Below are 72,089 nucleotides of genomic sequence, written 5' to 3' on the forward strand. Positions count from 1 at the left end.
GGTGAAGAAATTATCATGAAATAGATTGCTTTAACATATTTCGCTTTTAAAATGGAGTTGAGTAAAATGTATATTTTTTAGGCTATAAGGATTGGCCAGTTTTTCAAAAGACGATTCACAGCGAACCTACTTTAACCCTCAGACACGGTGTTATAAATTTGCTGTTGCCAGAATGGCAATGACCAAGTCGTAGTGCATTACTCAAGGCCCTGTGTTATGCCATATTATAGTGTAGTACGGTAGTTAACTTTTCAATGACTGTTACAGCGTTCCACTGGTGGAGATATAGCGCAACAGATGTCGCCACGACAGCGTGGCTGAGCCTTTATCAATGCTGTGGAGATGAACCGTATTGTTTTGTACCAGCAGTTGTAAAATATCTTGGTATAATTCCATGTACAATGGAGGAATATTCGAATTATATTTGTTAAGGGAGTGTTGAGGAACGATACAACACCGCATAGCTCGAGCACTCCAATGTCGAGATGTAGGTTTTATTGCATTAATCAAGCCGACGTTGCCCCCTACTGGGCATAACAGGACATAGCTGGAAAGCTACCTCTACAATATCACAATAGGTTAAGGCCGACACAGGCTACAGAAGGCCTAATTAAAATAAAAAAATAAATAAACTTTTTCCCGGGATTCCCGGGAAATGACGAGCCATTTCCCGGGATTTGATTCATGTCATTTTCGGGAAAAATATTAAACCCTAATATATACATATACATATCAGGGTTATTATAGTTAACGAAAACGAACGAAATAACGAAAACTGAAATTGAAAAAACATTGTCGTTAACTGAAATAAATAAAAACTAAAATTAAAAGGAAGAAATGACAACTAACTAAAACTGAATTGTGAGTTTACAAAACTAACTAAAACTAACTGAAATTATAGATATTGTTATTTTTTCAAAAGTCTTGTGGATTGATATGAAATCATTTTTTTCCTCTCTCCGAGTTTAAGCTCGGAACGCCGTCGGGCAAATGGGTGCGCATGTGCGTGCGTGCGCACACCGCGCTGCTCCTCAGAGAGTCCCATGTGGTGTTTTTTTTTTTTTTTTTTTACTATGATAGCACAGATAGCAGCGAGTGTCTTGTTGTGGATGATGTTGTGGATGATGTTGTGGATGATGTTGTGGATGATGTACGGAACACTTCTTAGTCAGGAAAAAAAACACCAACATCAAAGTAGACCTGAGAAGCGCACACAAGGCAGCTACGGAAACCGCTGTCATCCTACAAGGCAACCCGGCCTGCACCTCCAGAGAAACGTGACTACTCGTCGGGTCAACGCAGCCACAACGTTGTGTTTAGTCCTTGTGCGTTTCCGGCTACTTTATCAGTCAGATAATAACAATCAGGACTAATAATCAAAGCATCAATATAAGGACTCACAAATGTCAGCAAATTCCTGGAGGGAGCTGCTGAAACTATGGGAATGGACGTGAAGAAATGAAGAAAGTGAAAAAACAGGGACAAATATGTTTGCACCCTAAAAACTGAGCACAAAGAGCGAGGACCAAAAAACCCCCAGCACACAACCACAAGGTAATTAACACACGCAATCCAGCTATACATGCATAAATGCGGACATGAGGTCGGACACTTCCGTAGGTTACATAGGCCGCAAAGACCCTGCAAGTCTAATCAGCGAGCATCTAACCAAGCTAGCTCCAAACCAGAAGCAGCATCAGGTGGAGAGAACATCTGGATGCAGCTGGATTTGAGCTTTGACTCCTTCAAAGAGTTTGTTTTTGTCAAACACCACATGTAGCTGTTGTTAATCTGCTGCCCTGAGGCTGAACTTTATTGGGAGTTTATTGTAGAATTTATCGAGTTTTGGAGTTCATATTGTTAGCAGTTTCTCCCTGTTGATGTTCATGTGTGTCCTTAATATTACACACATTTAGCATGTAGTTCTGCTGTCTGTGAACAGTTGGTTGCTGAATTTATTTCTTTAAAGGGTATCTTTAAAGCGTACCTGATTAAGTATGAAAATACTAAAACTAATACTGAAACTAACTAAAACTAAGCATAAAACCAAAAATAAAAACTAATAAAAACGAGCAAAACCACTCTGAAAACTAATTAAAACTAACTGAATTAGAGAAAAAAAAGTAAAAACTAACTAAAACTAAACTATAATGTAAAATCCAAAACTATTATAACCCTGATACATATATATATATATATATATATATATATATATATATATATATATATATATATATATATATATATATATATATATATATATATGTATATATATATATATGTGTATATATATATATATGTATATATATGTATATATATATATATGTATGTATATATATATATATATGTATATGTATATATATACATATACATACACATATATATATATATATACATATATATGTATATATATACATATACATACATATATATATATATATATACATACATATATATATATATATATATATATATATATATATATATATATATATATATATATATATATATATATATATATATATATATATATATATATATATATATATATATACACAATTTAGAGTATTTTTTTAATTAGCTTCCATTATTATTATAGCTGCATTGTTCAAAAACAGTGCAGCTATGCCTGCGAGCATGAGTGTCTTGGCTGTTCCTAGGACTAAGCTGTTCTGTGTGCTGGTGCCACTCTCCCAGTTTGGGGGTCACTCCTTCAAGCGTTCCAATAGACCCATTTACAGCCTACGTCATCAAATGATGCGCAACAGAAGTGAACTGCTACTCCATTCAAATCAATAAGAACAAGGAGACTGCACAGAGTTTAAACATGAGTTAAAAGCGATATCAGCATCAAAATGTCTGCTGTTGCTTGTTTGGCGGTCAGAATTTCTCCTCTACCAAAAGAAGTTGAACCAAATCCCACGGGATCACGGCTGTTTGAGAGAAAACGGAGGTGTCTGTGGTTGCAAGCCATCAAATGTACTGATAAAAATTGGACTGAGGACACGCGTTTGAAGCGTCCATTTTATGTCAGGTAAAGTTATTTATCTTCCATTGGTTATACCGGGATGTCAGGTATCTAACATAAACAGCATTAGCTGGTAGGCTATTTGGCTTTTAAACTGTAGTGTGGCTGTTTACAGGTGAGGCATCGCTGGACTCAGAGTCCTGATTTTTAAATTAATATTTAATCACACTATAGATTACAAAATGCAGTGCCAGTCAAAAGTCTGAGCAGACTCACATATGAATGGTTGAGCATGTCTCACAGTGTGACTGGAATAGTATATATATTTGTCATTGTAAATCAATAATATCTGCAGCTGGAAAACTCTTAAGCTAGAAAAGCAGTTTGATGAAGTACGATTGGAGGGGGTTGCTGGTGGTCAAAATTAATTTTTGCAGGTAGTTTTCACGATTTCTCGTTGATAATCCCTTATCATAGATTGAAACGATATTGAACTCTGCCATATTTCTGCATCGCTACCTTCATCATCATTGTTTACAAACAGTAAAAGGGTCTATTACCATGAGGACCACTGTTGCCTTCACCTTCCACATCTTCTCTAACTCTTCTCTCAGCCCTTGGTATTTCTCTTGTTTCTTCTGTTTCTTCTTCCTGATGTTGCTATCACTCAGTATTACCAAATCTATCACTATGGCCTTCTGTTCTGCTTGTCAACCATGACTACAGTACCAGTCAAAACTTTGAACATGCTCACCCATCAATTTGTGATGCTTGGTTAGCCACCACAAGTTTGTCTGTCTGTATCTGGAAGTCCCACAGGATCTCCACTCAGTCATTCTCAACCACCCTTGGGGGCGTGTCCCATTTTGACCTCTGGACTTCCAGGTCATAGTCAGCACAGATGTTGCTGTATACTCTGCCGGCCTCTTGGTTATGGTGTTCCATGTATGCCCTGCCTGCTAGCATCTTGCACCCTGCTGTTATGTACTGGATTGTCTCAGGGGCATCTCTGCACAGCCTGCACCTGGGGTCCTGCCTGGTGTGGTAGACCCCAGCTTCTATTGATCTTGTACTCAGAGCTTGTTCCTGTGCTGCCTCTGTGCTGTCTGTCAGTCCAGCTTTGTCCAGCCATTGGTAGGATTTCTCTATGTCAGCCACTTCTTCAGACTGGTAGTACATGCCATGCAGAGACCTGTCCTTCCATGATGGTTCCTGTTCTTCCTCCTCTTCTTTCTCAGGTTCCTGCTGCCTGAGGTACTCACTAAGCACATGATCCTTTGTGGCCATCTTCCTGATGTACTCATGGATATTTGTTGTTTCATCTAGGATAGTGGTTCTGACACTCACTAGACCTCGACCTCCTTCCTTCAGCTTACCGTACAGTCTCAGGGTGCTGGATTTTGGGTGAAACCCTCCATGCATGGTAAGGAGGTTTCTTGTCTTGCTGTCAATGGCTTCTAGCTCCTCCTTTGGCCAGCTTATTATCCCAGCAGGGCATAGATGTTGATTGCCATTCCCAGTGTCTGCAATGTTACCTTCTGGTAGTGCAATCACCTCAGTTCAGACTACCTTCCCTCTCTTTGTTACCATTTGGGGTGGCTGTGGCTCAGGAGGTAGAGTAGGTCACCTGCTAATTGGAAGGTTGGCGGTTTGATTCCTGGCTGCTCTGGGCTGCATGCCAAAGTATCCTTGAGCAAGATATTGAAGCCCTCTCCAATGCAAGCGCTGGAGTATGAGTGTGTGAATGGTAGACAATACGCACTTAGCTTCAGATGGAAGTGCTTGTATGAATGGGTGAATGCAAACGTGTTGTATAAGTGCTTTGAGTGCTCAGTCAGAGTAGAAAAGCACTACATAACTCCGAATGTCATTCTAATATCGTTGCTGTAGATCCTGGTGGTGTAGATCAGTGAATCAATATCTCGTTCACTCCTGACATACAGCTTGATGTCATCCATGTACAGGAGGTGGCTGATGATTGCTCTATTCCGTAGTCGGTATCCGTAGCCAGTCTTGTTGATGATCTGGCTGAGGGGATTCAGGCCTATGCAGGACAGAACATCTCCTTGGTAAATCCCGCACTTGATGGTGACTTGTGCAGTTGGCTTGAAGTTGGCCTCTAGTGTTGTTCTCCACATACCCATTGAGTTCTTGATGAAGGCTCCAAGGGTCCCGTTGATCTTGTACAGTTCTAGGCATTCCAGGACCCATGTGTGAGGCATCGAGTCATAGGCTTTCTTGTGCTCAACCCATGTGGGCACAGGTTGGTCAGTCTGGTCTTACAGTTTCAAATGACTGCTCTATATACCAGTAACTGGTGTTTTGTGGTGTTTCTCCCAATTCCTTTCGGGGGCTTCGCTCATACAGTATACAGCAATGTGCCTGTTCATCTTACTCACTATGATGCTTGACAGGAACATCCATACTGAGCTGAGGCAGGTTTTTGGCTGGTAGATTGAGTTGGGGGTCCTTGGGGATCAGGACTGTCCAGCCTTTGGTCAGCCATTCCAGGTGCATCTCATTGATTAGCAGCTGGTTCATTTGTGCTGTGAGGTGCTTGTGGAGTGCAGTTAGCTTCTTTAGCCAGTAGGTGTGAATCATATCAGGGCCTGGTGCTGTCCAGCTTTTTGTTGTCAGAAGTTTGCATACGTTCATCATGGGAATTAATGTTATGATAATTTTAAGCTTTGAACTGTTCGTTTTCCAGCATGGAATAATTGTACAGCATACATTTTCAATTACTTCAAAAATCAAGATTTGGGTGCTGCTTTGGTTTATTTTGGTTTACGGGCAAATACATACATACATACACACCACTTTCAGTTGAGTTTGTAGAACGGAAGCTTTTTTCTAGGTCAGCACCATGTCAGTCCATGGTGATATAAAACTTGTTTCACTGTGAACAGTGACACTGGTGTTCCAGCAGTTTCCAGTTCATGGCAGGCTTGATGGTTCCTGAGTTATTCCTAAATATCCTAACCAAATTCAACTCATCTAAGAGTACCAGTGACAGCGAGTCTTCTTCCAGACCTTGGCAAAATTGTGACACTTACCTTGTAATTACATACGATTGTTTGATCCGATGATTCTTGGATTCTACAGTTGTTTAAAAGTGGCTCCAAGAGACCTTCCCAACCTGTTTAAATCTACAGTTCTCCCTCTTAGATGTTCCCAGAGTTCCTGGGATTTTCCCATGAGTGCTGTCAAGCAAATCCTTTTCATGCTAGCAAAGAGAAATTACCAGCTGTAGTCAATCATCATCACTGATGAGAAGTTAAAGGGCCTTGTTCTTGTCAAGTTAAAAGAAACTGTAGAACCTTCAGCACCAAATATTAAAATATTTAAGTGAGTTTGGACACACTGTGTCCAAACTTTTGACTGGTACTGTATATATTTGAGCATGTATGTATACTTTTGGCCCTGTGTAAATTAGAGAAAAACTTGTGCACTCAATTCTTGTTTTTAAGATCATTGTGTGCTGTACAATTATTCCAGCCTGGAAAAAGAACAGTGCAAAGAAATCATTAAACAATAAAAACCTAAAATGATCATGACATTCATGCCTATGGTGCATGTACGTCAACTTTTTCACAGTGATTATTGTAGGGTCTTTACCTTGTGGTATAAAGCACCTTGAGGTGACTGTTTGTTGTGATTCAGTTAAATAAAATTGAACTGAATTGAAGTACTGTACTATATATGTGCCAGTCTATTTGGACTATTTCTGTCATCTGTTTGATTTCAGTATTTAATAATTGTTTGTAAGAAAAGACTTAGACATCAAAGTTTGCTTGTTCCTGCTCACAGCCAGTCAGAGCTTTAAAAAAATCATACTTTCTTTAAACTCCCCTTATTGTAATTACAACTTGAATGTTGACATGAAATCTACTCACAAATGGTTAATCTATAGTAACCATGTGCATGAAAACTTGATGCACATTAGCAACAGTTACTGCACACTGGATTTTAAAAAAGATACTCTTGAAATCACACTGTGTCCAGACCTCTGACTGGTACTGTATCAATAAAGGATCCTTTTAATATACCCAGCTGTAACCTCAAGACTTTCTCACCATGTCCACCATGTTTATGTGTATGTTTCATTTGATTTGACCAGTCATCATTATCCTGGTAGTTGGATCTACCTTGATTTAAGACTCTCATTGTGGGATAGTCCTGACTACATTAAGCTACAGATCATGCTCTCCTAGATCTGCTCCGGGGCTTCATATTCTCACTTATCTCTGGTAGATAATTGACGGGTTGAGGTTTATTTCCCCTGAGGCCACCTTCTAACACTCCTCATTGGATGATCTCCCTCCTCGCTCTCATTACACCCCTTATCTCTATGCCCAGCTCATAAGGTTTATCTTTTTAATTATGTCACAGCTAAACTGGTGAAGAGGCTCCATCAGTGCCTATCAGTGGTCAGGGATGTTCCAGACCTTCCTGCTGTCGCGTCACACACACACACACACACACACACACACACACACACACACACACACACACACACACACACACACACACACACACACACACACACACACCCACGCTGTCCCACACGCGTGGGCCAAGCTTCCCTCTGTTTCTGCACATGCTTGTGTTCAGGATCTATTGGCTAGTGATACCACGTTCATGCATGAGCTTAATTATACATGCTGTTTCTCTTCCCCTGTCTTGTTTGTTTGTTTGTTTGTTTGTTTGTTTGTTTGTTTGTTTGTTTGTTTGTTTGTTTGTTTGTTTGTTTGTTTGTTTGTTTGTTTGTGGGCCTCTCTCTGTCTTCCTCACCCACTTCTCCTTCTGTTTATCCCAGTTTTCCACCCTCTTGGTCTCGTTTCCTTGTCTGGAAGGCTTTTCAAAGCGGTGGGGAGTTTGCAGTAAACAAACAAACTCCATTTGTTGTAACCTAACACATAGTTTCACTAAGGCATTCTTGGAAACAGTAAGCAGGTGCCTATCAATTGAACTGAACCAGTCATTTTTTTATGATTTATGAGAGCTGAAACAGACTTAGTACTGAAGTCAATCCAGGCTTAGCACTGCTGTCTTCCAAAAGCTTTGTGGAGGGTATCAAAGGGGGGGCTGCTAGGGTCAAGTGCCACAGCAGCAGGGGAACATTTAAACCCATCACCCCATCACTCCTCTTTAGGCCTGGGCTGCTGAATCAATGTTGGCCGACAGGCCCTCTCAGGGTTTCAGCATCAAGGCTGAGAGGACACAGCAGCAGCAGGGGACCCTGTATAACACAAACCATTGTCTCATAACCACAGTGTTAAGTACAAGGTCAGAGGTGAAAACACTTCCAATTCAGGAAGTGGATTTCCATTCTTGAGCAGCTTGTGCAAGAGTGAACTAAAAAGCAATAAGAGTAACTTGTTATAGGTATAAACCCTGACTGGTAATAGAAGTTTTGCTTGTGTTCCAGTTGTCTTTTCCATTACATTCCTTGTATCCATCTAATTCATAATTCCTCCTGAAAAAAAAAGTTTACACATATGTATGGGAATGAATCAGCAGCAGAAAACCACCAAGGACTGTTTCTATCCTGATAGTCCCAATCACACTCTCTTCAAATATTCCCCTGGCTTTGCAATCCATCCTTGTTGACAATGAAGTGCACAGCCTGTTTGGCACAATATTAGAGGTTAGTGTGGAGAAGGAAAGGGAATGGAGAAGGGAGAATAATTGATTTGACTTTGGAGGCAGCGAATCCCTGCGTGGTTTGAGGGCAAATGGAGGAGGAGCAGCCACCAAGTGTGTAATCACTGGGTATCCATGACACCACAGACAATAAGCCCTCTTAATAAGCCTAATCCCCATCACTGGGATAGATGTAGAGCCAAGAAGGCAAGGCAGAGGGAGAGGAAGAGGCAGCCCTTTTATTGCAGCTAAACTGGGTTTTCTGGAGACTTGTAGCAGGGATTAAGAACAGTGTTAAACCCTTTAAGTGGGCCCTGAATACCTTGGTATTCATGAAAAGTGATCGCAGAAGTGCTCTATGGGGGTGATATGGTATTATGAGGTCTTTAAGATATGATGGGGCCTGGTTATTCAATTCAATTCAATTCAATTCAATTCAATTCAATTCAATTCAATTCAATTCAATTTTATTTATATAGCGCCAAATCACAACAAGCAGTCGCCTCGAGTTGCTTTCTATAGTAAGGTAAAGACCCTACAATGATACAGAGAAAACCCAACAGTCAAAATGAATGCTGTGGCACTATGGAACACAAGGACGTGAACAGGTAAATATGCAGCCAAGAATGCACAGACTCTGAGCAGAGACAAGGGGAGACAGACACAGAAAAATGAGGGAACAGGCAACAGGTGGTAGCACAGCTGATAGTAATCACAGAAGACAAGACAAGGAAGTAAAATTCACTTCAGTTCAATTTTATTTACATAGCGCCAAATCACAGCAAACAGTGACCTCAAGGTGCTTTATACTGTAGGTAAAGACCCTACAATAATACAGAGAAAACCCAACAGTCAAAACGACCCCCTATGAGCAGCACTTGGTGACAGTGGGAAGGAAAAACTCCCTTTTAACAGGAAGAAACCTCCATCAGAACCAGGCTCAGGGAGGGGCAGTCATCTGCTGAGGGGGAAGAGACAGAGATTAATAATAATTAATGATTAAATGCAGAGTGAAGTATAAACAGTAAAAAGAGGAGAATGAAAAGAAACAGTGCATCATAGGAACCCCCCAGCAGCCTAGGCCTATAGCAGCATAACTAAGGGAGGGTTCAGGGTCACCTGATCCAGCCCTAACTATAAGCTTTATCATAAAGGAAAGTTTTAAGCCTAATCTTAAAAATAGAGAGGGTGTCTGTCTCCTGAATCCAAGCTGGGAGCTGGTTCCACAGAAGAGGGGCCTGCGAACACACTCGATGCTCGGCCGAATACTGAAGCTTATATATATAGTAGCTTTAGTATTAACTAATGTCACATCTGCTATCTGTTAGCTTAACGTTCACAGCTCCGTCATGACCTGCAGGCTCCATCCAGCCTAAAAGCTGCTGTGTTACAATTTGTTATGCTATTTTAGACCACACACATACACCACCATTGTTTCTTTCTCCCTGTCTGTCTCTCACTCTCTCACACACACACACACACACACACACACACACACACACACACACACACACACACACACACACACACACACACACACACACACACACAGAACTAAGAGGATTACACACTGATGATTTGTGTTTGACCAAAAGCATTTAGTCACAGAGCGCATAGCAATTCAAACCAAGGATTAGGACCCTAGCATGTCATCAGTTTGGTCAGCAAGCATGCCTAATGTTGTTGGTGATTCAGCTTGTCATATGTGTCTGTCAGCATACACGCTAACAGTACAAGACTGTGTGGGGACCATGCAAGTGGCAACTGGGTGAACAGAACTGGAGACCTGTGAGCAAAGTTCCTACTCTGCTTACAGGTCTCCAGTTCATACTGATATCAGGTGTAGAGACATTGTACTATTGTTGAAGTAGTTCATTATAGTCAGAACCTGAGCAGCCATGTGGTCCATTACTGATGTGCTGGCAATTTCTCATTGCATCATGTACTTTTTGTGTAAGAAAGAAAGACTTTGGTGCTGGTGGGATGGGCTATTCTGTCTGCTAGTTTTAGAGGACCTCCGTCCTAAAGAGCTTGGCCACACCCCAACAGTACTAGCACTGGTTCATTACCTGTCTTCATTTTCTGTACACTTTATCTCCCAACATTGTCTAAACTGTGGTTCAGAGCCTTCTTCACAGTATCAGAAATAACATTCTGATGAGGAAATCAGCTTTTTCCTCGTATTTATTGGTCAAATATGATGATTTGTTCCCAAAGAAAAAGAGAAAAAGTATTTTTATAATCAGATATGAAATGGTGTTCTTACAGCTGAGGCCTTGAAAATTGTGCTTAGTTATTTAACAGAAATATGAACATCTTAACAGTATGTGCTTACAGTGTATTCATGTAAATGCTGTAGAATTCCATTTTGGACAGTTTTAAGCACTTTAAATTCTACACATGCTTATTCCTGAAAACTGAAGTGGTGACTGTCTTACATCAGGAGACAAAGCAAACATCACTGAGTGTACAGTTCAATACAAACTTTGCCTTTTTGTCCCTGCAAACCACTTCACAAAGTGGATCTCTCCAGCAGTGACAAACATCATCTTACTTAAAATTTTGCTTCCCGGCAGTGCCGGGCCGTGGGGATGGGGTGGAGGGATGCACAAATCAAAATCACAGAGGAAACCATGACAGTGCCTTTGAATCTTCAGACCCTCGCTGAGAAAATTCGGTTTGACCTCCATGACCGAGTGGCTGTGGAGTTTGTGTCAGGGCAGGAAATCACTGTATGATGACAGTGCCATATGTGATTAGGCACAAACTGAGTTTCTGTCTGAGGAGGAGCACAGTCAGCCTTTGTGCTCAAGAGGCCAACACCCAGGAGGTTTCTTGACTGCAGTGGCAAGTGTCATGATGAAAGACCTTCACTGCTCCCCTCACACATTTTGGAAATGGTTTAAATCAGTCTTTCCAAGTGCCAGGGGTTCTCCTTAGGGCTCTGATAATGAATATATACTGCAGTTCTTCTACATCAAAGTTTGTAGTATTCTACTCCTACAACTTTTATTGTCAAGTCATAATCTAATGCCACATGTGACTATATTGCTTCCATCCCCCAGCTTATTGATATTGGTCTTGACCTGTCTTTGCAGTGGTGCCTCAGTCTGCTGGATTTCCACTGGCTGCACCGCTTTGGTGATTCACTCACTTGAACGTTTGCCGCAAAACACAGTCCTTCATGTGTGACCACACCATTGTTCATCCTCACACAGCATCGTCCCTTTGATGTGCTGACTGCTGACTGTGGATATGCATGTGGTAACCTGAAAACGTCCATAAGAAATAGTTATAGAGCAGCAGCTTTACTGTTAATCTAACAGAAAACTTAAAACCTAAAAATCAACACACGCGCTCAGTGAGGCAGTACAAACGACAGTACATTTGCACCATCAACAGGGGGGTGTGGCTGAAAGGAATACACCTTTCAGGGACCCTTGGTATAAGTGGGTTTCAGGGCTGTGTGGGGTGGGGCCCCTCTGTGCCCACATTGAAGCTAAAGCTAGCAGGTTTCCATGGGAACATGGTCCCACAGGCAGGCCTTTGACTGACATACATGACATCAGTCTGAGTCCAAAACTTTAACCTCCACTCGATCCTTTTTGGGAAATGCTGTGTGTGTGTGTGTGTGTGTGTGTGCGTGTGTGTGTGTTTTGTCTCACAGAGTGTGTGGACTGGGGTATAAGCTCAAGAATGCATGTAGAGAAAAGCCCCCCATGGAGAAAAAGGCTGTAAACCAGACTCAGGGAAGCCCAGGAGGATGTTAGTTAACTGTGGTGCTGAGGGGCATCATGAAAGATGAAGATGAGTAACTGGTACGATACAATGTCCATAACTGATGTTCTAGGAACTTCCAAACAAAGGCTCACAGCTCTCAGCACTGGGCTTAGGATATACCAGCAAAGCAGAGGCTGAGAGAATAAATGGGCTGTTCTCCAAAATCCCATCCAGAGTGCTCTCTCAGCTGTAGGGGGGCGACAGAACAAGAACCAATCAACACCACAAAGGCAGATATCCAATAATGAGTCAATAATGAAGAACTGGGCAGCACCAGGACCTGACGTGATCCACACCTACTAGCTGAAGAAGCTAACAGCACTCTGGCAGCACAAATACATGGGCTGAAACAGGGCAGAACAATCCTGCTCATGAAGGATCCCCACAAGGGTATGACTGGAACTACCAGCTGATTACCTGCCTCTCCACAACATAGAAGCTTTCCTCAGGTATCAAGCTGAGTAGGCATGTGAGTGAGCACTTAAGTGCAGCTTAAAAGGGCACTGAAACTGACACTAGAAGGTCAAAGCACCAACTGCTGACCAACCTGAGCACTGCCTGGATTGACAAGAAATCCTACGACTCGATGCCCCGTGCATGGATAAGGGCGTTCTTGGCACTGTACGAGGCTAATAGTACCCTCCTGTACTGTTTGTAAGTTTGGGGAAACCTGCAGTGAGCTGAGTCTGAAGAAGTCAGAAGATTTCTGCCACTGAAAACCACTGCAGCCCTCACCAGCTGCAGCCTACCCCACTTCCCTAGTGGTAGAAGCCTTAGCAAAAAATTAAACAATAAAGTTCCTATTGGAATTTTCCTACAAAAAAATGTCTGTTTCAAAGATAACTTTATTATCAGCAGTGCCATGATCCTGGGCTTTGGATGCAGCATTTTCAGTGTTGGACTTTCTGTTTGATGTAGTTTGTTGTAGCTTTGCAGGTTTGAGTTTTGTCTAATTTTATGCTTTTGCTTAGGTTGTGTTTTCACTGATATTTGGTATTTATAGTTATTGTTTAAAGTTAATTCCCCTGAGTGTCACTTTTCCTGCTCTCCTGTGTTTCCTGTGTTGCAGTAACACACATGGAAGCCCAGCTCAGAGACTGAAATGTCAGCTTCCCCATTCCATCAACACATGTCACCTGTCATCTTCAGCATCTGCAGCAGCCAGCTAGTCCTCCACTGCAGCAGCAACTCCTCCACACTCCAGCCTCATCACCAGCCGTCCACAGGAGGAAGCGAGGCTCTTGGCAGCAGACTCAAGACTGTGAGCCAGGAGTCTCCATCACCTTGGACCAACCATTGTCCTTCTTGCTGGACCTGGCCCGTGGATTGCTTGAGTTTGAGCATTATCTGATGATGCGACCCAGGTCTCCAACTTCAATATCGCTCCTGACCAGCCTGTCCAAGGAGACTGCTGTCAAATCCACACCGGGTCCAGCCTCCTTCCTGGCTGGGCTGTGGACCAAGAACGTGGTGCCTGCAACCCTTGCCCAACCTTTCCCTCTCCTGTGTGTGTGTGTGTGTGTGTGTGTGTGTGTGTGTGTGTGTGTGTGTGTGTGTGTGTGTGTGTGTGTGTGTGTGTGTGTTGGGGGGTCTCTGCTGCAGGTTGGCTGGTGGGTGGATGTGCTTAGGTTCTGCCCTTGAATGGAGCTGTCCATTCCAGGTTGGTCTTTGAACACAGGTTAGTCATCAGCTCATTAAAGCTCGTGTATTTAAGACCAGCAGCCAGTTTGTCCCAGCTGTTACAATAGTAAAACCAGCTCCCTGTGTTTCCTGCTTTCCATCCTTGCTACTTTGTAACCCCTGTTTCTCGTGTTTTCGTCAGCTCAAGGGAACTCACCTGCTTTGTCCCATGGAGATCCCTGTTCTCAGCCGGATCCAGTTCCTCTCATCTACACGGCCAGCCGCTCCGCTCTGGTAAATACCTTGCTTTGGATTCTGGCAGTCTGTGTAGTCATGGTCTGTAAAGGTTCTTGTGTCAGTAAAAGGACTGACAGACAGACATGCTGTGACCAGATGTTTTCCTTGGATCAATGTTAGGTTTGTGTTGAGTGTTTGGAACAACCCCAAAAGTTCTGACTGGTAACCAAAGATGTTACATGAACCCCTCTGAGATTTGAATCCAAATGTTGCCATGAAGGTCCTGCTGGGACTTTTCTGTGTGGAGTTTGCATGTTCTCCTTTTGTCTGTGTGGGTTCTCTGTAGGTGCTTAGTGGGTTTAGGTTCATTGGTGATTCTAAATTGCCCATAGGTGTGAATGTGAGGTGTTTGTCTCTCTGTGTCAGCCCTGCGACAGGCTGGTGACCCGTCCAGGGTGTACCCTGCCTCTCACCCTAATGACAGCTGGGAGAGGCTCCAGCCCCCTGCGACCCTGAAAAGGATAAGTAGAAGAGTAGTCATTCATATAATGAATGCAGTTATTTTTTTAATGTTGGTAATTGTGGTTTTGTCATTTTTAGATCAAATCTAAATGAATGAGCTGAGATGCAGCATCTTATCTTGTGTTTATATTTTAGCTGTGTCAGAGTTGATGTATTTGATCCTGCAGCGATCAGATTGATGCTGAAGGACCTCATATGAGATGGTCTCTATTAAAAATTGTTAGGTTTTGGTGTTTCTCTTCTGGCAGCTGCAGTCATAGACTGTAAGGGCTCTTCTGTGCATATATAAGTAAAAGGACTGATAGACTGGCATCAAGTTAAAAACGTTTGGTCACCAGTACACCAGGCTGTTAATGCTACACACTCAACACAAATGTAATCACTTCATCCAAGTCAAACTTTTGATAAGTGTTTTGTTCCAATCTAAAAGTTCAAACTCTGTAGAAACAAAAGTTCTTTAAAACAGGGCAAAAATTCCCCTTCAGATAATTAATTGCCCAAACCTGCTATACACCATTCAGAAAGTGATATTTCCTAAGGTGGGATGTTGAAATATGCCCCCCCCTCCAAAAAAAAATGTAATTAAAATGTGTCTTTGCAAAGCTCCACTCATATCAATCAGCAGATATTTATCATTTTATAATGTGTTTAAGATACACAGACCAATCCAGTAGAAAACAGGTTCCTATTATAGGATGACTCACTGCAGCAGAAATCCCTCCTTACATTAGTTCATCTGCAAACACTCTCCCAATAACAAAATGAATAGTGGTGTAATCTATAACGTGATGGGCTACAATCACTTCATCCACTCCACTCAGCTTGTTGTTTGGCCTGTTAGAAGGACTGACTGTGGAATAGTGTATTGTTGTGCCCCCTGCTGGTCATCTACACTCATTATTTCTGCACTCACGCATGTCCGTGTCCCAGTGCCAGAGCAGTCCAGCACAAACTGAGTTAAAACCAGAATGTGTTTCATGTATCTCTGTATACTGCTGTGTTTCACTGTTCTCATATAACTTTTACACTGATACCACAAACTCAAGCCCTAAAGTTTAGCTTTAGTACATGTTATATAATACCATCACATCTGCAAGTGTGCAAGTGCAGAATTTCTATATGAAAATCAGGAAAACATCTGAAAACACAACACAATCAAACAGAGGTGTGCGTGTGTGTGTGTGTGTGTGTGTGTGTGTGTGTGTGTGTGAAAAACATGCACTTTTGCGAAATCCTCCTGAGTTAGGAATTAAAGACAACTTTTGCTAACTGTCTCTTGCCAATCCTTTCAACGTCCTGGTGGACGCTGCCATATCAAGTTTAGCACAGAAGCACATGACCTTAAATTAAAAACTTTTGCAGGATCTCACAAAAGTACATGTTTTTTTTCTACCCATGTCCCATTCCTTGTGTGGTTCCATACAGACAGGACAGGCTTAATATGAAAAACAAAAATTAAAAATTAAAAAATGACTCCAAGATTTCTCACAGTGTTACTGGAGGCCAAAGTAATGCCATCCAGAGTAAGTATCTGGTTAGACACCATGTTTCTAAGATTTGTGGGGCCGAGAACAAGAATTTCAGTTTTATCTGAATTTAGAAGCAGGAAATTAGAGGTCATCCAGGCCTTAATGTCTTTAAGACATTCCTGCAGTTTAATTAATTGATGTGTGTCATCTGGCTTCATTGATAGGTAAAGCTGAGTATCATCTGCATAACAATGAAAATTGATGCAATGCTTTCTAATAATACTGCCTAAGGGAAGCATGTATAATGTAAATAAAATTGGTCCTAGCACAGAACCCTGTGGAACTCCATAATTAACCTTAGTGTGTGAAGAAGACTCCCCATTTACATGAACAAATTGGAGTCTATGAGATAAATATGATTCAAACCACTGCAGTGCAGTACCTTTAATACCTATAGTATGCTCTAATCTCTGTAATAAAATGTTATGGTCAACAGTATCAAAAGCTGCACTGAGGTCCAACAGGACAAGCACAGAGATCAGTCCACTGTCAGAGGCTCTAAGAAGATCATTTGTAACCTTCACTAATGCTGTTTCTGTACTGTGATGAATTCTGAAACCTGACTGAAACTCTTCAAATAAACCGTTCCTCTGCAGATGATCAGTTAGCTGTTTTACAACTACTCTTTCAAGAGTCTTTGAGAGAAAAGGAAGGTTGGAGATTGGCCTATAATTAGCTAAGGCAGCTGGGTCAGTGATGGCTTTTTAAGTAGAGGTTTAATTACAGCCACCTTGAAGGTCTGTGGTACATAGCCAACTAATAAAGACTGATTGATCATTTTTAAGATTGAAGCATCAATAATTGGAAAGACTTCTTTGAACAGTCTAGTAGGAATGGGATCTAATAAACATGTTGCTGGTTTGGAGGAAGTAACTATTGAAGTTAACTCTGAAAGATCAACTGGAGCCAAAGAGTCTAAACAAATACCAGCAGTGCTGAAAGCAGCTGATGGTACGAATAAATCTTTCTCTAATGGTTAAAATTCTGTGTGAAGATATTCATGAAGTCATTACTGGTTTAGATTAAAGGAATACTCGGCTCAACAGAGCTCTGACTCTTTGTCAGCCTGGCTACAGTGCTGAAAAGAACATGATTCCAGGAGAAAGGCAGTTTCTCTAGGAGAGCTGGACAGGGCCGTAGAAGGTCCTTAACCCATCAGCAGGACTGGGATCTGCTCCTGTGTGCAAGGAGGACAGGATGAGCACTGCCAGAGCCTTATCAGCAGATAAGCTTACAAATGAATCTGCTTATTCATTTGTCTGTGGCTCATGCAGTTCTGTAGGTGAAGGAATAACAGAAGTAGAAGGGACAGACTATAAAAAAAAAACAATTAGCTGCTTTTGGCACCAAACAACCAACATGCTCATCCCACCTGAGTCTTCACATCAATTCTCTTCTCCCCTAGTGGCCCAAAGCTTTCTATAGACTTTAACTGCTTCTCGTGGCCATTTTATGGCTCTTTTATTAAAAGACATGCTGACACAGCAAAGCATCTATTCCTTTGGCTGGAAATATGACTGTGGAATGCCCTGCTACTGGTGGTGATGCTGCTAAGCCACAAAACCCCATTATTACTTCTATTCCAGCTCCCTCTCACAGAGCCGAGGAGAGCGGAGACACTGGAATAGGAGGCTGATTGTGATTGATGGCTTCCCATTAGCAAGTCTGTTATCGCTCCAGCTGGGGGGAACAACTACTGAGTTGTAACACAACATATTACCTGAGTCTCTCTCCCTAGCCTCAGTAGAGAGCTGCTTAAATAAAATATAGACCCTCTCTCCAAGATCCTCATTCCGTGTTCAAGGTACTCCAACTGTTATCCCGTCAGCTGTGATTTGCTGAGCATTCCCAGTCAATAAACACATCATTAGTATTCATATTAACTGGAGCCGGTGCAAGAGATATGTGCACTCCTCCGTGTGTCTCACTCTGCTTTCATTGTGGTTATATCCATTGCAGCTATAGCAAGTAAGATTTTTTCATCCTCCTTCTCTCATCCTCTTTTTCTCTTTGGTGCTCCCTGTCAAAGTGATTGATTGGGACAAGAGCACAGAGTGTCCTGCATTACCCCAACAAATGATCTGGCCTTTGCTAGCAGACCTTGGCTAGAAAGAAATCAATATTTCACCATTAAAATCTATCAGAGGAGAGTTAGGGCAGTGGCTGTCACAGGCGACACCATCAAGCCACTGCAACATTAAACCTGACACCTGTAGCACATGAGTAATCAATATCTAGTGGTTCACAGATCATTTGTGGTCATGTTTTAAGCAGTGATGGATGTCTCCTGGGGTAGTGATTAGTGTTGTGGCACCGTTTAAGGGGGTTTTATTCCAGTTAAATGGTCATACTTCAGGGGTGAGGTGGACGTGGAAGACAGTGGTTCTCCACTGAGGACTATTTTATCATATTTGATCTGCCTTTTATAGGTTTTTCTGTGACCCACTATGTGGGGAAAAACACACGTGAGTGCATGGGCAGACTTCATGAGTTTCTGAATTTTTAGATGGGGTGTATGAAAGGTGGTAGCAGGTTTTACTGGGATGAGTTTTATTAAAACTAGACAGTGAATCTCAGAATAGCTTTATTGTCATTATACGTCACATATAATACAATTAATCAACCTACTGTCGTACACCTGGTTGATTTCACATGCAACTAGAGTTATTTCCATATTTGTTTGACAGAAACCATTTTTTGAAAGTCTGGACACCACCACAGTAGACTTGAAATCAAACCGTCAAAAGGTGATTGATTCATTCAAGGGCTTTCACAAAAACTGCATTAAGCAGTTTCATGGCAGAGTAAGACCTGATCTCAGTGAATCGGACATCATATCTGAAGTTGATTCAAAGTGTTCAATTTGTTTTCCACAGCTTTACACTCTAATTTTAAATATGAGGCCCAAAGAAATGTGAGTGAGTGAGACAGGCCATCATCAGGCTGAAAACCCAAAATAAACCAGACAGATAGCAAAACCTGCAGCAGTGACCAAATCACCAAACTGATGCATTCTTAAAAAGAAGGACTACAGACCAGGAGGCCAGTCTCCAAACAGACCAAAGAAGACCACTACAGTGCGTGATGATGGCGTTATTCCCATGGTTTAAAAACAATATCTAACCAAGAGTGTCATGTTTAAAGTCTACAAGAAATGCCTTTATGAGAGGAAATGCAGAGCATTGATTAGACTCCACACCAGGAAGGTGAGATTAGACTTTGCCAGAAAGCATCAGAAAGGGCCAGCACAGCCCTGTAAAGACACATGATACTGAGATGAACTTGTACCAGAATGATGGGAAGAGAAACAGCTCATGATCTATCATACATGGTGGGAAGCAATGTTATGACATGGGCACGTGTGACTGACAGTGGAAATGGGCCACTTGTGTTTGCTGATGACGTGAGGGCTGATAGAAGAAGCAGGATGAATCCTGGAGTGTACGGGGCTGTACTCTGCTCAGATTCAGCCAAATACTGTAAAACCCATCAGACACAGCTTCACAGTGCCAATGGAAGATGACCAATCTAAGAATTAAAAAGATTTAAAATGGTCCAATGAAGTTTGAGCCTCTAAGCTGGGGGACTGTGTATAAAATAGCTGTCAGTCCTAAACTGTTGCTGCCTAACTTTTTCACATTTTTCAGGGGATTTTGTTTTGTTTTTTCACACCCATCTGAGGAGTCATCTGTTAAACTGTTAAACACTTAAACAATACATAGCAGGTATTTAGATGAAGCACGTGTCTGACCATCTGCCAGAGACTGGTAGAAGATATATAGACATACAGATGATAGCAGTAGAGACTTTGTCTTGAAGCCTCGAGCATTTAGCTCATCAGCAGTGACGGACTGCTGTGCCGAGGCTTGGCAGCGACATCCAGGAAGTCTTTTATGAAGCCCGTATCGAGCACAGACATACGTCACTGGTGACGTCTGAAACTGGTTCGGGCAGTGGTTTGAATGCTGGCCTGGTTTATGAAAACGCAATGGAAACATGTGTTATTGTTTGTGTCTGAGCAGTTTGCTGTGACAGAGGAGCTGCTAAAGGTTTCCCTGTATGGCAGCACATCTCTCCAGTATCACCATAATATGCCTATAGATGATCAGTGTGTTACTACTACAGTACTCACCAGTCTTTTTCATTGTGAGCTGAAGAGTTTGCAGCTGGGGTAAACAGCAACACCTCATCTACAGGGATCATCTAGGCAGAGGAGTGTCTATCAAAGCCTGTACAGGCTGCTGTGGGATATCGTGCAGCCCTGCCTCCTCAGTATCATGTGACAGGATTTTCTCCAAAGCCGGAGAGGAAGCTGACGAGTGGAAAAAATATTACATCTTAATAAAAATGAAGTCACATCACTCCTGTATTCATAAACACCATCACTGTCCCATCTTTGGAAACACTGCAGCAGGTGTAACATGAACATCTGTGTCCTATTGGATTCATTTAAACACTGAAATCATACCGACAGGTTTCTGACACTGATGGACCTCCATAACCATCACCCACACATTCATCACAAACACATGAATGAATGAGGCACATACAATCAAGTTAGAGTGTTTCTATTTCTGTTCCTGCCAGTGATTCTTCCAGTGCTGACACTGCTGCGAGACGGAGGGGTGCCAAGATGGACGAGTGAGCGCTTTCACCGAGCACTGCAAAGTTCAGCTGTTGGTAACAGTGGAGTTATAGCTTATTCTCTAATAAACTGTCTCCGCCTTGAAACTCTTCTACCACCAACACAGAAAAGACCGTGTAAATGCCTACAAAACGCAACACAAGCCAAACCTCTGAAGGTTCAAAAATCACGCTGCTTGGAGCTAACGCTAAAGCTGGCAACATGCTAATAGACAACCCTCATGACTACGCTGCCACCGTGACTCTCTCGGGAGCAGAGGAGATGAGTTTCCATCCCCCTGTCACCCCAAGCAAATCACCGGCTCCAAAGAAGGTGATGTATGCTTGTGAAAATTCCAAGCAAGCCAACGCTGAGGACATAGTTGCCTCGCTGTCTGCACTGATAAATACAAGATCTGACAACACTGAGAAAATGGCCGGTGCAAACGTGGTGAAAATTGAAGGCTTAAAGAAGACCACTGATTTAGCTTGTGCTGAACCCAAGGACGTGAAAGAAAAAGTATGCACACTTGAAAGACGAGTAGATGACTGTCGACTAAGGATTTCCGAGGTGGACAGATACTCTCAGAGGTGGAACTTACAACTCTATGGAGTTGAAGAGTTGGAGAAGGAAGATATACATCAGAAAACTATTGAGATTTGTCAGGATGTCCTTCCAGAGCAGAAGACAAGCTCGCTGACACCAGCAATACCGTGCACCGTCTCGGCGCCAAGAGACCAACTGGCTCCAAGCTCAGAGGAATAATCCTCCAGTTCTCTTCACGAGTCTGCAGAGACGCTGTATGGAAAGCTGCTAAGACATCCCATTTTTTACAGGACAAGGGCCTGAGATTTGCAGAGGATCTCTCCAAAGAGGACAGAGAACGCAGGATCGAACTGTGGCCCCTGGTCCACAAGGCCAGAAAAGAGGGTAAAACAGCACATTCTGTTGGAGGTCGTGCCTTTATTAATGGATCTGAGGTGTGGTTCTCCCATGGGTCTGAGCGCTCTGCTGGAGTCACCACAGCTCCTTCACTGCAGATGTCTTACATTCAGACTGTGACTCATTGGGCCACTACATTATACAGGTGATTAGATATTATAATGCCATTCTTATCATTGCTAATGTGTAGGGTTATAATTCTAAATCAGACAATGACAATCTAGACTCAATAGAAAATTAAATTCTCCCTTGGCTCTCTAAATATCCAAAACTCTCTTAATATTATTGGTGGGGATTTTAATATAACCTCTGATAATACAGTTGATAGATGGCCTCCAACACAGCCTTCTTCATCTAACATAAAACTGAAAGAGATTATGGCTAAGCTTGGCATTATTGATATTTGGAGAGAATTCCCTAACAACAAATCTTTTACTTGGAGTAATAAAATGGGAACAAAACAATCCCACATAGATTTTTGGCTAATATCAAATTCCATTGAGAAAAATAATGTCATAGTTAATATCCTTAATACACCCTTAACTGACCACAGGGAGATATATATTAATATACAACTGTGTGCATCTCGTTTTACTTTTCGTAGATCTTCAGCCAGTTTGGGGACAAAGCAAAGAAAGAGAAGTCTTATAATGCTAACTGGGAACTCTTTAAGTTTGAAGTTGGTAAATTTATATGACCAAATCCAGAAAACCTGAGGAAGAAGAGATCATTTCTAAATTTGCTTTGTTTTATCTAAAGTCTCCTGAGAACATCTCACAGGAGGACAGACTGAACTAGACCTTCAGAGTAAACTTGAAGATCTACGTCCACACAAGGCAGAAGGTTCCTTTGTGAGATCCAGGAAGAGATGGTTTGAAGAAGGAGAGCAAAACTCCGCGTACTTCTTTAGGTTGGAAAAACATCGCTCAAAAATAATTCCATCCACCAGTTAAACACTGATGGTGTCATCTCTGAAAATGCCAAACTAATCTGTAACTTCTGCTGTAATTTCTATGGAAATCTTTATAGTTCAAAATATGATGAAGTGGTCACAACTCTATATTTAACTTCTATAAAAAACCTGAAACATGGACTCAGGTGATAAGGCTTACTGTGATGGTCCTTTCACCCTGAAGGAGGCTCTTGACTCCCTTGACTCTCTCCCGGTTCAGATGGCATGACTAAAACATGGCATGACCCCCAGATTTGGCCTCAAACGAGGTATCCGGCAAGGACGTCCACTTTCACCCTACCTGGTTTTACTTTGTACACAAATTATCACAACTCATAATATTAATAGTAATATTCAAGGACTCTCCATAGCTGGTAGGGATGTTTTCATTAGTCAGTTGGCTGATGATACTACACTTGTTCTTACAGACATGAATCAAATACCTATCACCCTCAGTGTCATCAATGATTTCTTCTGGTTTATGTTTGAATTTTAAAAAATGTGAACTGCTACCAGCCAAAAACTGTGATGCCCAGCCCATCTGCAATATTATGGTAAAAGATGAGCTTGAGACCTGGCATGAATACATAAAATAAAAATAAAAATACAAACATTAACAAGAATAGACTATAGAAATCTTATAGAGCTCTTCTTGTAAAAGCAAATATGTTTGGTACATCAGTGCATTCGGATCATCATTCTGATCGTGAAAACTGCAAGACATGACAGGCTAAAAAGAAAAAGAGATGAGGTTAAATATTTGGGCCTTGTGATCACCAAGAATCAAACATTAAGATCCTCCTTAAATTTGACTCCAAAGAAACTGAATCAGTGGTTACAGAGAGATCTGTCTTTGCAGAGTGTGAGGGAATTTCTCGACTATCCTCTCAGATGCTTTTCAACTTCTTATGGAGGAATTGTACACATTATATAAGGAAAAGTGTTGTAATGAATGGCTATGAATCTGGAGCACTTCATTTTTTGAACTTTACCACTATGAATAATACATTTAAAATTAAGTGGGCTAGAAATTTCATTTAAAAACTCAACTTTATCCCCACTACATTTTTTCCCGTTTTGGTGGCCTGCACTTCATCCTAAGGTGTAACGTAGATAAACTCCCTGCCAAACTGTCTGTATTCCACAAACAGGTTCTCCTGGCCTGGACTTTAATTTCTCACCACATTGTTATATTATTTGGAATAATAGAGACATTATTTCCTAAACCAAATCACTTTTTCTTGAATCCTGGTTTCAGAATGAGATTTGGATGGTGAGTCAGTTATTTAATGAGGAGGGATCATTGCTCTGTTACACTGGATTCAATCCAGACATAACTTTCCTGTGACTCCTGAGGAATTCTCTCATTAATGCCATTCCTTCAAGTAATGCCGTTTACACCTTTCCCTGCACAGGGATCTCTCCTCTGTATTACTGACTGTCCAGGAGGGAAAATCTGCTTTTCATCAAATATGTGCTTTGTTCCAAAAAAGATATGGTCACTATCCCTTATATCATTGCACACTGGAGGCGCTTCACCAGTAAGATTGATTGGAAAAGGTTTGGATGGTCCCTTATAATTTTTTAACAAAGTTAAGGAGTTCTCATATAAAATTAGACACAAATGTTACCCTGCCAACCATTATATGCAAAAGTTCCCAAAAGACATCAATACAAATTGTTGTTTTTGTAACTCCCACCCAGAAACAGTGGGTCATTTATTTTGGAGTCGGTCACAGACCGAAGCATTTCAGGGAGACCTCAGCAGACCTTTCAGGGATCATCTCTTCAAAGACTTCATTTTATGCCAGGAAAGTATCATCTTTGGTTTTATCATTATACTAAGAAGGTAAATGTTACTTCTTAATAAACCTGATGTTTTTGGCAAAATTCTTCATAAAAGTAAATTCAGTGAGAGAACCCCTTGTTTTGTAGTATTCAGAAAGGATATGCAGCATTATTTTAAATTACTTGTTGATTCAACAAATCGAAACTTAACATTTTGATCTGTTGTGGTGGCTCAGAGTCATACTGCTGTATAAAGGCTGAATTCAGTGAATGAATCTCAGCATCATCAGCTTAAATTCAAATAATCTCTGCTGCACTGATGTAACCTGTAACTCTGACCATGAACAGCACAGCTGCTCTGCACCAGTCCAGCACAGCTTTACTGTAAACTCACCACAGTACAGCAAACTAACCTGTTTATCCTGCACTAAAGTGCTAAATACTTCATTCCAACAATGAAGAACACAAAGATAGTGTATCTCAGTTTGTTTTGCTGAACATCTCACATTGAGGACATTATATGTAAGATTTAGATTTCCAGTTTATGAAATCCCACTGAGCAGTGCTTACCTTTAAACATAACCTGTCTCCTTTGTCTGCAGCAGATATGTCTGTCTGTGCATTAGACCCAAACACTGTACAGACACAGTTTGCTAATCAGCTTTGATAGAGTGATGATATAACTTAGCATCCCATCATCTTGCAGAGTTTACAAGCAGTGGCTCATGGCAGAATGGTTATGTACATCTTTTATGTACAGTCTATCACCAACCCCATGATAAAATGTCTACATTTACAGCAGAAAAAAAGCATGTTTCCAGCCTGGTACAAAAACGCAGTTTTACGCTGTAAGGTTGAAGTTAGGAGTGTGGCTGCTTTTACTGACAGATGCATCGGTCTGCTTCACGTCACTGAACTGCACCTTTTGACTGGGTTTAGGGTGAGTTAGAGTATTTTTAATGCAATTTTACGACAAAAATGAATTGTTGTATAGTTAAATGTACCCTCCAAAAAGTGTGTGCTTAGTCTTTGAAAAGCTAGTATTTTTGTTACTTTTTGGTACTAGTTATGTGTTCCCATGAGATGCAGGCAATTTGCTAATCAAACCTATTAGTTAACCAGCTGACTTGGCCCCAAACAACCAGCATATTTCAAAATGAGGCTAAAAAAAACCGAAGTGTAACGTCGCAGTGTCTGCTTCCCTTTCATAAAGTCATATCTCCTTCACTGCAGTCTAAACTAGAGCTGATGGAAACCTGCCAGATGTTAGTGACTGATAGTTTTTACCCAGTGGACGAATGCTGATTAAATCATGAAATGCTAAAGAAGCTTATTAAAGTGTTGCTCAGAACAACAAAATAAAAGTAATAGCAGGTGTGTGACAGCAGCTACTGGCTTCTCTTTAACGTTTCCTCCTCCATAAATATGTGAGCATTCACAACCTTGCCTCCTGACCCTCGTTCTGTGAGCGGAGATAATTGCTTGTCAGGAATAAATAGAGAGATTAATGAATTCATTAGTGGTGGGGAGTTTAGCTCTTCGGAGCAGCACTTACTGCTATGACACATCACGCCTATTGTTTTACTAGCCAGTTAGCCTTAAACAACAACATTCACACAGCAAATTGCTTCACACACTCATGTAAACCACAGAGAAACTGGGGCCTTATCCTGGAGTTTTGCAATAATGCAAACAAAGGCTCTTGAAATCCTGATGATTCATCTTAATTACTTTTGTCTATAAGACTCTATGTTTATGGGAGCTGGAATAAGACAGCACACATTAATCCACATTAGCAATGAACACTGTACCAGTTGATGTGTGCAGTTCTGCACTGGCACTACAGTGTGTGTGCAGCATTTGTGCCAAATATGTGGTATCACTTCATGAGCTGCAGAGCTGTAAATAAGTTTCAGATTTTTAAAGCTCTAAGCTCATCTTATTAAATATCCCAAACACTGGAACCATTAATAAGTAGTTTCTCTGTAAAATACAGTCAAACTTTTACCACTGAAAATGTGCTTTCATTTAATGTGATGTCAGAGTGAAACTGATGATCACTCATGAAGAAGAAGCCTACAGCGCAGATAGGAGCGTTCTCAATAATAATAATAAATAAATCAGCATATTTTGTCAATTATAAGAAAATGTTTTGTTGTAACTTTCCAGTTTTCTGATCAGCCTAAATTTTTTGACAGAAGTCACTTTTTTACTTAAGTGACTTAAAAAGAAATACTGACAGTGGAACATGACGGCACTTGTTATGAACCGGACAAATCTGGCTTTTGCCTTTTTTTCTTTTTCTCTCTCACTTTGAGAATCTGTGTGGGCTGGCGTTCCTCGCTGGGCAGAGTTTCTCCTTCCTGGACTTTCCTTCTCACACCTGCTACGAGGTAACTGATCAGGCTCGTGGCTTTAAAGGCTGGGTGGTGCTGCTGTGCTCTGTTTGACTGTTACTGTCAGCACGGTGGGGAGCAAGCCTTCCAGTTCTGGTGCCAGTAATGGGAGCTTTTCCTAGCTGATAAAGCTAGGCTCAACAAAGCTCACGCCTGAGCAACAGCTGTGGAGAACTGAGGCCAGCGTTTGCATTTATGGTGAGCAGCCTGCCCACTTCATGGCATCGTGTCCAATGTGGCCGAAAGGTCACGCCTGCCAGTGAATGTGGGCAAAGCTTCACTTCCCTGTGTGTAAATACATGGTAAATGGACTGGTTCTAATGTAGCGCTTTTCTACTCTGGCCTTCTACTTGAGCACTCAAAGCCCTTTGTATTCACCCATTTACTCACACATTCATACAAGCACTTTTTTCTACAACTGCTTTCTATCCAACATTTACACACATTCACACTCCAGTGAACGTATCAGGAGCAACTCAAGGTTCAGTATGCTGCCCAAGAGTACTTTGGCATGCAGAGTGGAGCAGCCAAGGATCAAACCACCAACCTTCTGATTAGGAGATGACCTTATGTGCCTCCTAAGCCACAGCCACCCATTCCATGCCCTCACAGACTCTGAGCTGAGATGAATCTTCATGTAGGGCAGGGGTCTCAAACTCCCGGCCCACAGACGACTTCCGGCCCGAGCACTTCGGACTCGCCTGTTCTTAATGCAGCCGTTCACACCGACCGGCATTTATTTTTTTGGATCAGTTCGGTTTTTCCAACGTTTCTCCAGCTAACAAACAGATCTGACCAATCAGAGCGCTGCATTTGGCAACGTGAGGTCATATGTCAAAACGCACACGTGGTGTGGCAACAGTAAAATAATAGTTTTACCTCAGGCACACAGCTACACGCTCCCTCTGCCTCCTCAGATGTGATCCCATCTCTGCCAACAGGAGCTCAAACTGCCCTCTGACATCCAGAAATATGTGCAAAAGTGGCCGTGATGCAGCTTCAACTCAGGAATCAAACCATGAAACTCTCCCTGCTGCTGCTTTCTTATGAACCCAGAATCTGTCTCTTCCTGCTCTTGTTTAGAAACATCAGGACCTCATTAATCATGGCTTGATGTCGACTTCATGTTTCTCACAGTGCGTTTTATGAGGACGATTTATTTGCAAAAATGCACCACGTCCAGGGTGTAACGGACTAGTTTGGTTGACCTACATAATGCTTGTATAAAGCTCTTTGAGTGCTCAACTAGAGTAGAAAAGAGCTGTTTAAGAAGTAGATTATTTACCATTTTTTTACACACATGATGCATTAATCTGCTCTGTCAGGGTATTTGACAACAGAGCAGTGTAGCCAAAGAAACTCTTCTTTATTACAGACAGACAGATACACACACAAACAGTGGCCCTCAGGTTATTTGAGTTTGAGACCCCTGATGTAGGGTCTTTACGGTATAAAGCACCTTGAGGTGACTGTTGCTGTGATTTGGTGCTATATAAATAAAATTGAATTTAATTGATGATCAGTTGGTTAAACAGCCGGCTCGTTCCACTAACCACACCTTTATCGGTTTCTGCTTTAAACAGACAGCTCCTGGCAACTCACTCATCAAGCTGAACCAGAAACCACAGAAATCACTGTGAGTACTTTGAATCGGTTGTTTCCCCTGCTCCATATTCACCTAGTATCCTTGGCTATCCCTGGTTATAAAGACACAACCCTCTCATAAACTGGTTGCACTGACTGCAATCAGCCGTTCCACCTGCTGGGCCTGACTCTGAGTGCATTGAATCTTGTTCACCTGATTTATCTTCTCTTCTAATAAAATACCATGAATTCAGACAAGGAAACGCTTCTGTCACTTCCTCCTCATAGACCATGTGACTGCACAATTGATCTACTTCCTGGAGCTCCATTACCCACTAGCTATCACTACAACCTCTCCCATCTGAAGGGGGGGCAAAGAAAAAAGTATCAAGGACTCCTTGGCTGCAGGCATCATTCATCCCTCCTCCTCCCTGGTGGGGGCAGGTTTTTCCTTTGTGTAAAAAACAACAAACTCTGAGACCTTGCATAGCCTATAGAGGACTAAATGACCATAAACACGTATCCTTTGCCATTAATCACCTCAGCATTTGAGCCTCTGCACAGCGTTCCCATTTTCACTAAACCTGACATGTTTGTGTGTTTGTGTGGATGAATTGAAGACTGCCTTCAATATACCGTTGGGCCATTTTGACTATTTGATCATGTCCTTTGGTTTAACCAATGCCCCCCCAGTCTTCCAGGCATTAGTGATAATGGTACTTTCTGAACATCCTTGTTTATATAATTTGATGACATTGTTTTTTTGTTTTTTTTGAAAGACCTGAACCAACACTGTGAGCATCACAGGAAAGTGTTGCAGCGACTCTTTGAACACAGACTATACGTTAATGCCACCCTTCTCTGCATCCTTGAGCGTGGGCAGGTAAAGATGGATGCAGAGAGGGTAAAAGCTGTCACTGAGTGGTCTGTCCCAATTACAGCACTTCCTTGGTTTTGCTAACCTCTATCAACGGTTCATTTAAACACCAAGTTGCTGCTCCACTAACCCAACTGACTTCTGTTTCTACATTTGGTCCCCAGAAGCTTTAATGGCCTTAAAAAACTCAAACGACTATTCAGTGCTGCACCCATTAATAATCCAACTGATCAGCACAAACAGTTTATTGTGGAGGTGGATGCCTCTGACCCCAGGGTGGGCACTGTCCTGTCCCAACACCGTGACCCAGGTGAGCTACATTACACCCATAGGACCTCATTCACCAGCCTCAGTTAACTGAGCCGGATTCTGGCTCGGGTCCCCCCCAGTTGTCTATTGCACCACCTTCTCACAGGTCATCCACCGGGTCCACACTGCTAAGTTTGCGTGGCACCCCGGGGTAAGCTGCACTATCTCAGATACTCTTTCTAGTAGAAGATAATGCCTGAGGATACATTCTTACTTTAGACTCAGTCTCTGGTTTACTTTGTAGACTTGCTGAAATTTCCCACCACCACTAAAACTGCTCACCTCATTATTCAACACGTCTTCCATTTACACAGCATCCCATTTGGGAGAAGATACTAAATCTAAGCCTCCCAGCTGTTCTCCATAGCTGCAAAAGAAAGTACTTCTAGCACACCAGCCTGCCTGCCAGTAATCCCTTCGATCATCGATCAGGACACAAACAAAAGGTCTCAGAATCAAGTCTCCCGCGAGACCATTTCATATTCACCTTGGCTTCATCTAACCTCTCCTTTCTCCTCTGGCAGAGCTCCCAGCTGTGAGACCACTTCCCCTCTCTGCTAACTCACTCATTTGACAGTTTTTATTGTAAACTGCTGTCAGTCCCTCTTGAGCTCAAACTCTTGTAATGCAGCTATGTCATAATGTTTGTCTGCAAATAATGTAAAACACCCACATTTATTATTTATCTGTCTTTGATCATCTCTATCTCAGCCCCCTGGATTTTATTTCTATGCTTCTAGAAACAGGAATATCCCTACAGATACAAATGTACCCATCTGGGTTAATAACTGCAGTTTAAGGTAATGTGTTCCTTTGTGTTCCTGAACAGTAAAATGTTCATATTTGCATCACTTCTTCCAGATTTTAAGGTACAATAGAGTAGAATAGAATAGAATGCCTTTATTGTTATTATACAGGATGTACAATGAGACTGGAGGGCCACTCCTGTTCAGTGCCATGTAACAGAAAGTCACACTTTCTAAAATATAAACTAGAACTTCTAAAAATATACAGAAAATAAATGTATACATTGTAAAAAATAAAATAATACATATATGTATTACATATAATATATATAAAATAAGTATATAAAGATGGGTGAGTACAATATCAGTAATCTGTTTAGATTTCACCAAATACAAAAATATCATTGGGGTCCAAAATGTACACGTCATGGGCATGAAAATCATAAATTTAGGCTTTTAATGATTTCTTTAAACTGTTGTTTTTCCACAATGGAATTATTGTATAGCATAGCTTTAAAAAAGAAATTGGGTTAGAGATGGTTTGGGTGTGTCCAGAGGTGGGATAGTAAATACAGTATACTGGACAAAGGATGATGAACATGGAGCTGCCAGGCAGGAGGAACAGAGGGAGACCTCAGGAGGTTTGTGGATATAATGAAAAACAGAGGCGTGGTGTGCCTGTGGAGGATGCTGGGATAAGGTGAGACGGTGATGATCATCCATGGTGGCGACCCCTAAAGGCAGCAGCCGGAAAAAAACGGGGCTGAATTTATTTAGGATTTTCTCATACAGGTTCAAACGTATACATATAGGCTCAAATATACTCTCCAATCTTTTAATCAGTGGAGCTGATGGTTCTACAATATGTCTTAACTTGACAAGGACATTAACTTCTTGTCAGTGATCATGACTGACTGCAACTGGGAGTTCCTCTTGGCACTGAAGGGATTTGTTTGACTGCACTCAGTGGATCTGGGAAGGTCTCTTGGAGCCACTTCTAAACAACTGCAGATACCAAGTTCAGACAATCGAGTTGTTGAGATGTCACCACTTTGTCGAGTCCTGGAAGAAGATCGAAACAGTCGGCATCATGACAGGAAACTGTCTGGGATGTTCAGGAATAGTCCTCAAACACCAGTGTCACGTCCACAGCCAAGCACGCTCTGATATACATTTTATATGTTTGACTATTTAAGTCAAACTTTTATTCTGCATCAGTCTTTTTATTAGCTTTCGTCCTGCTGCTCTGGTTACCTGTCCAAACACATGCTGGCTTAGCTAACGTGTGACTGTCACAGTGGCATTTACAGTTGTGTTAAACCTGCACCGTGGGTGTGTAGGAACTGGAAACAGTAACCTCCATACAAATGTAACCACACACACGTTTTGAAAAGTAACCACTTTATTTTTAAAGCAAAAAGTGTGTTTCTCATTACTGACGATCGAGAGGAAACAGCAGGCCAAAGATGATGCAGTTTAAATACTCCGTGAACTACGTATGATGTACACGGGCCTGAACAGTTTCCCTCTTTGAGCCGTGTTAAACCAGCATGTAACAGCAGTTTGAAAAGAAAGAAACAGCTGCTTAGAAAACATTCAGGTCCAAGAAAATAAAAAGCTTCCTCAGTTCATGTGTTTAACCTTAGAAAACACTGTCTGGGTATGACTGCACTTATCGCAGCATTATGACCATCAGAAAACTGTCCCAATATGACAGGACGCACAGGTGGCCCCATTTTCATTCTGCATGTGTCACCTGGATTTAGTTGTACACACAGCCTGTACATGCAACACCACTAACACTGCTGATCACTAGTTTTCACTGTGGCTCAGCAAACCACAACACAGAGAACCAACTGTGTCGGTAACTTTGTCTCGTCTTTGGGTTTGAACTTTGTTTTCCTACTTCTGTACATGTAAACTGAAAATATACATTTCTGACCCCAAAACTTTGCTTTTGTGGTTCAATGATTTTACAGATTTGCCTTTTTCACATATAATGGCTTCAATCGGTGTTCTCTTCTATAAAAATGTTCAATTAAAAGAAAACTTAATAAATGATGTAACAAAAATCCAATTTGATCAAATCATTTAGAAGAATTTTCTTCACAAATCCTCTCAAATATTGAACAATTTTCAACCAAAACTTTAATTAGAAATTCCACAAAAGCAAAGTTTGACAGGAATAATGGACACAAGCTGTTACAGTAAAATACGTTAGTTACACAGTGAGTTAGGATAATTAACCAAACCAAGCTTAGGAAAAACACATCTGTGCAGTGCTGCAGATCCATGAGCAGGACAGAAGTCCACACTTATAATACCATCAGTAAGAGAGAAAACACTCCCACAGTTCATATGGTTACTTCTATGCTAACGTGTTAGAGCTGTAACTCTTAAAGAGAATTAGGATTTCAGCCTGCTTACGTCCCTCAGAGCCACCTCTGCAGCAGAGACCAAGTGAAATGATGAGTTCCTCAGTCAGGCTGCCCCACATGGGTGCGACTCCTACATTCACCTTGGTCTCTGTTGGTGACCAAGGTGAACAGACATGAATGTAGCTCAAATAAAACTCTAACATAGTATGACCAGAGATCAGATATTTTATTCAACATTTATGGACAAAGAGTGGTAGAACTTATCTACCGTCATATTTCAGGCAGGCAACACCATTCATATTTGAAGTTATAGAAAGGAAGCTGGGAAGTTTTGGCATTCCTGCTGTTTGGAGAAAGCAAACAAAAGCACCGAGAAAGGCTGCAGGAAGATTTGTGAGTGTTCCTCCCTGAAATCAAGACTGTACTTCATTTCAAACTAACACCAATCTTCATGGATAATTTCTATTTCCAAATGTGTCATTCACTTCACAGAACTTCTTCCTTCTCTGACCTGATGATACTGTACATATTAATGGGCTCTCAGATATACCCACCACAGGAGAACACTGAACATCCTGTGTCCTCAGCACCAGTACCTGTCACCATTCCTTTATCAAATGTAAAAGCAGATATAAGGTCATTACATACAAAACGTCCGGTACACAGATGCACACTTTCCTAGATGTAAGTTAACGAGGCTGTGTGCTCCCCACTGATACGTGAAGGATGTGGAAGAATCATGAGATAAGGGGAGACTTAAAGAATGATCCCATGTGACTGTGTTTGGCACAATGGAGCCAAAGGTTGCACGCCTCCGAGCTGACGTGAGGAACGTTATCGGCTGCTCTGCTAATCCCTGTCCAGATAAAGACCGATAACCTGCAGCAAAGGAAACAAGACGACAAACTCCACTCTCACTGTTCCCCTCAGCTCATGTTACAATGTGGCAGCACCTGGGTGATCTCTCAAAGGCCTGACGAGAGCCAGTCAAAAATACCATCCAGCAGCCAATCAGGATCTCAGGGTTCGATTGACGTGACCTGACTGGCTCATCTGCCAGCTCTGATCCATGCTGCATATTCTGATAACCTGCCTCTGGCTTCAGGTTGGTGCAAAGAGAAAGTCATTTTGAGCAGAGGTTTGACACAGCCTAGACATCCCTCAGTCCTGATGGCTCTTCTCCTGAATGAATTTGTATTCATACTGAAGAAAGAGGAGCAGAAGAACTGTTAGACTCAAAGCAGGTGAATGCAATTTAAACCCCGTGTCCTTTAATGGACCAAAAAATAACATATATACACACACACAACACTGTTAGCTAGAGCTGGGCAGTATGGGAAAAATCTAAACATTTTTTCATCAGTTGATACTAATATAAAGTGATTTAACCCCGTTTTCTTTAGCATATATAGCACCTTACATGTGTGAGATCAACAAACCAAATGTAATATTAGATAAAGATAACCTGAGTAAATACAAATATCAGATTTTTTATGATTTCATTTATTAAGGGGAAAAAAAGGGGCTGCTTTAGTCCAGGTCTGGGAGGAGATCCCTCAGGAGACCATCCACCACCTCATCAGGAGCATGCCCCGGTGTTGTAGGGAGGTCATACAGGCACATGGAGGCCACACACAATACTGAGCCTCATTTTGACTTGTTTTAAGGACATTACATCAAAGTTGGATCAGCCTGTAGTGTGTTTTTCCACTTTCATTTTGGTTATGACTCCAAATCCAGGCCTCCATTGGTTAATACATTTCATTCCAGTGATGATTTTTGTGTGTGTTTTATTTATTTATATATATATATATATATATATATATATATATATATATATATATATATATATATATATATATATATATATATATATATATATATTTTTTTTTTTTTTTTTTTTTGGGCATGACCTTAAACAGGATGTTGAAGCTTGAAACCCCTCCAATGTCACAGAATTAAAACAAGTCTGCCAATAAGAGTAGACCACAGTTCTTCCACAGCGATATGAAAGACTCGTTGCCAGTTATTACAAATGCTTAATTGCAGTTCTTGCTGCCAAGGGTGGCACAAACAGTTTGCCTGTCAAACATGGATGGAGCAAGTTCAACTTTATATTGCCTATGCCTCATATTTCTATCGAGGAGAAGTTATAATTATTGTTTTATCACCCAGCTGTAATGTAAGCTAAACTGACTTGCTGAAATAACTCCAGTTTCTTACCAGGGCTAGTTGCCGTCCTATGTTTCCCATAGTTATTACCCCTGCAAAGAAGATGCAGGGTAACCAGGAGCGAATGTACAGGAAATCTGGAGAAGTATACCTGGGAAGAGAGAAGGCACCCATCACAAAAATAGCTTTTAACTATATGCACCAGAAATAACTTTGAATCAAACAAGGTTGATTTGTCACCAGAAATTCATGTCCAACTTCTATTACGCCTCTGTCCACTCAACTCAACTTTGTTCATTTTCTATTACAATTAAGTATCACCTCAGCCAAAAAGTTCCATGGCATCACTGATATGAGGCACAAACACAAACCATCACCCCATCTAGGTTCCTCTGGATTCTGTTTTCAGCCACCAACAAAAACATCTGCGTTGGGTAGTTAATTTTATTGTATCACACTGTGTGTGTGTGTGTGTGTGTGTGTGTGTGTGTGTGTGTGTGTGTGTGTGTGTGTGTGTGTGTGTGTGTGTTCTTAGCAATGCGTAGGTCTTAACTGAAACAAATTCCTATTGTCATGTCGAGATGGCAATAAAGTATTGAATATTGAATCTAGTGTGTGGTCATTTCCCTCGTTGGTAGCTTTCAAAAACAGCTTGGAACCCTGGATGAGTAGGTACTAAAAAAGTGAGTAATGGAAAACCCTAAAAACCAAGTCGAACTGAGGAGGAACTGATGGAAAAGCAGCATTAGTCATTTCAGACACCAAAAGTGTCCAGTACTTTGAAAAAGTCTCAAGCACCTCTCATTTCTTTATATTTTGCTAGAAAAATGGGAAATAGGTGCAGTAATTTATTGAAACATGCAAACAAAAATAGAAATACAGTCTATAAGGCAAAAACATTGGCAGTGTGCTTGGGATCACTCGAAAAATGAAGCTGTTGCCAATCAGATGCATTCCAGATGGTAAAATTTGATGGTAGTTTTATGCGTTCACAATTCTACAATTTCTCCACACATACTGACGACGATGTGAGTTTAAAATTTGGATTTATCACTGCAGATATCAATATCAATCTGTTGACATTGATTTTCAGTCCAGTTCTTATGTAATCGGACAAACTTCCTGAAGAATGGCTTCTTGACAGCCACCCTTCCACTGAGCCCATTTCTGATGAGGCTTTGGTGAATACTAGATGGATCAGATGTATTTCAGGTCCTCAGATACTGTTCATCTGCTGTACTCTTTGCAGGCCTGTCACTTATTCTTCTGCCCTCCACTTGCTCAGTTTCCTCAGATATCTGAGGACACACCATGCTGATATCAGCTTTTAGCTGATTGCTAATTACCTTGTTGTTGCAAAAATACTATTTTATGGGAACAAATTATGTGTTTTTGAATGCTAAGCAATCACCATTCCCGTTAGCTAACGAGTAAGTGCAACAGGAGCAGCTACGTTATCTCCTATTTAGAAGTCTTGACAGAACATCTCCAACATGGCTGTCAGCAGCTGGGAACATCTCAGTGAAGCCAGCCTGGCTCTCATTCCTCCACTGCAATCCTCACCTCCTGGACTCAGTCGTCTGTAAACCTTTCAAGGTTGTTCTGGACAGGACAAAATCCTTTTGATTTCATTTGAAGCTGTATATGAACTTTTGGGCAAAGGCCATGATCAGATACTTATCTGCACATTATATTTTGGTTTAAGGGCCAAAGACTACTTGTTAAAAAAAATACTGATTAGTTAAAAATACTCCTATTTCATGGGTCTTTGGGACTTTCAGACCCTGCAGAGGCTATTTTTAATTTTAAAATTTTAATTTAAAAATAAAAATTGCATTCACTTTAATTTGCATTGTTTACTTTTATTTATTGTGATGGTCACATTATTGTTAAAAATACATTTGATTAGTTTCAAACTCATATTTCATGGGTCATTATTTGAATTTGTTGTGAGAAGAGACAACAGGGTGACCGGTGGGTAGACTTGGACAGACTGAAATAATCGTTGACCAATCAAAAAATAACTGACAGATTATTCAGCTACCAAAATAATCTTTAGGTGCAGCCCTAAAACCTACTGCAGTTATTGCAACCTGTATGTAATAGTAAGTGTGTCTGTGTGTAGCTTTCTGTTTTGGGGAGGGATACAGCGGACCCTCCTCTAATTAAGAATGCTCTGTCGACCAGTCAGTATCGAACTGCTGGACATAGAGCAGAGTAACTACATGCTGGTATAACGTCTTATTAAACAGAGAGAACGAATATTTGTGTTGATTTATTACAGTGTGCTACATCACTCTCTTCAAAAAACACAATACAAAGGCATGCTGGACACCGGCGGCTCCTAAATTATGTGCTGCTGCGCCTGAATGATAGGCACAGCAGTGTGACCAAAGTAAACCTGAAACACATTACTGCACACAACAATTAAGGTAAATGAGTTATCAAATTCATTTGTCATTTTAATTGGGTTTTTCTTCAATCACCTTTCACCCTGCATTTCCTACTGTTTTCTGTGTTTTTACATGGTCTTGATATGGACACTGGATGTGGAGTAACTTACTGGAAGACTCCGTTGTAAACCAGGAGCTGGGTGGCCAGTGTACCCAAAAAGGCAATGCAGACTCCCAAGCCAAAGCCACTGCGGGAGCGGTCAAATGTCCACCACAGGCCAATGGAAAGGGCTGCCAGAGTCAGAGACAGCTGCACATTGTTGGCAAAGTCCACTTTCTGATGCAGGCGGAGGTCAAGGACAAGGCAGTCAATGGCTCACGTTCCAAGCTGTATTTACATATTTCCATAATACAGTGGTGGTGTACATATGCACACACAGCTCTATTATTTAGCTAGTAAGTCACCAAACTGTAACAGATCTTTCTAAGATCTTTGTGTTCCCCTGATTTAACCCAGCACAAAAAAATTCAAATCCTCTTCTTCCCCAAGACTTTTTTTTAAAGCCTGTCTTGTCTGGCAGATTTTGCAAGTGTGATCTGAATGTACTGTTGTGTCAAACATATTCCAAGATTAGCTCTATAGATTCTCTATAGGTCCCCAAGTCATTTTAACTTTGAAGAATTTTGCTTACAGCTCATGAAAATCAGAAATCCACTGAATCCAGCCTCTGAAAATGGGGCACTGTGCGTAAAAATGCCTGCAATTCCTAACAGTTAATGAAATACCTTTGTTGAACCCCTGAACTGAAGCTGAAAACCTGTACTTTGCCTACATCTTGAATGACTGATTATAATCCACTGTGGTGGTGTACAGTAACTATAGAGAAAAGTTTCAGTGTCCAAAAACATACAGATGTAACTGGATGTAAAACCCGACACTGAGGATACAGCACTGGCGTGGTTGATGCCCACAAACACAGCCACACAGCGCATCACGCTAGACCACTCCCGCTTGAACTTGTGCGGTTCACCCAGACGGCTGTCGATGCAGGGGTACAACAGCCCGATCATTGCTGTGAGGGGATAAAAGAGAGAACATGTGAGGAAAGATCAGGGAAATGAGGCAACACTGGGAGTATAGTCTTGATGAGAACAATTCAGTTGTTTTTATATAGCGCTAATTCACAACAACAGTTGCCTCAAGGCTCTTTATTTTGTCAGGTAAAGACCCTACAATATTAGGGAGAAAACTAACACTGAGACGACCCACTATGAGCAAGCCCTTGGCAACAGTGGGAAGGAGAAAGTCCCTTTCAACAGGAAGAACCCCCTGAGAGAACCAGGCTCAGGGTTAGAGGTGAGGTTAGAGAGAAGAAAGTTGAGGGAGACAGAGAGCCAGAGTTTAATCATTACTAATGATTAAATGCAAGAGTGATATATAAAAACGTGTGAAAAAAGCAGCAGCAGCAGCCTAGGCCTATTGCAGCATAACTAGGTGGGCTGGCTGCAGCTCAGGAGATACAGCAGGTCACCTACTAATCATAAGGTTGGTGGTTCGATTCCTGGCTACTCCAGTCTGTGTGCCAAAGTATCCTTGGACACACAGACTGATGCAACCATTCAGAGTATGAATGTGTGTGAATATTAGACAGAAAGCACTTAGCTGTAGAAGGAAGTGAATGGGTGAATGAGGCATGTTGTTTAAAGTGCTTTGTGTGCTCAGAGTAGAGCAGAAAAGCGCTCTATAGGAATGAGTCCATTTAAAGGATGGTCCCAGCTCTAACTATAAGCTCTATCAAAAAGGAACATTTTAAGCCTAATATTAAAAGTACAAAGTGTCTGTCTCCCAAATCCAAACTGGAAGCTGGTTGATCTGGAAGCTGAAGGACGTCCCTCTCTACTTGTAAAAACTCGAGAAACGAGTAAGCCTGCAGTCCGTGAGTGAAATGCTCTGCTGGGACCACTATGACATTTTTAAGACATTGATTCAATTCAGGTCCTTATATGTGAAGAGAAGGATTTGAAATTCAATCCTTTAACAGAGAGCCAATGAAGAAAAGCCAATATGATGCATATAATGCATTCATACAGCATCCATACTATTTTGATGGAAGGATCACTCAACAAGCTTACTACACATGAGACAATCTAACAAAAACATTTTTAGGCACTTTGAAACTAGCAGCCTGTCACCAAAACACAATTTGTTCCCATTTCTGCAGCTGAATCTACTAAAAATGCCAAAGAAACAGTTTGACAGGCATTTTTGCAACAACAAGGTGATTTCCAATCAGCTAACAGCCAAAAACCTGGCACAGATCCACACAGTGTGTCCTTCAAAAATCTGGAAGGCAAAAGTAGTGGCAGGCCTAAAAACACTAAATACTGTCTATCTGCTGTAAAGGTCATGTCCTTAAGAACCCTGATGCAGGACCTGAGAAATACATCTGGCCTTTCAGTTGATCTGTATAGTGTTGGCCAAAGCCTCATCAGAAATAGTCTGAGTGGAAAGGTAGTAGGAAGCCATTCTTAAGCAAAGAAAACAAGGGGAAAAGACTGAGGTATGCCAAATTACACAAGAACTTACTGAAAGTCAGTGTCAACAGGTCTAATGGAGTGATGCATCCAAATTTTACACTTTAATTTTAGTTGTTGTGACTATGTAGGGAGGAAGCAGCCAAAAAGCCTGGAGAATTATTCCTGAAGACAGCTTAAAGACAGCTTGCCTGAGACAATTCAGGCAGTGCTGACGAATACAGGTGGTCGTACCGAATATTGACTTTCAAGCTTGTTAGGATTGTACAAACTGTTTGTCTTTATATTGTATTTCCATGTATGTTTGCACTTTTCAATAAATCACTGCAGATTTTACTAGACTCGACACTTTTGTGCAGTTCTACACATCAACAGCATGTGAAAATAATTTTATTTCTCATTTCATTTCAGAATTTTGAAAAACAAAAACAAAAGAAAAGTATTATTTGGATTGCAGCTCACATCTACATAACCTCTGACCTAACTAATGTGGCTACAAAACAAATTAATTTCTGCACTGTCAACAGAACGCAGAAGCCCTCCCCTGGGATACAAAGCACACTGCATGTGTTAACAGGTGGAAATGACAGGCTCCTGTAGGAGGAGCTGTGTGTCTGGGGAGGAAAACAGCATCAGGCTGTTATGCTTTGTGCTGAGCTGGTTGGGAGCAGCAGGTATTGTTCTACATTTCCATCTGTAGCATCACACCCAGAGGACAACATTTGAATAAAGCTGGCTACTCAAGCCTGGTGAGTATGTTGTGAATTTCTTTTGTAATGCTGGTTGTGTGTGTGTGTGTGCACAAAGTTATAGTCCAGCATAAACTATATATGCTTTCTAAAAATGCCATAAGTAGTGGTAGAACTATCAAATATCCAGTGTATGCTAATCTTTAGTTTTTTTTTAAAAGGCTTAATGTTTATGTCATTCTTCCCCCATGGTATTGAAAATGGTATAGAGTATTAACTATTTTCCTGGGTATCTGTATCAAGTTTGAAACTCTACAGCTGTGACCAAAAGTTTTGACAAGCATTGGTTTTCACAAAGTTTGCTGCTTCAGTTTTTATGATGGTATTGTGCAAACACTCCTGAATGCTCTAAAAGCTGATCAGATGCAGTAACTTCAGTTTGATCTGAATTTAGAAGCAGGAAATGAGGTGTCATCCAGGCCTTAATGTCTTTAAGACATTCCTGCAGTTTAATTGATGTGTGAGATCTGGCTTCATGGATAGATAAAGCTGAGTATCATCTGCATAACAATGAAATGTATGCAATGTTTTCTAATAATAATAATAATAATAATAATTAATAATTTTTTCTCTAATGTCTAAAATTTTATTTGTAAAGAAATCCATGAAGTCACTACTAGTTAACGTGAAAGGAATACTCGGCTCTACAGAGCTCTGACTCTTTGTCAGCCTGGCTACAGTGCTGAAAACAAACCTGGGGTTGTTCTTATTTTCTTCAATTAATGATGAATAGTAAGATGTCCTAGCTTTACGGAGGGCTTTTTTATAGAGCAACAAACTCTTTTTCCAGGCTAAATGAGCATCTTCTAATTTAGTGAGACGCCATTCCCTCTCCAGCTTTCGGGTTATCTGCTTTAAGCTGTGCGTTTGTGAATTATACCACGGAGTCAGGCACTTCTGATTTGAAGCTTTCCTTTTCAGAGGAGCCACAGTATCCAAAGTCGTACGCAGTGAGGATGTAAAACTATTGACGAGATAATCGACCTCACTGGGAGCAGAGTTTAGGTAGCTGCTCTGCACTGTGTTGGCACTGAAGAGCATAACAATGAAGGAATTAGATCCTTAAACTTAGTTACAGCACTTTCAGAAAGACTTCTACTGTAATAAAACTTATTCCCCACTGCTGTGTAATCCATTAAAGTAAATGTAAATGTTACTAAGAAATGATCAGACAGGAGGGGGCTTTCAGGGAATACTGTTAGGTCTTCAGTTTCTATGCCATATGTTAGGACAAGATCCAGAGTATGATTAAAGTGGTGGGTGGGCTCCTTTACATTTTGAGAGAAGCCAATTGAATCTAACAATAGATTAAATGCAGTGTTGAGGCTGTCATTCTCAGCATCTACATGGATGTTAAAATCACCCACTATAATTATTTTATCTGAACTGAGCACTAAATCAGATAAAAAGTCTGAGAAATCAGACAGAAACTCTGAGTAAGGACCAGGTGGACGATAGATAATAACAAATAAAACAGCTTTTTGATTTTCCCAATTAGGATGGACAAGACTAAGAGTCAGGCTTTCAAAAGAATGAAAACTTTGTCTGGGTCTGTGATTAATTAATAAGCTGGAATTGAAGATTGCAGCTACTCCTCCTCCTCGACCTGTGCTTCGAGCATTCTGACAGTTACTGTGACTCGGGGGTGTTGATTCATTTAAACTAACATATTCATCCTGCTGTAACCAGGTTTCTGTAAGGCACAATAAATCAATACGTTGATCAATTATTAAATCATTTACTAATAGGGACTTGGAAGAGAGAGACCTAATGTTTAACAATCCACATTTAATTCTTTTATTCTTTGGTGCAGTTGATGAAGCTGTATTATTTATTGTTTTTGAATTTTTATGCTTAAATAGCTTTGTGCTGATTTTAGCTTTGTTTTTTGGTGGTCTGGGAGCAGCACCGACTCTATGGGGATGGGGTTTTGGGGGGATGGCAGGAGGAGAGAAGCTGCAGAGAGGCGTGTAAGACTGCAGCTCTGCTTCCTGGTCTCAACCCTGGGTAGTCAGGTTTTAGGAGGGTTAATAAATTTGGCCAGATTTCTAGAAATGAGAGCTGCTCCATCCAAAGTGGGATGGATGCCGTCTCTCCTAACAAGACCAGGTTTTCCCCAGAAACTTTGCCAATTATCTATGAAGCCCACATTGAGGGTTGAAGTTGAGCATAAATTTTCTGGGATGCGTTGCTGTTTCATGTACACAAACCTGCTGAAAAACATATTGTATGATACACATTGTAAAACTATGTCATGTCCATGACACTGAGGAGGGTGGGACAAGTATCAATGCATGCCACAGGGTTCTAGCCAGAAAATCTTTTTCCAAAGAGCTGGGTGGACAAACAAAAACCCACAAATTCCAATAATTTGTTACCAGCAATCAGAATTTGGCCCAGAAGTTGATTAACAGCATGCCTGGGTACACTGCAGAGGTCTTGAAAAAGGACCAGTGCTGCAAAGATGTAACTGTCATAGAAAGCCTTGGAAACACATGAAATTCTTCTAGTCATACTTCAGTAAATCTGAAAAAACTGAAAAACAATGAAGCAGCAAGTTTTGTGTAAACCAATAATTGTGTCGTATGTCTGTGTAGATTCTCAGTCATCCAGGTCATAGTAGTCTCTGGAGCTTGAAAAAGGCGACTGGACTTCTTTTTGTTTCTTGAAGACGTTTCACCTCTCATCCGAAAGGCTTCTTCAGTTCTCAACCAAATGGTGGAGAGACCCAGGTATTTAAACCCCTGTGGGCGTAGAAGCCTTCACTCGTCACATTAACTCAGTGGATAAATACATACGTTTTACCAGGGAGGACACCAGAGATAACAAGTTACCATTCCTGGACTGTGCAGTGCTTATCGAGGAAGATGGAAGCCTCAACATTGAAGTTTACCGGAAGCCCACACACACAGACCAGTATCTCCTCTTTGACTCCCACCACCCTCTGGAACACAAACTTGGGGTGATCAGGACCCTACAACACCGTGCGGAAAGTGTTCCCTCTAAGGCAGAAGGGAAGCATAAGGAACACACACACATTAAGAAAGCCCTCAAAACATGCGGTTACCCCAACTGGGCCTTCATCAAATCAGCTAAGATGCACAGGAATGAAGGCCAAACACAAACTACAGAGAATAGGAAGGACAAGAGGAACAACATTGTCATCCCATATGTGTCAGGCTTGTCAGAGAAACTCAGAAGAATTTTCTCCAAGCATGACATCTCAGTATACTTCAAACCAAGTCACACCCTAAGACAAAAACTGGTTCATCCCAAGGACAAACCCGCCAAACACAAGATCAGCGATGTAGTGTATGCTGTTCAGTGCAGTGAAGAGTGCTCGGACCTCTACATTGGTGAAACCAAACAGCCTCTTCACAAACGAATGGCACAACATAGAAGAGCCACTTCGACAGGACAAGATTCAGCAGTACATCTGCATCTGAAGGAAAAAGGGCACTCTTTCGAGGATGCCAATGTTCACATTTTGGACAGGGAAAACAGATGGTTTGAAAGAGGAGTGAAAGAAGCCATCTATGTCCACTGTGAACAACCATCATTGAACAGAGGAGGTGGATTACGTCACCAACTTTCCCCCGCTTACAGTGCTGTCCTGAGCTCCCTTCCCAGACGTCTCAACCCCCATTCACACCTTTGTTCCAGTGACCTCAATAGGCCACAGGAAACAATGGAGCGGAGTCCTAAATTGGTTTCAACTGAAACCACTGATTAAATATGACCCACGCCCCCTTCACACCTGGGCACGTGTTCACGCACATGATCAATAGAGGGTCATAACCACCTCCAGGGGACTACGCCCACAGGGGTTTAAATACCTGGGTCTCTCCACCATTTGGTTGAGAACTGAAGAAGCCTTTCGGATGAGAGGTGAAACGTCTTCAAGAAACAAAAAGAAGTCCAGTCGCCTTTTTCAAGCTCCAGAGACAATAATTGTGTCATTCTTAAAATTTTGGGCATGACTGAAGTATCGAGATACCTAAAATATAAGAATAGATAAGTGTTTAACTGTTTTTTCTATGTATCACAATGTGTTCATCATAAACATGCACATGACAATCAGATTGTAAGGACAAACATACCCAAACCCTCCAGGTGAGGAAAGCAGGTAACGCCTGTTTCCTGACGTCACACACACACACACACACACACACACACACTCACACACACACACACACACACACACACACACACACACACACTCACGTGATGCTAAAAATAAAAGAGCCAGCAGGAAGAAGGAAGTCAGACTCTCACTCAGACACACACACACACACACACACACACACACACACACACACACACACACACACACACACACACACACACACACACACGTGTGGTGGCTGACGGAGACTCTCCCTGCAGGTAAAAGATCACTACGGGTTTCTGTGTCTTCTCTTATTTAACGGTGGTCTGAACCTAACACCTAACTTAGTCTAAAGAGCTTCAAATGGTCAATAAAATTAAAAACTGCTGCATAGACACATTATATTTGATCATATGAATGGTTAATGCATGTATGAAAGGTTCTGATATCTGACTGCCTGGAACCAGTGTGTTTAGGAACAATCTGTTGTAACAGCCGGATGGCTGTCCCTTAAATTATGGCCACCCGTGTTGTTTGTTTTTTACTCACCCACACACCCTCTGGATGCTGACCAATGGGATGACACAGATTTGGCGCCGTAGCGTCCAACGCCACCCATACTACTTTACTTATGGGCCAGGGCTCAGTGTAGATGGGGGAGAGCATGGAAGATGGATGTGAGTTAAAGAAAAAATCTAACATGTCAGGAGAGATACCTGGCTGGCACCCCTAGACAAATGAAAACCGTCACACTGTCCTGAGATCAATAACTACAATTTAGACTTAAGTTCAAGATCAAGTTAGTTAGATTAGATCAACAACATTTGCTATTGAAAGAGACACTTCAAATATTTTTTTCACCATAAAATGTGTCTGGACATGCAAAACATATTTGGGTCATATAATGAAGGTGACACAGCTAAATAAGTATAAATTAGGCTGAGGTTATTAGCAGGTATAAACATTCAATAATTTTACCACCTGTGACTACTCTCAGTAGACCATTTATGGTTATTTGGTATTTTAAGTTTGCAATTTCATTATATTAATACCATGTTTTGTTGCATTCATGAAATTATAGGGCAAAATAATAAGAACAGTTTTATCATTAATCAAAGGTAAAAACTGCAAAGTGAAAAAGGAAAATATCTATTAGCATGTGTGAGCCTACTCTGAACCAGTGTGGCTACAGAGCTAGGCACGCCACTTTGAGTCCTACTTGTGTTTGTGCAAATTCATCAAATTAAAAGCAGCACACTTTAATAATAAATAAAACATACAGCAGCCCTGTAGCTTTAAAAACAGCAAATTAGCAGCTCAGTTTTCCTCCACACCTTTTCTTTCTTAGCTATAGCATTGGGGACTCCAGAATAGTAATTTATGTATATACAGCTATGCTAGCCACTGATGTTAAGGTTCAGCAAAAATAAGATAAGGCCCCAGGCGACAGATAAAGAATAAGAAGTAGATACCTTCATAGTCTAAGTCTATTAACACTCTGAGATCTAAGCCATTACGGAAGGTGATCCTAATGCTACCTTAACCCCATATTTTGGAGAAAGGCAAAATAACCTTTTGTGGAAATAAAGTAAACAATTTTTTACATCTGTCAGTTAAAAATGATTATTTTAGAGGGAGCCACTGGAGATGGACAAAGAGCCACATGCAGTGCCAGAGCAGCAGGTTCACAACCCCTGGTCTAGCTAGATTTTGTTGTGTCCATCTGAACTTGTTTCTTTTCTGCCACTTAAATGTAAAATCATTTTGGAAAGAGACGTTTCACACACCTGCAGCTGTCCCACAGCAGGGCGGTACCCACCAGGCTGAAGAAAAGATACTGCTGATGACATCAGGGGGAAACAGGGTAACGTTTCTCTGTACCTGAAGTAAGTTAAGCACCAGGGCCAGGAAGACGCCCACAGAGAACAACATGGCCCCTCGGATCAACAGGTTGGTCATCCTAGAGAGCAAAGCAGAAGGTGTCAGGAGGCTGGATTAGATTGGTATTTAGGTAGCCATCATGTGTTTCCTAGTCTTCTTGACCACTCAAACACTTTCATGCAATAATGAATGTTCTTCTATGCACTTTAAGCACTTCATCTGTCACATGCATATATTCACACTCCAATGGACCACAACTGCACTAGTGCAGATTTAGGGTTCACCTTGATCAACAATACTTTGACATGCAGCCTGAAGGAACTGGGGATAGACACGCCTAACTTATTAGTGGACAGCTGAGCTCATTTCTAACCCAGAACCACCCTATATGTGAACATACAGCATTGAGATTAATGATCTATAGCAGCATGATAACATATTTGTGGCACTTTTTGTAGCACAGGGCCCAATTGCTGACCACGTGTATTTGCTCATCAATTCTGTATGCTGCATAATTACTACAAATGGTTAATTTACTGTAATTAGGTGCATTTGCATAGTTATGCAAAAATATACATCTTTTGGTTGAAAACAGCATATCCAATATGTCTAAAAGCAAAACAAACACCCTAAATCACATACTTCCTAAAAAGCCTGTGGCCTCTACAAATCACATTTTGCTTAGTGCCCCTTCAAGGCTTGAGTCGGCCGTGCCCAGACCATTTACCTTCTATGGTACATCAAACAGAGACAGTCAAAATGGCACTATCCGGTTGTTAAGTGATGATGTAGAATTCCATTTCCATGTCCAAACTGTCACGTGATCAATATGCAGCAATGCTGTGTCCCTGTGACACACTCAGCTGTCCTTTTACCGATGAGAAAGAGAAGCAGAAACGGCTGCAGTTGATAAAGTTACAATCATCTTTAACAGTGAACAGTCACTGGTTATGCCATTGCTGTTTATTTAGGAGCATTTGGACCTGGAACGTCAGACTTAAAGACCGGATAGGAGTTTTTTTTGCTCTTCTTAAGGTGAACATCTGTAGCACAATCACAGAGCTAACCTGTTTGTGACAACTGAGATATAGGGTCCACGAGAATGATGCATCTCTCCGGACCTCGACCAACGCTGCTGGCCACTGGCCACTGCTCTGTCGCTCATGGCTGTCAGGGTTACAGACATTCGTAAGCCTAAGTCAGGTAACTATTGATGATGCCTGACATCTTTAACCATCTGTGCGGTCGATGTCCTCCTGACATCCAAAACAGGCTGAAACACAAGAACAGGCAGAGAATCACAAAGATGGAGACATACGCTAGAAGTTACATTAGGCTGATTTCTGTGATGCTGGAATCAGAACACTTTGTTAAGGTAGGTTAGGTGGATGCTACAGGCAATGACTAACCTAATGACTATACTGCCAAATGTATTCACTCACCATACAAATCATTGAATTCAGGTGTTCCAATCACTTCCATGGCCACAGGTGTATAAAAGAAAAAAAAAAGCACCTAGGCATGCAGACTGCTTCTACAAACATTGGTGAAACAATGGGACACAAATCAGACTCCTCCATCTGCCAATCTGATGGAGGAGTCTGGGTTTGGTGGTTGCCAGGTGAACAGTACCTGTCTGACTGCACTGTCCCAAGTGTAAAGTTTGGTGGAGGGGGGGGTTATGGTGTGGGGGTGTTTCTCAGGAGTTGGGCTCGGCCCCTTAGTTCCAGTGAAAGGAACTCTTAATGCTTCAGCAGACCGAGACATTTGGGACAGTTTGATGCTCCAACTCTGTGGAACAGTTTGGGGATGGCCCCTTCCTGTTCCAACATGACTGCACACCAGTGCACAAAGCAGCTCCATAAAGACATGGATGAGCCAGTTTGGTGTGGAAGAACTTGACTGGCCTGCACAGAGTCCTGACCTCAGCCTGATAGAACACCTTTGGGATGGATTAGAGACTGTGAGCCAGGCCTTCTCTCCAACATCAGTGTCTGACCTCACAGATGTGCTTCTGGAAGAATGGTCAGAAATTCCCACAAACACTCCTAAACCTGTGGAAAGCCTTCCCAGAGGAGCTGAAGCTGTTATAGCTGCAGAGGGTGGGCCCACATCATATTAAAGCCTCTGGATTAAGAATGGATGTGACTCAGGTTCATGTGTGTGAAGACAGATGAGTGAACACTGTTGGCAGTTTAGTGTATCATAAATTTAAGAAACACTTTTTACCTGAAGGATTTGTGTTGCAAGATATTTCATATGTATATGTACAGGGCTTATACTACTAAAAATACTTTGTATCATTTGTGGAATAAAAGTTGAGTGTGAATGTAAAGAAAAGTCTACATAATCCATATCTGTGTCTCATTACACACAAACCACCTAATGTACTCAATGATCATGCTACTACATGAATTCCTTCAATCTGTGCTCATTCATGCACTCTGAACATAGGGCTGCTCGATTATGGAAAAAATCATAATCAGAATTGTTTTGGTCAATACTGAAATCATGATTATTTAACACAATTACTCACTGACTTTGTAAACAAACTGCATTTATGGCACTTACAGAACAGTGAATACCTTGAAATCGAGTGCACTTCTACAGTCCCTTGAAAAGAAATGATGAATTGAAAATAAAATATAAAAATTATATAAATACATTATAAATAAACCACAAATGATAGATAGATCGATCTATCATTTGTGTTTTATTTATATCGATTGATAGATAGATAATGTCAGTTATCACCACTAATAAAATTAGGAATCAATAGGACCAAGTTATTTAGACCAAAAACATTTGCTCACTGATAGATCCTGTACATGTAATCAGAAGGTTTGATATTAATATTGGTAGGGACGTAAGTCGAATATTTGCAGAGCAAATATTGGTTCTTTGTAATCGTTTGGAGCCAAAATCAAAATTCGATTAACTGCACAGTCTACTTGTACAATTAGTAACCATGTACAGAGATAATTAATTAACTGTGTCTCGACAGTGTGTAGTTGACTGCATGTACATACAACCTCTGCCACTTAGGTACATGTAGCTCAGACTAATACAGTATTATGTAACCACCATGCACTGACTGTATGCAGGGTTCTAGCCAGAAACATTTAACAGGCCGGCACTATCGGCAGGTGCCATAACTCTGTTAATCTTGGCCTGATACTTGCATTAGATCTAATATTGTTTTACAGCATAACCTGCAGTGAACCTCCCAAGAAACACCTTCATTTCCAGCTACTTCCCCCAAGTTTGTACAAAGAAGTGAAAAAAACTAGAGGGTCAAATGTGTTTGCACACAACTGACCACAGCAAAGAGGACCCAGGAGGGAAAAGTCCCAGCATTTTATGTTTCTGTCACCGGCACCATAAGTAAAACACCGGGACACGCCTGAAAGGTAATTAACACACTAACGCACCTGCACAGGTATAAGCGCCAGCAACAACATTGGCCACTTATGCAGGTTACATCGTAGCTCTACAAAGACCCAGCACTTAAGTCTGAATCAGGGGGAGGCTGGGGGACAGGGAGGGCTGGGCTCCACTGCTCAGGCTGCGACCCGGCCCCAGATCAGTGGAAGGAAATGGATGGATGCTTGTATGATATTATTATCATTTTAGATTTTAACGTTTATTGAGGTGCGTGTCATGAATTGTAGAACAATGACCATTCATAATGCACGATGCTGCACAGTTAAGCAGTGTTTAAAGTGCGATTCATTATTGCAGAGCGCGATTAATGGTTTCAAATGTCTTTGTTTAGACAGTTTTTGACATTGTTCATTAAACAGTCCTAAAATGGAACTTGATATCTGAGCGTGTCTTAGTTTCAGACTAGTCGATTAGCCTAATTTTTACCCTCTTTAGTCGACTAAAAAATTAGTCGCAGGAACATCCTTAGACAGGACGTTAGAAAGCCCAATAAGCCTGATGAGGATTTTTATCTGGACCAACTTATATATAAAAAGGCTGCATGAGAAATACATTTTACATTAAATAAAAGCCAATAAAGTTTGTCTGATCATTGCTTTATTTCCCAGTATGGCCCTCAGTGAAACTGACTTTGACGGCCTATAGTACTGCATACAGCTGATCCACGTCATCAGACAAACAGGTAAGAAATCCCTTTATTAGTCCCACGACGGGCAATTCAGTGTGGCAGCGGCAAAGGTCTTATACAGGTTTTTTAGTTTACTCTACTTTACCTCTTGTATTTTTTAATGTTATTGTATCCCAGTTGTTGTTTGTGCTCTGTACAGCTATAGCTGATGATACCGAGCTTTTCTGTCGACAGTTTGAGGGATGAGCTAGCGCTGGATAATTAACCGTACTGAGCTGGATACTGTCGGACTGCACTGGCTTTTAGCCCCAGTTTGCGCCTTTATGCAAGGACACAACTTGGGACAAAGTGTGTACAGTTCGCCTCGTTAGATGCGCGTAGCCTCGCTGTATCTTTAAACTTTTATTTTGACCAGGGCTGCCGCAGCCTTTAGCCCTTATCAGCCCGATTAACGTGTCCCTCATTATTAATGACAGTAAGCAGCAGTGAGCCGTCTTTTACTACCTGTCGACTACAAATACGAGTCAAAGTCATAATACAGTCATAATAGAAAACGACTGGGAGCGGTAACAGACGGGCTACCTTAGCTAAACGTGAAGTTGGTGTAAGAACTGAACGGTTAGCTAAAACGCAGGTGTCGTTTCCGTGACCGCACGCAGGCTGAGGTCCACGCTCTTACCTTACGCTGACAAAGACCTTGTCCTGTTACATTTATTCTTTCCAAATGGCTTTTCAAGTCGCTCGCTGCGTAACACTAAACTCAAATAGACGAGACGCTATTAATTAGCCTCCTCTCTTACTGACACGACTTCCGGCTGAATGGATAGCCAATCCGTGGCTAAAGCCATGACGTAACCGCGTTACACAAAACTAACGTATCATGTGATTGGAGCTTACAGTCCCTAGCTTAACCCAAAAAGCAGTCAGATGTTTATTATAAGAGAGAGAGCTGGAATTTAAAAGATCCCCAATTAAAATCTGGACTTTTTATGACTCAATTACCATTTAAATTAGTTATTTCAGAAAATGCTTCAAAATAGCTGCCAAAACAGGTCCCCAAAGATATTTGAAGATGCCTCTTGAGAGGTGAGGCTTGCTACAAGAAGGATTCTGGCAGAAGTCCTGAACCACTGGATCACTCAGTCAGGCTGAAATACTGACCAGTAGTTTATTCTGTATTATTCCATTGAAAGGGTGCGTTCTTAGTTGACTTAGTTGACACTGGTCATGTTTAATTTAGCAAGCAATAAAATTTGTCTTTTTTATAGTTTTTAAAACTAATAAAGACCCTAACACCCAGGGCAGCATTATATGTGAGAGGATTCCTCACATATACACATGCGCTCCTCTTTTTTTTTTTTTTTTTTACCATATTTGATTTGTTTCTGTGGTCTTAAAGGCTTACAGAGATGCAGAAATGAGAAAGTCACAGTGCGGAGTGGATCACTCCTAATCCTCAGTGCCATTTATGCTACTATCTAATCAGTATACTGAGGCCTGCAGCTCATGATGGGGTTTCAGGGATTACATCTAGCTACACAATGGTTTCAACAGAAACAGGATAGCCATGCTCTCTCATTCCACCAGAGCACTTAGTTACCTTTACTGTGGTTAACTACAGTTTTCATGCTATGGATTTAAATTCCTTGGAAAAAGGCTTAGAGGAAACCAAACACAGTGAAGAAACGACTCATTAAGGAAAGCAAGAAGAAAAATCAAGGCTGAACATAATAATCTAATGTCTTATCTAATGTTTTACACAGCATTATATGCACTGTAAACCCAAATGCTCAAAGTACTGGCTGCAAAACAGCCCGAGAGCATAGCTCAAGCTATGTCTTGTCTGACCATGAAAGCTGTCTCCGGAGGGCGTTTGGCTCGTCCATGTGGGCAGCTGCAAATTTCAGTCGAGCTTGAAGCTGTCGGTTTTGGGGCAGGGACATGTTTTTTGGTCAGCACCATGTCAGTCCATGGCGATGTAAAACTCACTTCACTGTGGACAGCGACACTGGTGTTCCAGCAGATTCCAGGTCACAGCAGGTCTGAGCCTCGGTGGTTCCTGGGTTGTTCGTGAACTTCCTAGTTCCCTCTCATCTGAGGGTGACGGTTTGGGCCGTCTTTGAAACCTTGGAAAAATGGAGTTGTTTAGAAATGGCTCCAAAAGACCTTTCCAACAGGTATAAATCTATCATTTCCCTTCTTAGCTCTTCACTGAGTTCCTTGGAGTTTCCCATTGTTCTGAATATTGATCAGCGAGTGCTGTCAAACAATCCTTTTTATCCTGGCAGAGAAGCAACAGCCAAGAGCCCTGAATCATTCAGAGAGGAGTGGGCCAGACTCCCTCCTGAGACGTGTGGTGACCGACTACAAGAAATGTCTTACTGCTGTTTGTCCACTAAGAACTAAGGACCAAATATTTATTTCACTCAGTAACATGCTAATCAGTTTATAACATTTTTCTGGATTATTGGTTAATATTCAGTCTCTCTCCTTTAACATGGAACAGTCTCTAATAAAAGTTAGAGACTGTTTCTTTAGAAGAGGGCAGACTTAAAAATCAGGATCAAGGAATTTTGTCCTCACTGTGTATGTCCAACAGCTAACACATGCTGCTCCCAGCAGCACAGGCTGCAGCGTGATGCTGTGCACACTGTTAAAAACAAAGAAACAACCAACCTTTAAATCTTTTCCAAGCCGTCCTGATAACGCTCATTCAGAGTGGACTGTGAGTACATAATGCTTGTATCGACTGGCAGTGGTTACAGTATTTCACATACATGATGTTTTTGGAGTGTTTATTGAACCTTCTGAATTACAAACAGAAGAAATTCAATATTAATTAATTCATTTGCATTTATGAGTTTAAATTTGTTCCATATTTGCTACATCTGGCAATTTTTGCAAGTTATTGCTTAAAAACATATTGTGCAACTGATTGTTTTTTTGTTGTTTTTTTGGTGGGGGGGGTTAAACTGATGATATAAAAGTCTCAAAACTCATGAATCAAAAACATACACTTGGCATTAAAGGGTTAATCCTGTAGCGTGGGCACGTTCTCGGTTTGTATCAGTAACACGTTCAAATGTTCTTTAGTGTTCTGTATGTGTTCTGTTTACTGTTCACTTACACCAACGGTGTGTCAGGTAGCTAGGCTGAGAATCATTGTGTTAGCACATAACACATGTCAATACCATGTCAATAACATGTCAATAACATGTCAATAACATGTGTCAAGAGTGATGTTCTACAGTTTGTTAGAAAATGTGTCCGGCTGCTGCTCTCCTGGGTGTTTCATGGAAGACAAAACTAAACAGAAATGATCCCATTTAACTTCCAGTAACTCCAGTAACAAAAATTTAATATTATATTAATATTTAATAGTTAATCATTTACTACTTACTTACTACTACATTTACTCCTGAGTAAGTTGTGAAATAATAGGACTCATTACAGTAACGTGGAAATCTACAAAGGAAAAAGCTGAGTACATTTGTAACTGCTAAATTCAATTTATAAATGAAGTGGACTTTATAATTACTTTGGAGTTTCCTGCTGTGCTTTTGTTAAAGCCTTTGAATGAAAGCTGACAGTCTTGATTATTATATTTAAAATCTCTGTGGCGGTGGACAGAGGCAGGCTACAAAAACTGTGGCATTGTTCAAAAACTGAGTAAAAAAGGAAAGAAAGGAAAATAACTGACTGAATATTTTCAGTTATTCCAAAGGTTAAAGGCAATAATTTGTTCGTCTGTCTCTCGACATATTCTGAGCTCACTGCCCTGAAGCCACGATGAAGGAAGGTGACACTGAGCCATCAGGCTGAACACAACGCCAGCATTAGTACTCGAATGCTTTCACTGCGTGTTTGTGTCTTTTCGTATTGTTTATGAACAATAACACAAATCTACTGTCTTCGATGTACAGAAAGCCCTCAGGTCCACGCAGTGAGCTCTTAACACAGCCACAGCTCATCGTCCTGATCCCTGGGCTGCCGGTGACTAATTCCTGCTTTCGGTCTGTTTCTTATCCAGGAAGATGACTCAGCAGGCTCTGTGCTGGACACTCAGAGTCCTAAGGGACACTCACTTAACTCCAATAATTAGAGTGATAAAGGTAAGTAAGAGGAGGGCATAGGAGGCTTTCAATTAGTTGTCAAGGGCTACTTGGAGGCCCCCTGACACAGCTGAGCAGGCGGGATACAATTCATCATCCTGCCTGTCCCAAGCACTAAGGGCCTTTTCATGATCAGACCACTGTCAGCTCCTTCAGTATAAATGTGAGTGATGGTTTGCCCGATGTGGGTTGTGGGTGTGGATAGTGATGGTGATGGAGGGGTGGGGCAGGGCCCTCGTCATAAATGTCATCCCCATTGGACCATTGCAAGTCCCATCTCAAAAATAATAGGCCCTGTGACCTCTCTGTTGTCTATAATTAACCTCTAACCCCCTCCCTCTCTGCCTCACCCGCCAATCCCAAGACAGCGGTGATGAGAAGGGAGAGGCTGTTTGCCAAGCCTCTCCATCGACTGCAGCTCGGAGGGTTTAGGATAGGGAAACGTGGGAGTAACAAAGGAACATGGCTGCTGCTGTTTTTATCGGATACATGTCACAAGTTTGGGCAAAACTCTGCATTTTAAGGCAAATGATTTTGGTTTACTGAAACAATGTGAAATTCATTCCTGTATATAAAATGTGGATGTATCCAGAGGCTGAGAGGGTTAGGGTCATAAACACATCCAGAGCTGTGAAATCTTTTCTTTTATTGTCAGAGAACGGACAGTGTGTCATATTTGAAAAACTGATTTATGGCTACAATCGTATTTCTGTTGTGTATGCTACAGCAACACACACCCAAAGGGCATGCAGCAGTGTTTGACATCCCCCTTTGGTCTCTGTGTGTGCTCGACATGCCTCGCTCTGCCGTGTCTCCAGCTGCTGGAGGTTTGGGCTGACGGGCTAAAAAGAGAAATGAGCCAGAGAGCACAGCACCTCCCCTGTGCAGGCATGCTGACATTTACCAACAATGAAGCATCCAGTGAGCAAATTGAGGCAACTGTCTAAATAACCCAAAATCACAATAGAAAGTTAAATGGTCCCTAATGGCTGCAGCTGACACCTGTACATCGGGACATTTACAAGGAAGCACACAGCTGAGAAGACTGACACAAGCAGGGAATGAGCGTTCCTGCTCCTGCAGCAGTCAGAGGAGTCTCTGATTCCAGCCGGAGGAAGCAGAGCCCTCATTTATGGTGCATCATTGTCTGCACAAATTCTTGGAACTATGAGGAGGAAATGCAAATGTCCTGTTGCTGGCAGCACAATGGAGGCAATGCCTGCATGTGTGTAGCATACTGAATGATAATGACAAAGTGGGCTATATCCCCTGTGAACGAGCCTGCGGAATAATGATTACAGATTGGCCCGTGTGTCCTTAGCATCACAAGGGACCCTGGTTCTAATGCTAATCAGCGCTGCTGCCCACTGAAACATATCTGTACTTGCAGGATGGAGGGAATAAGCTGGAGTATCCAGGTCAGGCTACAATTGTATGATGCTGCTATTTATTTTGATATTTTAGCCCACAGGAATTTTTAAAGGGCCTCCTGGCAGGCTTAACCTATTGCACCACCTGCTGGCCTCAAGTTGGTAACTAGTGACACAAGCCTGTTTGGTTCTTCAGTTATGCGCCACATGGCATTAAATGCTGATGTATGAGCTTCACTGTATTCTGTTATTCAATTTGTTTTTGAGCCAGAGTCGGTTAAAGACACTCATCTCCCCATTGTTAGTTGGGAAGGAGCTAATCCAGCCTCAAGTAGGATTCATCCTGGTTTTAGCGGTCTCACCCTCCCTGCTCCATCAGCCTGCACCAGCTACCCCCTCCCAGCCACCACCACCAACTGTCTTGGATTGTACTTTATTTTCAGTCTGGGAGAGAAACAAGAAGGAGAGCTGAGGCACAGCGATGCTCAGCTGCACACTCAATGTAGGTTAATGGAAGGGAGGAGAGTCTGACTTGAGGCTGCCTCTGATTGGCTGGCCCGGCGATGTGCAGCTTCTCCGCAGCACAACCTGTCACAGTTAATCAGGGCCCATCTCTTAACAGCCAGCCAAGGCTATTGGAGAGGTGAGCCCATTGCTATTCAGGACGAAACAGATGATAAATCATTTGTACATAATTAGTGCTCAGCAAGGTTACAACTGACACGTATTTTCATCTTAATTAGGAGGGAAATTTGTTCCATTAATTTAATTTGGTGTGCATGAGTGCATCTGCACCTAACTAAGTTAATCTTACACCTGTCAGGGTGGGAATGGAGTTGGGCTTTGGATTACAGGGGAAATGGGAAAGAGTGCTCTATCAGACTGTTTCATGCTATTGTTTCATGAGCTAAAATCAAGCTGCAGCTTAACATCTCCTGCTGAGAGCAGGACAGAGCCCCTGTTAATGCCCCTCTGAGGCAGGCTAATTACTCTGCATGACGACACTTTGTTTTCTGTCACATTTCACACCGGCCCTAACATCCCGCAGCAGCCGATCAGGGGGGAGAAAATGAGGCAGCATTGCATCTGCGGGGCTCCGGCTGGCCGACACAAACACTTCTTCATCCCAGAACAAATATTTAAGCGGATCTCACAAATTGGGACTATGGAGAAAAACACATTCCATCATGGGAGCTGTTGCCATTCTCAAGCTCAGCTCCCTGATTTACAGCCACAGCAGCCTTCATATATTTGAGTGAGAATAACTGTCTGCTGCTGTTTCAGCTCAGCGGGCAGGAGTACGTCCAAGGACTGGGTCTCTCTTCATTGCTGTATGAAGCTGTAGTAATTGCCCCAAAGAGGTGGCTCGCTAGAGAGAAAGGTGGAGGATGACTGATTTAGTAACTATAAGGTTTCTAATCGAATTCTTCACTGCCTCATGGCCGCTCAAGCTAACAACATTACCTGAACTGATGCATAGTCCATTACAGCATCCCCCACTTTAATAGAGTGTCTATCATGAGAAATACAGAGATGTCAGGTGCCAAAGCATGCACTCTCACCCATGTGTGAAGGTGCAGCCCAGCTCTAATGTCTTTTCTTCTAGCTATGCTGCTGCGTGGCCTTACCACTGTGCTGGATGTGAGCAGAGTCAGCTGCTAACGTGCTGGACCCTCTCTGATCAGGCACAGACGAGCACACTGGCTGACTGAGGTGTGACCAAGCTCACAGCTGGGTCTCAGTGACATTTCCATCCAGCATTCACTCACACACAGTGTCTGCTGACAGGAGTCATCAGTAAAGTGGCACGCTCAAAATTCACCATCATTTACTGTATAGCTGTAAAAGCATTTCAAAGAGTCGCTTTGGGATTTGAAATTAGATCCAAATTTGGTCTTGGACATTTGTGCAGCTCTGCAGGCAGAGAGGAAACTCCAAACCTGAGTCCAGGACTGTTCCCCTCCATGTTTGTGGAAAAACGCATTTTTGCTACTGATGAGGAATCTCTGACTCTAATTTAAAGCTATGGAAGGTGTGTGTGTGTGTGTGTGTGTTTTATTATTGAAATTATGACTGTGGCTAAACAGCCCTGTTCATGTGTTATATGACTGAGACCAGAACAGATGCAGTACATGTCATTTACATGATACTCCGCTATATATCTGTACCTCATTCTTTACCTCATATACATGTAGAAAAACTTGCACATATATATATTTATGCAGTCCAATGAAGTACTGGAGAGTATCAAAGTCAAAATGATTTGCAGATGTTAATGCATCAGTCAGAATACAGTGATATACCATATATATATAAATACTATGATAGTGTAATGGTGCTGAGTGGATATTTAAAACCTGTGTTGCACATGAAGAATTCCCCACTCGTCCTTTTCCATGTGGGGCCGTGTTCACAGCTGCACCACAGAGTCACTGAAGCCTTCTTACAGGTACGTGCAGCACCAGTGATACTGAGGGTGAAGCTTGTAACAATGTTCCCACTGCTACAGAGACGAGGCACATTTCAATTACAGAACCACAGCTTCTCATTATTTAATGACAAAACCTGTGACGGAAGTGAGAAAGTGGAAAACAAACTGATGCTGTCGTCTTCAAGTGTCTTTAAAGACATCTGTGGTTTCACTTTCCTTCATTTTAGGACTGAAGCCAAACGATTATTTACGAACAGAGTAGGCTAATATACATGTTTCCTGCTTCAGTATAATGAAGATCACTGAAGAGTTCAATAGATGTTTTCTTCCTGTGATTACAGTTGTTATAAAATGCAGTGAAAAATATGAAATCTCTGAGTTTGTGCAGTCTGGCACGTCCACTTTGTGTTTAAGGAGCCCCACGAGGACAGCAGTAACCAGTGCTCCCATCATATCCCCTCATTGACTGTTTTGATGATGATGAGCCCACATAATGAATCGTCCCGGTGCTGATGAAGGCTGGAACTTACAGCATATGAAGAATTCAGTGAGCCCTTGCGTCCAATAGATGGCAGCGTTGCCATCCTGCTGATCATCAGAGCAACTTTGTATCTGCAGCAGATCCAAACGACCCCCCCTCCCCAGCAGACAGAGCCCCCGATCCCCTCACTGCTGCAGGCTTCAGTCAGTGGAGCTCATTTGTACCTGTGATATGAAAACTCAGAGTATCCACAGGCTCATCTGAGGGTGAATGAACACAGATTGATTTAACACTCAGTGTGAAGGAGCAACCATTCAAAGTACTCTAAATATATTTCTAATACTGCTTTTGTATGCTACTTTCTACTTAAATATATTTTACTGCTAATACTTAAGTAGGATTTATCCTGCAGCACTTTGACTTGTAACAGAGTATTTTTAGTAGTATGTTTTAGTACTTTTACCTTTGAATACTTCCAGCTGTGTAATGAAGAGCAGCTGCCCCACATGTTTAAATGAGCCCAGCCTTAAACATTTAAAATGATTTAACAATCTTGAGCTTTATTAGACATCATGTTGTAGATCATCATGGAGTTTACAGCCACAGCACGTTTTATACATGAAGTCTTTAGAGCCCAGGTTCAAAGGTCAGCACACAGAATCAGTGCAGGATGAATACCTGCCTCAGCGATGCAGTGAAGCAGTAAATACTCAGGAATGTAACATCATCTTTCCTTACACAGTATTCAGTGGCACAGTAACATGCTGCATTACAGAGTCTGTCTCTGGTAGCTGGCCCCTTCAGTCACTGCATACACCACTGTGAGCATCACTTTCTGTGGTTACATAAAGTTTGATTGTGGACATGTACCTAAAGATTAGATATGCAGACATTCCTGTACCACGAACACCGCCTCACACACACAGCAGGAGAAACAGGCCACCCCCCATCCCTGTGGAAAGCCCTCCCATCCCCACTAACATTATTTAGGGAGCCTGTTGCTCAGCCCATTTGTTGGGCCATGTTTTTGGAGCTGACATCGGTCTTTTTCCAGTTCTAAATTAGACGGCAGCAGAGGCGTCGTGCCGCACAACAAAATAACAAAGCATCGTTAGAATGCAGCAGTGCAGTTCCAGAAGTGTGACAGATGTTCTCCAACAAAACCAGACCTTCAGTCCTTCATGATGTATGACCTGTTTCAGCTACCATCAGCTTTGACCCTGAAACTGCATGTGGGCTCAGGATACTGGGCGGGAAACAGCAGCCACAACAATTTATTTCAGGTATTCTCCACTCATTTGACTTCACATTTGAGATTTTACTGTTTTTATCTCCACTTTATCAGCTCAACAGCCCAAGAAACATAAGAATGACAGAAATGTTAACAATATTACGGCTCAATTTGAAGCTGCTTTCATGAACAGCTCATTTCACCAATTTCAGCTCCTGAAGTCTGCTGTTTCCTGCCTGTTTCCTGTCCTTCACCAGCTCCTCCCGAGTCATGGGCTTGATGATGGCTCCCAGCCTGGTGACCACCTTGGGCTTGGTGACCTTTTTGACGGTGCACTCCGTGTTCCAGGTGCGGCCTAGTGGAGAGCGGATGGTGTTCTCGAATGTTGAGGGGCTCTCGAAGGGAAAGGGCAGGGTGTTCACCTGATGGAGGCTGATGGAGCTGTTCCTCTTCTCAGAGATAATGACACCTGGTAGATGCTGGTCTTTCCTGGGTGGGGGCGGGGCCGTCTTTATCCTGAACCTCCGGCTTTTTCTGCGCGACGGCTTGAGTCCTCCTCCCCCCCACTCACCCCACCCAGGCAGTGTCAGGTCCACTACCTTAGCCTTCCCTGCATCCTCCTGCTTCTTCTTGTCCTTGAGGAAGTCAGAGATGATGTCGTCTCCAGCGAAGGCCTCTTTAATGAGCCCCCTCTGATCCAGCTTTCCCACCGCGTCCTCGGTGTCCTCGACAGTGGGAGTGAAGGGAACCTGGATGGCTTGCGTGTCCTTGGTAAGAACTTGTTTCAGCTCGATCCCTTTCTTCACCTTCCTTGTTTTGCCTGCGTTCTGAAAGCTTTCTGTGGCTGGAGGATGCTGTAGCTTAACAGGTACTTTATCTGTGGTTTCCTCCTCCAGCTCCACCTCCTCCTGAGTGAGGAGCTCCACATCCTCCACATCCCTGATTCTGAGCCCCTCTTCCAGCTGGGCAGAGGTGTCAGTGTCAGCTGCTTGGTCAGCCTCTCCACAGCCCTCTGCTAGTCCTCTGAGGAGACCTGTGGCCTCTTTGTCAGATGCATCGTTGTCGTCATCCTCCTCCTCCTCCTCCTCCACCACCACCACCACCACCGGTATTGCAGCTGCAGTGTCAGCTTCCTGAGCCTGACGCAGTTTCCTCCTGCTATCAAATTCTCGGAGGAGCGCCTCTTCTTCTGTCTCTTCCACCTCCTCTTCCTCAGCTACATTTTCCTCTGCACTAACCGTCACGGTCACAGCATCACTTGTCTCCTCTGCAGGATCCTGAGAGAGCGTCCCGCTCAACCAAGGATTTGAAAAGTCCAGTCCTTGCTCTGCATCATTCACAAAGTCAGGCAGCACCTCTGCGTCACCTGCTCCCTCCTCCTCCTCCTCCTCCTCCTCCTCATTATTCAGTGAGGTCACGACCTTCTGGGTCAGGTTTTTGTTCACCTCGAGTTGCTGCTGAATGGCTGTGCGGGCCTCCTCATCATATTTGGCCATGATGGCCTTGGACTTGGCCCACTTGCCGCTGTTCTGGTGCTTTAGTGACATCCTCTCCTGCATCCTAGCCAGCTCCATCTTATTCAGCTCCTCTAGGGCAGCAGCTGGGTCTTTCTTCACCATTTCATCAAACTGCTTCAGGAAATCCTTGCGCTTTGCCTTGTTCTGCACTTTGTGGTATTTCTTGCTCTTGATCTTCCTCTGCCGCCTTGCCTTGGCCTCGTAGTAGGACTGCAGAGCTCGGGCCTTCTGCAGCTCTGCACGCCGGATCTTAGCTTCCTCCAGGCTCATCGCTTTCATGGAAGCCTCCTCGGTGGGGGTGAGAATGGGGTCATTAATGGGTTGTTTGTTGGCAGACAGGAGGCTGAAGACTTCTTGCTCAAGCGGAGTCTGAGCCTTCCAGCCCACCACCACCCTCTCCATGGGCTGGGGGCCGGAGGGCCCCTGGTTGAGGGGGAAGACCAGCTGCTCAGCCCTCTGATTCTGCGTGATGACACTATTCCAGTGGCTCACCTCTTTGGAAACCTTCTGAAAAGCCAGATCTCTCTGTATCCGCTCACTCTCCTGCTTGCTCAGGGGGCAGTCTATGGCCTTTCTGCTGTGCTCCATATTCTTAAGCCGCTTCTTGGTCTTGCCTGAGAGTCCGGGAGTTTTCGCCATGGAGCCTATCAGGTCCGACAGCTCAATTTTGTCGCCCTCCCCCTCCGCGTTGACCGTTAACTCCGACATCTGCACGGCCGCCTCGGACCTCTCCCCCAGAGTTTTTTTCCTCTTACCCCCGAGAGCGCTGATGGCCTCCAGCAGTTTTTGGCGTTTTCGCTCATCGTAGCCGTCCTCCTCCTCCTCACTGCTCATATCTGCGTCTGCTCCGACCAACTCGTCCTCCCCGCCGTCGTAGAGCATGTCTGGGTTCTCCGCGCTGCTCTGCTCCGCTGTTTTCACGTTCTTTGTTTTCGCTTTCTTCTTAGAAACTTTAGCCATGCTGAAGCTCCGCCGGACCTCACTCTCACTGTACACACGTGTGCCGCAAACACGGTCGCTGTCGCAAAATTGTTGACGCAACGTGAGCAACACTGTCGCGAAATCTCTATTTCCCACAAACCGTCTAATGAATTTAATATGAAAGAAAGAGGGGGCAGCGTTCTTGTAAATGCAGCGGAAATATGTTCAAGTTCTCCACTTGTTTTAATATGTTTAGGAGTTCATAATGATTCTATAACGGGACATTCACAGCAGTGTTTAGAGGCCCACTGTGGGTTTTAAACGTCGTCTTTTTGCCGTGACTCCGGTGGGGAGAAAGGATGGGTGTGGAAGTAGACACACGTGACCGAGCAGTGCCAGCCTGAGCTGTCGGGATCCGCGGAGGCTTCGTTGCCTTTGAACCACTTTATTAAACTTTATTATCCGACTGCTGAGCCGCTGTGCACTCCAAACCTTTTTCGCGTCATTCAGACGCTTTTATTTCCTGTCATATGCTTCGGTCACGTGACTGCCATCGACCGTACAGTCCAACATGGCGGTGGCTACATCTGTTTTCCACAGAGTGAGAACCGGGTCGAAAATAGGCGCTCAGTACGACCAAGACGGCAACCTGATCCAGGTACGGAGCAGTTTGATCGGCCTTCAGCGCTGCTGTGTGGCGCTTTCACAGCGTCGCTCTGCGGACGCAGGTCAGCTAGAGCTAACACTGAGGCTAAGCTAGCTTGTTACGTGTAAACTGTGCCAGTAGTACTTTTAGCAAGTTTCAGAAAATGGAAGAATATGGATGAAGATCTGATAGCAGACGGGTTCTAATGCGGCAGGAAGGCAAGGCTGTCCTCAGCCATATGTGAGCTGTGACGTGTTTGTGGCCTGCAGGTGGAAAGCCGGGAGGATGAGGAGCAGAGCGTGAAGCTGGCGGAGATCCTGGAGCTCCTGCTGGCAGCGGGGTACTTCCGAGCCCGGATCAAAGGCCTGTCACCTTTCGATAAGGTACGTACCGAGTTTGTTCCGGCTTTCTCGGTGTGCTGCTCCCTCCATACTCATGTTACTTCCGTTTATTTTGTCACTATAACGTCTAATCACAACATAGTTTCTCTCTTTCTCCTGAGCGGCTATGCTACTCCCGGAGCTCTGCTCTCGCCCAGCTTTTGCCTTTCCTCAGGCGTCTCAGTGTGGTCACTGACCCAGCAATCCTCACTGCGTCCTCTTTCTGTCTGCTCTCTGGTTTGAGCAGATTCATGCAGATAAGAGATGCTGGTTCAGTGCTTCTGCTGTTTCTTCCTCCAGTAATGGTTTGGTTTCTCTGGAACCTTTGTGAGGCCTTTACAGTGCAAAGTGTCCCAAGATGACTTGTGTTGTGAACTTGTGCTAAAATGGATATAGATATAATAGATAAAATGAACTGAGCACACAGGTATTGTAATAGTATTTATGTGCACAGGCAGTGAGAAAGGAGAGCAGAGGTGTTCAGTGCATCCTGGGAGATCCCAGAAGCACTGAGCTGCAGAAAGGGGCTTCTCATAGTTTTGATCCCTCAGTGCCACTTTAGGGAGCAAGCATAGAACTCGTTACACAGTCAGCACACAGTATTGTACACAAAACAGAGGGTTTCAAATCACAAAGGTGTGATTGAAGTGAACCTTTCAGCTTTAGTTCAGGTGCTTTAACACACCTGCCTTCATCAGTATGTTAATATTTAGAACAAGGTGAAAACCACTGGTTACACCTGAGGAGAGCAGGAAGGTCAGATTAGACTTTGAGAGAAAACCTCTAAAAGAGTTTGCACAGTGGAGAAGGAAGAGAATCTGAAAGATGCCACATCATCTGTCAGACGTGGTGGTGGCAGTGTTATTGCATGTGCATGTATGGCTGTCAGTGGAATGAAGTTTGTGTTTATTGATGATGTGACTGCTGATAGAACTGATCAGATGGCACATCGTCTGTCTTCATTCTGCTGAAGACTAAAAGCAGCAGTTGAAGGTGGCTGCAGTAACGGCCTGGCAGAGCGCCTCAGGACAGGAGCAGCATTTGGTGATGTCTGTGGGTTCTTGACTTCAGGCAGGATTCAAAACAGTCCTTCGATTTAAAGTGAAGTTAGTTTGTTCAGTTACTTCAGAGCTTCTGAAATGTGGAGCCTGTATAACCCCCCCGTGCAGCTGAAAGGAGCTTAGAAGAAGAACAACAACTTTGTCACATGCAGTGAAATTCAGTCTGTGCATTTAACCCACCACACATGCAGTATGTAGCGCACACGCAGCACATGTGGAGCAGGGGGCAGCTAGAAAGCACCCAGGGAGCAACCTGGGGGGGTTAGGGGCAATTGCTCAAGGGCCCACAGTGACGCCAGTCCATGGACTTGAACCAGAGTCCTCTCGGTGATAAACCCTCTTCTTCTCCTCTTGTATATAGGCTCATTTAGCTTAGATCTGATATGGCTGTCTGTGCATATACACAGCTGTTAATCTAAGTGTGGGAGACATGTTGTGAATCTGTTAACAGGAGTACTTCCTGTACATCTAACTGTGAGAACCTCAGCTCCTGTTCTCCTTTACAGGTGGTTGGCGGTATGACCTGGTGCATCACCACGTGTAACTTCGACATCGACGTGGATCTTCTTTTCCAAGAAAACTCAACCATTGGACAGAAAATGTGAGTGCTCTTCCATCTGGCGGATTTTTCTCCAGGCTGCTCCTCGTGAATAAATATGTGCCGACGCCGCCTGAGAACCATGTTTGAACCCAGTTAACAACGAATCAGAGAGCGGCCTGGATGGAGAATTCCCTCAGATATTCTGCTTCCATGCTTTCCTTTTTCCTTTGCTGGCTTTGATTCTAAGTGCTGTCTGTTTCCTCGCAGAGCCTTGACAGAGAAAATAGTTTCTGTTCTTCCAAAGATGAAGTGTCCTCACCGCCTGGAACCCCATCAGATCCAAGGCTTGGATTTTATCCACATTTTCCCAGTCGTTCAGGTATACAGAGAATTCACCCAAGCTGGCTCTTTGTGTAATGGTTCTGGAGAAAGTGCTAATGATAACGTGTTAAAAAGTTTCCCTGTGTTGACTGCTGTAGGGGGCAGGTGGTCAGCCCCCACATGCTTACCCGCCTGCAGTGCTGACACTCCCATCATCCTTTGTGTTTGTTCCCCTGGTTGGCGTGTGTTGGTCGTTACAGAATACAGAACACTGATGTGTTGCTTGTGACTGGAAGAGTGTGAGCAGCGTTTGTATTAGCTGATGAGGTCTGACTGCTGCTCGTCACTGTAATGCTTCAGCATCAGGTCCAAACCAGGAGAGTGTGCCTGTCAGTCTGTTTCTGCTGCTTCCTTCCTGTGTCTGATCAGCTGTGTTGTCTCGTGCCAGTGGCTGGTGAAGCGAGCCATAGAGACGAGAGAGGAGATGGGAGATTATGTGAGAGCCTACTCCATTTCTCAGTTCCAGAAGACCCACAGCCTCCCCGAGGTAACAGAGGACCCGGGCATCGACACACTGGACACATCTTTATATATGAAACTGACAAATACAGATTTTAGTTGTTGATGACCTTAGCTGCAGAGCAGAGGTTCAGCATGTTGAGACTTTTACACAGCCCTCCTGATGTCTGCATGCAGGCTGTATAATAATGATAAAGGTTCATTACCAGTTAGTTCTATAAGATATTTAAGTCCAGCTACAAATGTGAAACAGATCGAAGAATTTTCTTCAAAGTTGCCAATTTTTAAAGAAGTCGTGACAATAAGAGGCTGCAGCCGTAACAATGGGACACTGAGTGTGTTGTTGATGTGTGCAGAGATCAAGCACACCCTACAGCTCTGACTTCACTGCTGGCTGGGCTTACTCTCATGCTCTTCTTCTTTGGCCGCTCCCTTCAGAGTCTCCACACCGGATCACCTTCCTCCATCTCACCCTGTCCCTGCATCCTCCTCTGTCACACCCACCCTCTGCATGTCCTCCATCACTGCATCCATGAACCAGCTCAGCCCTGCCCCTCTGACTCTGTCTCCAGCCTGCTCGACCTGAGCTGCCCCTCTGATGTATTCGTTTCTAACCCCATCCCTCCTGCTCACTCACCACCAGCCTCCTGTCTTTGTTTCAGAGCCACTGTCCCCAAACCATCACAGCAGGTCTCCATCTGGAAACCTTCCCTTTCACGCTTGCTGCTCTCCTTCTGTCAGACATCACCCCTGACCCTCGTCTCCACCCACTCCACCCTGCTGCACCCTCTTCTTCACCTCTCTTTTACGCTGTCTGTTGCTTTGAATGGTTGGTATTTAAACTGTGCCTTCATTTCCTCTGCTCCCTGCATGTTCTCCCTCTCATTCACACACGTTTCTGTCTCGTGTCTATTGACTTTAAATCTTCTTCTCTCCAGAGCATACCTCCATCTCTCCAAGCACTCCTCCACCTGCACCCTGAGCTCACTACATTGTTGTGCTTATTCTCATATTTAACTTAGAAGAAATGATAGTTGTAGGGAGGAGTAACAATACAGAAAAGCACAGCAGGAGTTCCTGTGAGGCTAGCACAGTCAGAGTGTTTGTCAGTACAGTGAGAGAGCCGTGTTTTCAAGGCTGTGGTACAGTGTTAGCAGGCTACGTGAACTGTGCTGTGAGTAAGAGGTGATGTTCACGTGTACTGTGACAGGATGAAGAGCTCCTCCAGAGGAAAGACAAGGCAGTGAGGGCAGTCCTGGAGGTGCTGGTGAGTTGCCACATGAACAGTAAACCTTCCTGCTTAATCAACAGTCAAGTCACAGGTAAATTATTTAGACACTGTTTGGGTTCATTCTTCCAGGAAGTGTACAAACCCCAGAGGAAATACAAGAGGCAGAAGAATGCAGAGGAGCTGCTGGATGAGGAGTCCAGGGTTCACTCCACTCTGCTGGAATATGGGAGGTGAGCCTCCACAGCAGGGACGTGTCACCTTCACTGTGTCTTTGCCAAAGTGCCTCTCAGTCATTACTCTCATTTCTTTGTATTTCCATGTTGAAACCACACACTTTGTGTTGTGTGAAGTCATCCTGTCATTTCTGTTTACAGCTGTTTATAGACTGACTTCATACAGTAACACGTTAGAGCTCAGGTTCCATCCTGCTGCTGGACTGTTCCTGAAAGCAGTCATCACCCACTTAGAAATTCAGTGCATTTAAAACTGCAGCTCATTTCTGTACACCAGAGGTTTGAGCTGTGGGCGGGAGCAGCTTGAAAAGACTAGATATAGTCCAGCCTAAATCTGCTGGAGCCTAGAAAGTAATCTACACTAAGGTCTGGGTGAGGTGTTCGCAATGAAAGGACGCTGCACCCTTTCACGTCTGTCACATGTGCTCAGGGTGAACCTGCTCTCATATAAAACAGCACAGGGCTCCAGTGGTGGACCTGCTGATTCTGGTATTCTATGGTAAATGCCAATCAGGCTCCACGGTGCCGGGCAGTGAGCACAGCGCCCACTAGAGGACATCGGGCCCTCAGGCCACCCTCATGAAGTCTGTTTCTGATTGTTTGGTCACAGACGTTTATACCAGTTTGGGATCATTTTGTAGCTCTGCAGAGCTCATCCTGTTCCTCCTGCACAAAGGAGCAGATCCCGGTCCTGCCGATGGGTTCAGGACCTTCTGCGGCCCTGTCCAGCTCTCCTAGAGTAACTGCCTGTCTGCTGGAGTCTCCTCCATGCTCTGAGACTGTGCTGGGAGTGCAGTCAGACAGTGATTTAGGGGGTGCTTGATTTGCTTTTGCTGTATTGGCAAAACGTGGATTTTCAATATCGTTTGATCATATTTAAGCCAAATTTGATCAATTGTGCAGCTTTATTTGGTTCCTTATTCCTTATTTATCTAATGAGCTAATGAGCTGAGTGTCTGTGTAGGTGTAGGCTGAGGAGTGCTCCAAATTTAAATATTTTTTATGTTCTCAGTGATGTCACAGTGGGTGGATATCCCTGTAAGTTCATCCACCTGCTGCTCAGATCGTTAGTAAGGGAGGGGGAGAGAACTGAAGGGGCTCGTCTCAGGGGGTGCACGCGGGGACTGCATCAAGGCCCAGTATGAGATTATTATAATACTTTCAGTTCCATAAAGGTTTATTTTCCAAACAGTGGATGATGATCCGTTTCTAGCAGAAACCTCTTTGCTGTGTGCAGTTCCAGACCTTCAGGCTGTAGTCTCAGTGGTCTGTGTTTGAATGCTGTGTAAACTGATTCATGCAGTCGTGTCCAAGAGTAAAAGGATGGAGCTGGAAGTGATCAGCACAGAGTCCCTGACATGTCTATCCTTGTATCCCTGCTTTGAGCAGGATAATGCACCATGTGTGGCTGTGACGCTGACACTCAAATGGCCTTCAAGTCACTGCATCTGAGCCAATAGTGCAACTTTGGGACGAGGTGGGATCACAGGTGTGCAGAAACAACGTGCTGTAAACATGTCAGTATGCAGCAGAGTCTGTGGGGCCGGTCAGTGTGTGGGCCACACAGTTGAGGCCGTCCTATCAGGGTGTATGTAATGGAGCGGCCAGTGGCTGTATAAGCATGAAAAGCCGTTTTGTGTGTCAGGTCAGACACTCTTTATGTCATCGGCTTATTTTGTGTCTTGCTGCTACAATCAGATCTTCATGTGTGCTTCCTGCCAGTGCAGCAGAGTCTGAGCTTTACATGGATACGACTCATCCTGAGAGCCTCGTTTTCATGCTGTGACAAACTCCACTCAAAGCTGCACTATTGTGAGACTTACACAATCTTCCACAGTGTTCAGTTTGTCGTCTGACTCGTTGTTTTTCATCCATCCATCCCTGTCATCCTCTGTGCTAGAATGCCAGATTTCCTGCTGTAAGTACTGTGTGACTGTGTGAAGTGGTTCCTTCCTTTTCCTGCCATCGTCCACTCACAGCTCCGTGTGTTGTGGTTCAGTATGTTGGTCAGAGAATGCAAACAGTGCACAGTTGTGTGTTTGGGCATGATGGATGCAAACTGTGGTGCTGCTTCAGTGCACTTTTTTATTTGATTAAACAGACACTGCAGTTCGTCCAGCTGCTGGACTCAGGCCCTTTTGTTGTGCTGTATGTTTATGGCATGATATATTTCAGCTTTATTTGGGGTTGTAAACAGGACCCTGTACTCTGTTCCAGTCTTTAGTAATATCTCATACTTCTTTTTTCCAGGCGATATGGATTCAGCAAGCAGTCTAAACAAGACAGGGTAGGTGTGTGAGGGGTTGGAGTAGCAGCTTGGTAGGCTGCTCTGTGGTCTGCAGTGATTAAATGCTCCCATTCTTTCAGGTCGATGAGGGGAAAGCTTCACTGACCGGCGGCTCTCAGGCAGAGTCTCCTGGGATGTCTGAGGCGGTGGATGAAGATGATCTGCAGGCAGCAGAGGAGGTGAGCGCTTTATTTACTGAGCATTTTATACGTGGAAGGCAGAAGGACACACTGAGCATATCGTCACCATATCACGATCCATATTACTGTAATTACACCACAGTTTGTCCTATCAGGAAAAACTCAAACAGTTTCTGACAGCTGAGAAACTGCACTTCACTCAACAGAGGGCAGGACACCTGAAACATGTCGCGTCTGTGACGACACGGTCGCTGTTAAAGGGTTTTAAAGATTCAGTTTGATTCTGCCTTATTTATGTGGTGCCACATCACAACAGTACAGTAAGGAGAAGACCCAGGCAAGCTCTCAGCTCCTGCTGCAGAACCAGGCTCAGCCGTGTGGGGAAAGGGAAGACCACAGTGGAGCACAGGGAGACACGAGAGAACCCAGACCTGATGCATTGTAGTGCGTCTTACTGAAACTGGACTAAATACTTAATGCTTTAGACACACCCCAGGACCCACCTCAGGAAATCACGTGTCCACACCGGGGACTGCGTGCAGAGGGTCTCTGACTCTAAATTTGTGGGTCTGCACATGGATGATGACCTAACCTGGAAAACCAACACCACTGCACGGATCAACAAGGCACAGCAGCAGCTCCACTTCCTGAGGCTCTGAAAAACAATAACCCCGGAGCACATACAGATGTGTGGAGCTGCACTCCAGAGGGTCAGGCATGCCTCCCTTCAACCTGTGCAGTGCCCAACCAGGACTCAATACTCTTAAGCTGTAAACAACAAATCAATAATGACTCGAGAGAGAAATAAATATCTATTTTTTATTGTTTTATACTGTTTATTCATCAGAAATTCTCATTGATGTACACAGAATACAAGTTCAATAGGATGGGTTGTGTTCTTTGCACTGAATGAGATTCTGTATAATTTTGTGTTTTGGGCATGATGACAATAGATTGTGAAGGTGAGGCAGGCTAAAAGATCTCAAACAGCAACACATCGTTGTGAAGACTCTCTGACGTCAGTCTGGAAACAGTTGCAGAGCCATTTCTAGACTTTGGGAACCCAGAACAGCATCTAAAGAACTGCAGGCTCATTTGGCTCAGTTAAGGTCAGAGTTCATGATTTAATAATCAGAAAGAGGCAAAGATGGCTCCATGGGAGAGCTCCAAGGAGAAAAGAACTCACAAACATCTGGATGATCCTCGAGACTTTGGGAAATCATTCTTTGACAAAAGCGGAACCTTTGGAAGGTCTGAGTCCTGTTACATCTGCACCAACTAACACAGCATTTCATAAAGAGCCAGAGGAGGTTCTGCTGGTGTGATGGAACCATGAAAGTCCTGAAGGCCATCAGTTCATGTCCTGAAGCTCAAGAGCACTCGGGTTATGCAGCAGGACAGTGATCTGAAAGCAGAAGTCCACCTGTGAACGCTCAGAATCACAGTGAAGGTTTGGGAGTGGCCGTGAACGCCCTCCAGGGTGGCTCAGTGAAACCATTCTGCCACAGTGATGTGAAGACTCACTGAACCTTAGCACCAACTCCTGATTGCAGCTCTTGCTGCCAAAGGAGGCGCAACCAGTTACTAGATTTGGGGGGGGTGGATAGCTTTTTTCCATTAATAAATGAAATCATCGTTTAAAGAGTGCGTTTTGTATTTACTCAGCATTCACCCAGCGACCTGAAACATGACAGAAATGAATCAGGCAGGGCCCAGACTTTTCTGGCAGCAAGTTTGTATTCATTAGTCAACAAACAGCAGTTAGTGGGAGCTTTTAAGGTGGAATGTTTCTCTGCAGGTTAGTCAGTGCGTGGATGTAATGTCTTTAGTGATGGGTGGACTGTCTAAGGTGGTCTAATCCA

At 42.8% G+C, this 72,089-nt stretch overlaps 3 protein-coding genes across 6 annotated transcripts in view; 1 reads left to right on the forward strand and 2 right to left on the reverse strand.

Annotated features, from left to right (window-relative positions):
* Window positions 1-31,901: 31,901 nt before the first annotated feature.
* insig2 (insulin induced gene 2) lies at window positions 31,902-51,631 on the reverse strand. 3 transcript variants are annotated; one of them, XM_030724411.1, is made up of 7 exons: window positions 51,485-51,631; window positions 47,801-48,006; window positions 46,640-46,812; window positions 38,409-38,533; window positions 37,631-37,797; window positions 35,119-35,218; window positions 31,902-34,098 (listed from the first exon to the last, which is right to left on the reverse strand). In XM_030724411.1, the coding sequence occupies exons 2-7, from the start codon at window positions 47,917-47,919 to the stop codon at window positions 34,057-34,059; spliced, it is 726 nt and encodes a 241-aa protein (XP_030580271.1). In that variant the 5' UTR covers window positions 47,920-48,006; window positions 51,485-51,631; the 3' UTR covers window positions 31,902-34,056. The 3 variants fall into 3 exon arrangements, with proteins under 3 accessions (XP_030580271.1, XP_030580273.1, XP_030580274.1); XM_030724413.1 differs by lacking the exons at window positions 47,801-48,006; window positions 51,485-51,631 and adding an exon at window positions 45,402-45,523 and having other exon boundaries at window positions 46,691-46,805; XM_030724414.1 differs by lacking the exons at window positions 47,801-48,006; window positions 51,485-51,631 and adding an exon at window positions 45,402-45,516 and having other exon boundaries at window positions 46,691-46,798.
* Window positions 51,632-59,763: 8,132 nt separating this feature from the next.
* Window positions 59,764-62,955, reverse strand: LOC115776643 (U3 small nucleolar RNA-associated protein 14 homolog A). Its single transcript, XM_030724367.1, has one exon. It carries the CDS (start codon window positions 62,905-62,907, stop codon window positions 60,625-60,627), a length of 2,283 nt encoding a protein of 760 aa, XP_030580227.1. The 5' UTR covers window positions 62,908-62,955; the 3' UTR covers window positions 59,764-60,624.
* Window positions 62,956-63,112: 157 nt separating this feature from the next.
* ccdc93 (CCC complex scaffolding subunit CCDC93) overlaps window positions 63,113-72,089 on the forward strand; it is a 19,130-nt gene continuing 10,153 nt past the window's right edge. The window contains exons 1-9 of one of the 2 annotated variants that reach the window (XM_030724486.1): window positions 63,113-63,526; window positions 63,784-63,897; window positions 65,462-65,556; window positions 65,764-65,875; window positions 66,266-66,364; window positions 67,547-67,603; window positions 67,697-67,797; window positions 70,051-70,087; window positions 70,168-70,266. In XM_030724486.1, coding sequence (XP_030580346.1) covers window positions 63,440-63,526; window positions 63,784-63,897; window positions 65,462-65,556; window positions 65,764-65,875; window positions 66,266-66,364; window positions 67,547-67,603; window positions 67,697-67,797; window positions 70,051-70,087; window positions 70,168-70,266 — 801 coding nt within the window. In that variant the 5' untranslated portion in view covers window positions 63,113-63,439. The remainder of the gene's footprint in view (window positions 63,527-63,783; window positions 63,898-65,461; window positions 65,557-65,763; window positions 65,876-66,265; window positions 66,365-67,546; window positions 67,604-67,696; window positions 67,798-70,050; window positions 70,088-70,167; window positions 70,267-72,089) is intronic. The other variant, XM_030724485.1, reaches the window with a different exon arrangement.

This window comes from Archocentrus centrarchus, unplaced genomic scaffold (assembly GCF_007364275.1).
Source record: "Archocentrus centrarchus isolate MPI-CPG fArcCen1 unplaced genomic scaffold, fArcCen1 scaffold_36_ctg1, whole genome shotgun sequence".
In the NCBI taxonomy this organism is placed as follows: domain Eukaryota; kingdom Metazoa; phylum Chordata; class Actinopteri; order Cichliformes; family Cichlidae; genus Archocentrus; species Archocentrus centrarchus.

Excerpts from the sequence above, each read along its gene's own strand:
- insig2 (XM_030724411.1), bottom strand. The coding sequence starts at position 47,919 with ATGTCTGTAACCCTGACAGCCATGAGCGACAGAGCAGTGGCCAGTGGC. Across the intron at positions 35,219-37,630 it reads GTTTACAACGGAGTCTTCCA|GTATACTTCTCCAGATTTCC; the intron begins GTAAGTTACTCC and ends CTCTCTTCCCAG. Across the intron at positions 34,099-35,118 it reads TAGGACGGCAACTAGCCCTG|TATGAATACAAATTCATTCA; the intron begins GTAAGAAACTGG and ends CTCTTTCTTCAG.
- LOC115776643 (XM_030724367.1), bottom strand. The coding sequence starts at position 62,907 with ATGGCTAAAGTTTCTAAGAAGAAAGCGAAAACAAAGAACGTGAAAACA.